The sequence below is a fragment of the Euprymna scolopes genome, chromosome 14 (assembly GCF_053919585.1).
Source record: "Euprymna scolopes isolate OS-2025 chromosome 14, ASM5391958v1, whole genome shotgun sequence".
Lineage (NCBI taxonomy): Eukaryota > Metazoa > Mollusca > Cephalopoda > Sepiida > Sepiolidae > Euprymna > Euprymna scolopes.
This window is the reverse complement of record NC_136495.1, coordinates 85,543,406-85,615,494: the sequence shown is the minus strand read 5'-3', so window position 1 is coordinate 85,615,494 and position 72,089 is coordinate 85,543,406. Positions and strand designations below refer to the sequence as shown.

General features: G+C 33.2%; 2 protein-coding genes and 1 non-coding gene across 3 annotated transcripts; 1 reads left to right on the top strand and 2 right to left on the bottom strand.

Moving 5' to 3' along the window:
* Positions 1–23,736: 23,736 nt before the first annotated feature.
* Positions 23,737–51,507, bottom strand: LOC145293141 (large ribosomal subunit protein uL15-like). The gene is made up of 5 exons (XM_080139555.1): positions 51,424–51,507; positions 35,789–35,852; positions 30,444–30,519; positions 25,524–25,701; positions 23,737–24,106 (listed from the first exon to the last, which is right to left on the bottom strand). The coding sequence occupies exons 1-5, from the start codon at positions 51,424–51,426 to the stop codon at positions 23,978–23,980; spliced, it is 450 nt and encodes a 149-aa protein (XP_079995681.1). The 5' UTR covers positions 51,427–51,507; the 3' UTR covers positions 23,737–23,977.
* Positions 28,270–28,406, bottom strand: LOC145293584 (small nucleolar RNA SNORA57). Its single transcript, XR_013869745.1, has one exon. It is a non-coding gene; the product is annotated as a small nucleolar RNA SNORA57 (small nucleolar RNA).
* An 11,773-nt stretch (positions 51,508–63,280) lies between the features above and the next one.
* Positions 63,281–64,486, top strand: LOC145292766 (uncharacterized). The gene has a single exon (XM_080138803.1). The coding sequence runs from the start codon at positions 63,281–63,283 to the stop codon at positions 64,484–64,486; it is 1,206 nt and encodes a 401-aa protein (XP_079994929.1).
* Positions 64,487–72,089: the final 7,603 nt, after the last annotated feature.

Sequence of the window (72,089 nt, the reverse complement as noted above, 5' to 3'; positions counted from 1 at the left end):
AAAATAACTTGTTTTATTTACTCACCATGTCAAGTTGTGCAAAAGTTTAAATCTTTGGAATGAATGATCAACTGATCTAATCTACGCTAATTTTACAAAATCAGTCTGCCCAAAACAATGAATTCTGCTGAACAAAAAAAAAAAAAGCAACAGCATATATTTAGAAACTGCTCTGGTGGTTTTGGTGTAAACATTGGCATTTTTGAAAAAATGATAAAAAGCAACTTTTGTTTTTAAGTATTTTTATTACATATCTCAAACGTCATTTTTCCATTTTCTAAAGAATATTTTTATCACATATCATTCATCAGATTTTCGTCCATTTCTTTTACCCAGAAAATAATACAATCAACATTTTTCATTCACTTTTTTTTTTTTTGTTAAAGTCCAAGTTCCATGCTTTCTTTTTCTCAATCCTTTTCATTCTTTTTCTGTCTCATTTTGCCAATTCGATGATAAACGAAATCATCTTTCCAAGAAATCCCTTGTTATTTGGTTCATGGCATGTCGACGTTTGGATTCTTTTTTGTAGACTATTTTTTTTCTCTTCTCACATTTTTGATGCAGTAACTGTGGAATTCTTGGCATTTATTCCATTCGTTACATGAAGACTAAACAACCTGTTTTAGGACAAAAGGAAAGGTTGAACAATTTTTTCTTTATCAATTTATCGCCATTTGTGGATTTAGTCATTTCAGAGAAATAAGTTTTGCTAATTTTAAACTGATTCCTCTTCCTCCTCCTTTACAAAGTAATAAAACTTTCCACACCATTTATATTTTAGATGTTGAAAAAAAAAACGTTTCTCTGCAAGGAATTAATTTCCGACATTTAACACATCTTGAATACAGATGAATCCTTTTGATTTAAACATTTTAAAGAATTTCTGTTTGCAACAAAATTGTCTTCTGTTCTGATTAGAAAAGAATTGTTCATCTATGACTGACCCAATTCAAAATTTTAAATAGTTTTGTTGTTTCTGCAAGATCAGTTAGAATTTTCCATCTTTTATGAATAATTGTGTAAAAAAAATAATTTTGCTAATGTAATTTTAAATAAAATTATTTTTTGTAAAGATTCTAAAATTTGAAAAGCTAAAAATTTCCTTTGTAACACTACACTTTAAAAAAGTAAAAAAATTAAAACAAATTTAAAATTGACTATTGTCAACTCCCAAATCCTAACACCATAAACTAAAATTTAGTGTTTTGCGAATATTTGTTGAAATAAAATTTTCCCAAAATTTGTTGAATTTTTTGACAGCATCCATATCTTGCAGAAAAAAGAATAAAGAAAAAAATTTCCAAAACAAAACTAAATTTGTCAGTGTTGATGTCTGATCAACTTAAAACATTAAAAGTTGATTTTTGTTGTATTTGGTTTTAGTAAAAATTTTACGCCACAAGTTTCATAATTATGTATTCAAAATCAAGGACCATCCTTTTTAACTTAAACTAAAAAAAAAAAAAAAAATTATTTTTCATTCTATCATACTCTAAACAGCTATAATCTTCATTTGGACGATCACATTTCCTTTAAAACAACCCCCCTCCCCCCAATTCCAAAGCATTAAAAATCATCTCTATTCATGTGTTAATGTTTTTGCAGTGTTAACCTATGCAAATCAACAAAGTTAAACAGATGCAGAGATATTCACATTGTTTAATAATTCTCAAGTAAAAATGTTTGTATGTTTTAATTTTATTCAAAATTTGTTGGTGATATCATTTAAGTTCATACATGCCCCTCTGGCACCAAAAATTGTTTATATATAATTTATTTATTTTAAATCTTTGAATGACTGTACCATGTTTTCATGTAATGTGTTCAATTTTTAGATGGGAGAATCAGTAAGTTTAACATAAAATAATCATCTGTTCTAAATTGCAAAAAAAATTAATTTGTAAACAAATTTGTTCTTTTGGTTGAAAACAAATTAAAAAATCCTGTAAGTCGTTTTAGGTTAAACTTGCATAGAAAATTGCCTCCCATGTAGAAAGGACATTTTGAAAGTGTTTTTTTAATCTGAAAAATTGATGCATGATTCATAATAAGCAAAGTTATTTTTTCCAAAAGAAAAAGTTGCATAACAAAAATGTTTGATGTCCTATATGTTTGTCTGTTTATTTAATATTAAAACAACTTTTATTTTTTTGTATATTTTTGTATGAAGTGCGAAATTTTATTTCAAAAAGAAACAAAAATCTGTCAGTAATCATGTTGAGTTATCAAAAAAAATGTGATTTATTTTATTTATTTGGACCAGAATAACTTGTATTGTTCGTACGAGTCTTCAGTATTTGCCTTGTATATGGCAGTGTTAATGTATGCAAACTTCTCAAACAGGAACAATGAAATGGAAAAATGCACTTAGATTGCTATCCAAACTAAAAACATCAATTCTCTATAAATAAATGTTTCATTATATATATATATATATATATATATATATCCATAGATTAATAAATATTCAACCTATTTTAGATAATTCATTATGTTCATAGTTCAGGTACAAATCATGAATATCAAAACCTGCAAATCTCAACAACTGGAATCATCTTAATCGTATTTTAACTAGTTGTCTCTATAGTTGAGTGGTGCAAGTATTTTCTGTTAACTAGAAAATCAGATTCAAATAATTAATTAGTAATTAAGATTGAGCTCTGTCTGGAGAATTAAGAAAAAGCAATCAACTAGTGATCTGCAACATTCCAACTTCCTGTCATAGAACGCTGACCACTTAGTATGTTATGTCTGCATTTGACATTTATGGGTGTTTAATTTCCCTTAATCCTCATGTAATTTGTTGGTGGCTCAGAGATAACCTCTAAGCCTATAGTCATAGCCTTGTGATTGGGTGCAAATCTCCTGACCATCAGTAATTATAACTGAACTTCCTACACTTGCAAAAGCATGAAACACTAGTCTTTGTAGGCATAAAAATAATTATTAATATATAAATATATTCAGCTGAATGTTCTTAAATAACAGTTGTTTTTTTGTTGGTTTTTTTTTTGGTGGTGGTGGTGGTGGGATGTTTTTTCTTTATTCCAGTCAAATTGGTGTAAATAAAATCTGTGGGTTTCTTGTTTCTATCTTAATTCTGCATGTAACTTTAATTTCATTAAATTATTGCCAGGTTTGTCTTAACTTTTTAACAGATATTAATTTATGACTGTTAGAAGAAACTGTTATTTAATGACATTTGCTTGAATGAATACATGCACATATATTGATGCCTCTGTTCAGTTTCATGAGACAATGGATACCCCATATAAGGGTAGCAGCATGTGTAATTGTGAAGCAAGGGTTGCGTAATCTCCAACCACACCTCTCCTGAATTAGCGATGAGAGGTTCAGGACAACTGGGAACTATGCCGAGATAAGCGGAGAGTACATACAGCACTCCCAAATGGTTACCTATTTAGTGCTGACCCAGCTCAACGTTGTTTAGCTTTGCTAACCGAACGGGAACCGGTATGTCAATGGGATTATGCCATATCACACACACCTATTTCTTGTATAGGTAATTATTAGAATTAAATTATTAGAATTAAATTATTTGAATAAAATTATTAGAATTAAATTATTTGAATAAAATTATTAGAATTAAATTATTTGAATAAATTATTAGAATTAAATTATTTGAATAAATTATTTGAATAAATTATTTGAATAAATTATTTGAATAAATTATTTGAATAAATTATTAGAATAAAATTATTTGAATAAATTATTAGAATTAAATTATTTGAATAAATTGTTAGAATTAAATTATTTGAATAAATTATTAGAATTAAATTATTTGAATAAATTATTAGAATTAAATTATTTGAATAAATTATTAGAATTAAATTATTTGAATAAATTATTAGAATTAAATTATTTGATTAAATTATTTGAATAAATTATTTGAATAAATTATTAGAATTAAATTATTAGAATTAAATTATTAGAATTAAATTATTAGAATTAAATTATTAGAATAAAATTATTTGAATAAAATTATTTGAATAAATTGTTAGAATTAAATTATTTGAATAAATTGTTAGAATTAAATTATTTGAATAAATTATTAGAATTAAATTATTTGAATAAATTGTTAGAATTAAATTATTTGAATAAATTGTTAGAATTAAATTATTTGAATAAATTATTAGAATTAAATTATTTGAATAAATTATTAGAATTAAATTATTTGAATAAATTATTTGAATAAATTGTTAGAATTAAATTATTTGAATAAATTGTTAGAATTAAATTATTTGAATAAATTGTTAGAATTAAATTATTTGAACAAATTGTTAGAATTAAATTATTTGAATAAATTGTTAGAATTAAATTATTTGAATAAATTGTTAGAATTAAATTATTTGAACAAATTGTTAGAATTAAATTATTTGAATAAATTGTTAGAATTAAATTATTTGAATAAATTATTAGAATAAAATTATTTGAATAAATTATTAGAAATAAATTATTTGAATAAATTATTTGAATAAATTGTAGTGAAAGACACCAGACTAATTTTTATCATCTTCCTCTTATAAAATAATTTTAATCATCCTGAAAATGTTTTTATGCTGAGAATTGAAATCCAAATGCCAAATCACTTCCAACTGTGACTAGCAATATTATAAGCTGAATGAATCAACATTCCTTTTCAATGGCTTTTTGTCCTGTATTTGTTAATGACACAAAATACATGTTAAAATATTCCTTATCACTTATTAAAAGAATTTCATTTAAATTCTAATTAGCCATAATTTGTAATTAGCTGAACACCAACTTCTCTCACTTATCAATGTTTTTCTTGCTTCCTCTCATTCTGTGTTGATTCAGCCATTAATATATTTGTGTAGATGTGATTCAGCCATTAATATATTTGTGTAGATGTGAGCATTTAGAGAAAGAATTTAAATAGTTGTTTTCTACTTGATTTATTTGCCATCTAATAAACCTGTAAATTATAATTTAACAAAATAATTTCTTGATTTATTATCTAAATGAATGTAAAAATGTTTTCCATGTAGGTTAACTATCATAACATCTTAATTCTATGATACAACATAACAAAATACTGTGTGCATATATATATATATATATATATATATATATATATATATATATATATATATATATATATATATATATAAAGCACCCATAAACAACTGTATGTTTTCTTAATTTGCATATTAATTTGATAAACAGTTTATAATTAATATTCTGCAATATACAATTGTAATTTGCATTGCCATATTTTTATGCATACACAATATTTTAATCAATATGTGATGGTGAGAACAGATACCATGTTTTTGATCTTTGTTTTCATGACTACACATTTTTAAATAAAAAAACTCCTGATTTATTCGATTTTAGTATATGGAAAGAAATAGTGTAGTATCAGTTCTGCTATAATACACCCATCCTCCCAGACATTACTTCCTCCTTTTTTTTTTTTAATGAGAGAGAGCTGATCCTCACAGGTATTACATTGGAGGAATGGGGTAATGTAATATTCTGTTCTGTTGTCATAAGTCACTTTAATTTTAATTTTTTTTTGGGGGGGGGTGAATCTTCTCAGTCGTGTGTGAGGAGGTAATGCTCAGGTGAGTCATCACTAAGGCTGTGACAACAGAGTATTCTTTTCATTCTTGGGTTTATATCCAACACTGTTAGACACACAATCAACCGAGAACCACATCTGTCTATATAAAAACATAAGATATTAACGGATGCTGTTGTCACAGCCCTAGTCATTACCTCCTTCTCTGGGGGGGGGGGGGTCAATGTAGTATATGTTCGTTCACCATATCATCCTCCCTTCCAAGCAAAATTAAGTGACCAGAAGGAAGAATGTCATTAGTTATTCAAATGAAATAAATAAAGCTAGTGTTTGCGACCTATTATTTATTACAACTAATCTAGTGTGTGTATATTCAAAAGTGTGTGCGTGTGTGTATATATATACACACACACTATGTACGCCAGGCAATTTTACGTACTGTCAACTATCTTATTGAATACATCTGCTAAAGCAAGGAAATTTACCGAAATAAATTGTTTTATGTCAAGTTTTCATTGAAATGTTTAATTGATGTTCTCATTTTGAAAAGGCTTCAGCTATTATATTCTTCAGATTTCTTTGTCATAGCTGATAACTCCTGGTAATTGTATAAATTCTTTGAATTTCCTGCTGAATTGCTTTTATCGCCCTCCCATTTATCTCCCTTTGATTCAAACTATTTTCATAATTTCCTAACTCGACAACCAAACACACTTTATGCTTCATTCACAACCTAAATGAAACATTCCTCACGTTGAGTATACTTCATGATAGATGAGAATTCTGCCATTAAACATTTGTAAGATCCATTTCCATCAAAGAATTTTTCTCAATCAACGAATTTGCAGTTTTTACATATTTAAATCAATTTTATCAACTTTACATTTATTCCCATATAGATTATTAAAAAAATATCTAATTCCCCTCTGAAATCTATTTTTCACATGACCCTCCCCCCATAATCCATTTTCATCACTTCTATTGATGTTGCCGATATAATAGAAGTAACATAGAACATCTGAAAATGGGAAAGTTGGCTGATATTCTCCCCTTTATTATTATTGTTAAAATGACATTCGATTAAATGGGCCTCTATTCTTATTCTATGCAAACTTTGAGTTAAAAGCCATTTGAGGAGAAATGGAGTGTTGGTTTAATGATTAAGAATATTTTGGAAAGATTAAAAATGATTAATGGAATTAAAAAAGTTTGATTACTCATTCAATCCAAACTCATAATGAACTGGAGTCTGATCAATCTGTACTGTGATGCAGAAGACTATCACCATTTTTGAATAGTTAGCAGAACAAAGTTTTCCACGATGAAAAGCATTTCTCATTTAAGCAATAATAGAGTAATTTTTCTAGTATATAGGCAACTTCCAACATCAAACGACTGGAATATAATCACCTTCTTGAACAGACTTATTTTAGTCCTGAAGGAAATTTTGGAAGTTAGTGGTCCTGATCACAAAAGGGTGGAATTTGTAACAAAAGTTTTTGCAAACAGTTTTATCAAATAATGAGAAAATCACCTCATGATAGTTGGAATAGGATCCTATGTGTTATTTTCCAAAACTGCTTAACTCTGGATTTAACAGATTGAATTTTCCTTTTGATTTAGAGAATTTTTTCTGTGAGCAGTGCTAGCAGTACATTTAGGTGTAAATCCGAGCTGGCTGTTTGGTCTCTGTTGGGATTTTTTAGAAGGTATAAAACTCAATACTAAATTGATTGAATATTGATTATGCAGGGCATCTTTTTCTTGAAAATTAACTACAGAAATTTTAGAAAAAAAAAAAAAAATCTAAATTTATTGAACCCTTGAGACACTCCCCCATAGAAAGGTACAGCAGGGATCTCCCTGGGCTTAATAGAAACTACTAAATTATGAGAAGATCCCAGAGGAAATAGAGCAGTAGATGTATTGGACAAGTTGCCAGGAAGACATGAAGGATTGCAAAATGTTTGCATCAGATATGCAAATACATTTGTTTATTCCATTTCAACTCCATAGCTAATTAGTATCTGTTTACATAATATGCATTTGTTCCTATAAAACATCTTACTTTAGTCGAGTCATAAATGACAAAACAGCTGTCTTTGCAAATTAGATTCTCTTATATCTATTATTTCATGTATCCACCGAAAATATAAAGAAATAATATTATGTATAAAGCTGAAGCTTTATACATAAAAGATTATCTCACTAGAGACCCGTGGAAAATAATGTAGAAATTTAGACAATGAGATTATGTCTGAATGAGAAATTTGAAATTCTTAACTTAAGGGCCCTCAAAAGCTATTAAACTGCAGAAGTGAAATAGCAAACAACTATATACACAAAATAAAATTTACTTTAGGATAACAATAAATAATTATTAAAAATGTGCACGTTAAAACTAGATTTCCTATCGATTCGACTTTTTCACAGAAAAAGAGTGACCTCTCTTCAAAACAGAACAAAGGAGGAAGTGAAATTCAGTTGAACTTTGGTCTGAAAGAAGACCTGCCTGTGGATGAGAAGAACAATAATAAAAAAAAACAAAAAAAAAAAAAAACAAACAAACATCTGGTAACCTGATCTATATGTATTTTAGCCGATAAGTCCTTACAGGGTTGAGACAGAGCATTCTGTGTAGCTTACATATTTTCATAACTTATGTATATCCATTAATTTTATAACTATTCGGGCTCCTTTCATTCTCCCCAAGTGTTTAAGTGTACAGTAAAAAAAAACTCAAACTAAAATTAATATTATATACAATTAGATAAAATTATTAGGGTTTCTGAATTGAGATGTTATGTGTCTGACTTATTGTTAGTATATTCACAATTTTTTTGCCCACTGTACTTTCTGGCCTTCTTCAGCTTAACAAAATCGCTACTCTGAGTCTAATGCCTGCGAGTTGCAATAATAGAAACTAAAAACAATTGAACTAGTCTGATATATCTAACAAGCAAAGAACATGAAATGAGAAAATCTTAGCAGAATTAAAGCAGTCAACTGGAAATTACTAAAACAATTATCAACTTAAAAGATTCCTGAAGAAGAAGCCAGATGAATTATTGTGCCTGAAATATTGTAAATATGCCCCCCCCGTCCCTGCACAAATAAAATATTCGATCTGAATCAAAACAGACTACATTTTTATTGTAAGGCATACCATTTTTTATGTAAATATTCAAATAGTCAAACCATAATAAATTAAAACAGTTGTGAAAGTTATTTTACAATTTTAATCCATGTTTTATAACTTTTCAATTGAAAAATTTAAAAAACGCTATCAAATTAAGATTTCATGTCATTTTATATTTTGAAAGGTAAATTGAAAATATTCTTTTAAATTCTCAAAACACTTGAATCTCATCTGAAGAAGAAAAAAAAAGTGAAACCATGTTTTTTTAAAAATAGTTTCCATAAACTGAAGATTTTTTTTTTTTTTAAGAAATTCTGGATCTTAATTCCTGTTTTCTTATCTCTAAAACAAGTTTAAATTATTTTACCACATTTTTTTTTCATTAAATTCAACACTTGTGAATTCAGAAAAATATTTCTTCATCCATGACTTTGAATCTATTATTGTCAAGAATAATTTTAGCAAATTTTTTTATTAAAATTTTTTTTTTTATTTAAAATGATTTTACTGCTGAATTAAGTTACTTTTGATTTAGTCAAGATTAATTTTCATGAAAAATAGTTTTCAATAATGAAAAATGCAATTATTATTTCTCATCTTCATTAATTCTGAGACCCCACTCCACCCTCTCATTTGTTTTGTAAAACTTCTCATTTATTGACTTAAAACATTCAAAAAACAAAAAATGTTTCTTCTTTGGCAGAAATAAAAATTTCTGATTTAATAAAGTCTTTATAAATAAAGATTTTTATACGAAAAATGTTTGTTTTTGTTTTTTCTCGAGTTTAGAAATTATAATATAGTTTAATTTCTGTTGACTAATGCCATGACCTACGTAAGTATATATGGCCCTTGCACTAAAGTCATGTAACCTGCTGATGTCACGAAAAAAGTTTGAAGACAATCTAAATCGAATTGCAGAGGAAAATAATGAAAATTGTCCAAAAGTGGTCGTATTTTCTTTTTAAGAAATTTTCCATTTGAATACCTGCAGTTAAAAAAGAATTTATTGCCAGGGAAATACAGTAAGGTAAAATATTCACATAGTATATTGATATTTTTTAACAGTATTTAACTAGATGAAGTATGCGGCATTGCCAGGTTATATTTGAATATTCTGTTATCACACATTATCAAATTGATTAAATGAAACAAATTCACAATGACCATCCAACATTGTAGAAATTTTTAGCAATATCTTAATCAGGTCACCAATTGAATTTACCATATGGCCACATGGTAATTTGTGTAATTGAAAATTTCTATTCAATGTTATTGAACCATTGCCAATGGAAAGGAGATGATTTTTAACAAGTGCTGCAAACTGATCCAATAAATAGTGTCCTCAAAACTGAAAACCAAAAACCAGTATTGCAGAAGTGCCAGATTTTCATATCACTTTTTAAATGGAAAGAGAATTCGGTTCCTGAGTACAGCAGCATTTTGTTTTATAGATTATTGCCTACTATAAGGTTGTTAGATCTACCTCTCTTTTTTTTACCATTCTATGGGTAATTTATAGTAATATCATAATTAAATATTAATATCAAGTTCATGTGTAGGATGATTTCGTAATATGATAGGAAAAAAAAAAAAAATATACTTACAATATTGTAATGACTTGGCAACTGCCGCTTGTGCAGAGTGGATGAACATAAATTTTATAAAATTTGTTTTTTGAGTAAATTTAAATTTTATTGAATTTTGTTGAAAAATAAATGGACAAGAGAACTTCTGTTTATATTTGAATGATTGCTTTCATGTCAACCTGTCATTAGGTGATTTTAGTCACATGACGGTTTTTGGATTATAAATATTGGCAGACGAAAATTTGAGTATTTTGGCAGATTTTTATCAGATGAAGTTTTGATGGAGAATACATTTTCGTTTTTATGAAAAAAATGAAAATTGAATTAACAAAAATTAAATGTCCTTGTGTGATATTTTGATAGGAAGTGTCAAAGATAATTAACTGCATTTATTTTACTTAGAATTTGTCCCCTGTCATGCAAGATTTCCTTAAAAGTATGAACTTTATTTGTGGAATTTTGTCTTCGGTTGTGTGGGATTTCATTCATTCATTACAAACAATAAAGTTTTAACTTTGTTACGAAAATTGCAAAATTTGAAAAAAATTAAGTTTCCTCAAAATTTGATTATCTTTTATTAGTTAAGGAATTTTATATTTTGCAATAAAACAAACTTCTATTTTATGTTGTCATAATTTTCTTACATTTATTTGAATTCAGTAAATGTGCATTAAAACTTTCTGAACAAAAAACGCATTCGAAAATATTAGAATTTTCGTTTGAAATTACGATTTGTTTTGTTTAATTGATAAATGAAAAAAGAAAAGAAATATAGGTATGTCTTCATATATTTAATTTAACGTCTGCAGCTCAAATTATTTCTTTACAAAAAAGGAGGAGGAGTTATGTAAACGAAAAGTTAAGATAGGGCAATGAGCTCCCACAAATAGTAGGAAACGGAAGATAGAAACCAGTCAGTAGGTAAGGGGTCTGAGGGCTCACTAGATTTACAGATGACTATTGAACGGCCATTGTGGGGAATAAATATACCCTCCCATGGGGGAGATGCTGGAGGGGGGGGGGGTTAAAGAATGGCAAGCAACGATTGAAAAGAAGAGGTTAGTATATGGTCTGACTGATAGGAAAATGGTTTTGTTGGCCTGTGATGGGGCAACGGGGTTGATTTCGGATTTTATTTGCAAGTGTATAGAAGACAGGCCTCATCCGAATTTCGCAAGCGGGTAAAACGGAAATTTGCCGGCGAAAAGACCACAGTGCAGTCTGCGCGGGAGCCATCTCAGATAGAAATGGCTGATGGAGAGGATGTTGATGGGTTATTTGACCGCATGCAGGAGTTAGCAATCTTCGCATATCTGGTTGCAGAGCATCATGGCATGGCTATGACACCATGGTAGATCCATTGCGAGATGAAATGACCAAGATGGAGGTGCTAAAGAAATGAATAGCGAAGGGAAGGTCCCAAAATAGAATCAAAAAGGTGGGGGGGGGGCAAATTTTGGATGTAATTAAATACTTATTGATGTACAAAGCAAAAAGTTTTGTTTTCGTACAAAAAATAAATTGGTAAATAATTTGAATAATCAAACCTTGCAAAATTCCCCTATCGGTAGATAAACTGAGGCATTATTGTGAAATGGCAGGTAAATTATTTATTAAATGGTACCTACTGGTACTTTAAATTAGTGGGAAAAAATTGGTTTTGGTTTGTGTGGAGAAGCAATGTTACTAAGACTACTTTTCAATGTAAAAATATTGTATTAACAAAAAAACAAAACATTTGACAAGTACTGAATGTCCTTAGCGTAATTGTTGATCAATTTATCAGGGTAGTTGGAGTGAAATGGAGGAAAGGCTACCAGAATCCACTTTTTTAGCCATTAAGTGCATATGCCTGTCCGATTGATATTGATGTACTCATTAAAACTGTTTTCCTTAGATACAAATGCATATTTGTGGTCTTTTTTGTTCAGGTGACGAAACCTCTGCAAAACTATGTTCAGACTATATTCCTATTTTGTTAGTGTAGGATCGCAAAAGAGAAACCTTTGACCTGAAGGAGAAGCTACACAAACTAAAAAGCTAATTGACTATTTATTCTTCTTTTATTATTCGCAGCTTTTAAATCTTTAGGTTTTGAAAAACGAGTGACACCATGAAAGAAAATTGAAAGGAAATCCAATGAAAATGTTTTTCATCCTCACAAGTTATTGAAAAGCAATCTTATGATCTGCCGTACATAAAAATTAAAGTAAACTGCAAAGAATTTTCAACATTACTCAGTTATCCACCATTAAAGATAATTGAGAAGATTGACCTCTAAATTAGTTGTGAATTCATGTAACATAAGTTGCTCTTAATATTACTAATAGTTGACAAATATTTGTAGGCAACAGTTATCAACCAAAGTTTGACAAAGAAAAAAATAAGTTTAACAATTAAAAAATCAGAATGGCTTATTTCTATGTACTAGTGCAGAATTTGAACAAGACGTAACTAACTGGCCGCTTGGAACATGACGTTATGTGCTTGTTAGGGTTAATCTGGCATAAGACGCCAATCAAAGGCAAAGGAGCAGGGAAAATATTGGGAGAAGAAAAAAAAAATTAACCTACCCTCAAACTGGCGTTCCTAATAACTTTATGCAAGATGAATATTTCCATCTTGGATCAACTGTTGCGGACACTGTAAGATGGCAAACAAAATAATAGAAAAATTGCACATCTTGTGGCGAGAGGTGTACCAGATGCTGACAGTGAATGATGATATGAGACATGTTTTTCCAGCATACCAAACTGAAAATCTTAACAGTGCTAAAATATGTGCGCCTACGAGATGGCAAGTCGGAAGAATCTCATGAGAGAATGTGGTTTGAGGTCTGGGCACAGCAGACTGGAAGAACTTCCTATGTGACATATGCCAGGATTATTTCCTAAAACATCCTCAACAGATTGGTGACCCAGGATATACTGTTGAAAAATGAGTCGTTTTTTAACCCTCATGAACACAATGTTGCCCATTTCAAGCCACTCTGGTGTTTGGTGGCTATGACCCAACAGAGTAGGAGATAAGAATGCTTTTTTTTTTTTTTTTTTTTTTTAGACAGTGATATCCACTTACCAAGGCCCGGAAGCCACTCAGGGATAAGGGTTATTGCAAGTACATTACGTTAGTGTGGAGATTTGATGAAGTGTTTACTTAAGGGGGCGGTTCATTAGGAATTTGTTAACATTGGACTTGAAGACATCCAAGTTGTAGTCCGGTGGGAAGCAGTCAGACGGAACAGAGTTCCACAGGCGTGCAGTTCTAAGAAACCCTCTTTCCTATTCTAAAAGAGTATATTCTGCCAGGGATTCTGGTCATGTCAGCAGAAGGGAGGAGAAGGGTTTCACTTCACTTCATTGACCCTGACATCAAGCCGACCACAAATCATGTGGAGCAGATGTGGAAGGAAGCCAAACAACGGAATAAAAAAGAATGCGGGACCAGCTTGAGGCTTCTCGGCAGTTTATGCAGTCAGAATTTTTTCTCGATCTTAAACTATATATCGGAATGCTACTTGGTTGGCAAAGTTTTTTCCATATCCGCTGTCTCTTTTGACCCCCTTTGACATTGCCTAATCCTAAGGAAATATCTCGGCTGTCTTAATTTAAACAGACCGGTTGTCTAGTCACACCCTACAGGAAAAATAATTGTTCATGACAGAAAAGAATAAATTTAAAAAATTACAAGAATAAAAAAATTGTTACAGTACACATCATTTCTTTTTATTTTCTTGGTGATTTTATTATTTAAATGTTTTCTTCAGTATTTTCCAGAGATGTACTGATTATCAACTTGGCCGATTACCGATTGATCGGCCTTTTATAATCGGCCGATTAATAGATGTTCTAATGCCGATTTATTGTCATAAATGATACTAATATTAATTATATTGGAAAGAAAGTCAAATTAACTCACTTGTCAGTGAAAATTTATTGAAGAGACATGCATTGCTAAACCATATCAAATGACATACTTAACATGTAGACTTTTACAACTGCACTGAATTTGAGGCAAACAGATGTAAGCATATGGAAAAGTTTCCTATTTACTTTAAATCACTGTCAAAGAAAATAACTTCACCTTTTAGTTTTATGTTGACGAATTATACAATAAATTGCAATGATGTGTGAACTGAAAATAAAGTATTCTTCGTCAATCATCCTCATTTTTGGACTCTTGCTACCATTGCATATATATTTTTTATGGTTTAGATTATGTATATTATATTGAGATAAATTACTAATTAGATATCAGACTTTTTTTTCTTTTTTTTTTAAATTTTAATTACTTAACTAAATATTAAAAATGACAACCTTCAGCTCTTGATGGCAACCAATTTCTACTGGAAGTAATTTGATGGCAATCCCAAGAATAAGAATACAGTTGCTTGCATGTTAGGTCAAACCATCACATCAAAGGGTGACAAATCAGCAAAATCTTTTACAATAACTAATGTCAAACTATCTAAGAAAGGTTCGTTGGAAAGAAGAAAAATTTGCAAATAAGAAAAGAAAGCACAATGAATATTAACGGACAGAGATTCAAGGAACAAGTGGCAGCAACTACGAGCCTCCAGTGAAACATCAAATGATCACAAGAAATTCATTATCTGATAAGAGAATGATTCGACATATTTACAAAAGTAAAAACAAAAATTCAACTGTTTCTTGCAGAAATTAGCAAAATTTCATGAACTACAGACGTTTTGGACAGCTACAACAGAAAATGCTTCGTTTTTGAGTTTGACAAATCATTGATTTTCAAATGACTTTTAACAGTGCAGAGCTGTGTTTAGAGTTGTTTCATTCCCTGGTGCACACAAAGGTGCAAGAATAAGTGAAGAATTGCACAATGTTTTGAATGAGTATAAAATGTTCAATAAAACTTTTTTAGTCTTGCGGGATTCAGTACAAATATGGTTGCTAATGTCAGAGAATGTGATTTAGAATAACTATCATACATTGTAACTCGGGCTGTGAAGACAAGCATTACATCTAACAGAAATACAGTCTCTCACTTTAATCACTTTCTATTAGCAATTAGCAAATTAACTGAAATATATGATCAGCTTAATGTGGAAAAACAAACTCATTCATGGTGAAATTCAACATATTATATGCTGAAAATAAATTAAGAAAAATGAAAAGCTCTTATAATGTGTGCTGTTGATAAGATTTCTTAATAACTTACCTATGGAGACTTGTTTAAAAAAAAAAAAAAAAAAAAAAAAAAAAAGTTCCTGTATCCATTTGAAGAAATCACCAAAGAAGCAAGTCACAGAACATCAACCACATCAATGATAATATGTACAAATTTATCTCTGGGGTTATTTTTGTCAAAAACTGTCCAATCTAATTCTAGTATTTCTGACTTTAGTGGAATCCTTTGTACCATTGTTGAACAATTCAGGTTATCAATGGAAACAAGATTTCATCCTATCTGAATGATAAAAACTTATGTAGGTCTACTTTCCCATGATTCAAATATTCATTTTAAAAGATTGGCAGAGAAAACATTTACAATTGGATTCTACATCTTTCACTGATCAGCAATATACACTACCCTGTTGAGGATGAAGAAGCACGAACATTTGTAAATTACAGTATGACAACTATGAAACTAACTGACAAAAATAGTAAAAATGTCACAAAAGATGTTTTCATCATTCCTAGTATAAGAAGACAATAGGAAATAAAAGTACAATTATTTCTAATTCAATTTCAGCCTTCATTTTTGAGGTGTGAAAAGTGAACATTGCATCATCTATAATAGCAAAATTGAATGGACAATTTTTAAAATATCATCAAATTGAATGACAGTAAATATGAACATTGAATATAATTTTATACATAATATATAGAAATATTCAATGTTCATATTTACTGTCATTTAATTTGATACTTTAAAAATTGTCCATTCAATTTTGCATTTTCTGTTTTAGGTGTTCAAATGTCTGTAGTGTAACATATGCTTATTTTCTCAAAACAATTCCAGTTGCAACTTACTTCATTATAAGTCAATAAAAATGCTGATATGTTCAATTTTGGTAGCAGAAATAAAGTACTGTTATAAACAATTTCAAAATCATACCACTAAAACTATTAAAAGATCTGGAATTTTGCATGCCTAATCAATACATATTGTAGAATGTTATGTTAGTTCTTACTTCTTAAATAGCATCCCCAAGAAAATGTAATAATTTTATGTAGTATTTTTCACTGTTTATCATGGTGGTGTAATTAAACGTACATCAATTTAATTTTAATAAAAGAATATCATGTCATCAACAATAGTTTTTTTATACAACTGGTATTTTCGATTGTTGAATTTTTTGCTTGGCACTGATCACATTCGTCCATTTGAGGCAGTTTCCTCAACTCAGTCAAACACATAAAAAAAAAACAAAACAAAAAAAAAAACTTCAGTTATCCTTCAATGCACAAATCACTTGTTTTGCATTGTTTATTAAATTGTTAGGTGAAACTACAGATTAGTTAGAAAAACACCCTCTCCTCCACATGTTAAGAAATGGGTTTCCAAAAATTCTCTACATAAGTACTATTGTTTTAACTTTTTATTTTGGCTTCGTTCAAGTTGTGATTGTTTACAAATGATTTATTTCTTGTTTGTGCAGACCGTTCTGCTTTACGTTGAATGCCCAGAAAATGTCCCTTCTGATTAATGTTTACCAGTTTTAAATAAAAGCAAACTTGGCTATTTTTCAGAATAACAGAATATTATTTATCTGGTAAACCGTAATCAGAAAAGACTTTTTCGTGGCATATATGTGAAGCAGAATGATTAGCACAAACCAGAATTTTTTAAAGATATTTATATCTTTCATACGAGAATTTGTGACTATAAAATTCCTACCATAACAACTTATCATTGGGGACTTGTTCAAGAAATTGTCCAGTTACTGAATCCATTTGAAGAATCCAAAGAAGCAAGTCACAGAACTTTAACTATATCAATGATAATACGTACAATTTTAGCTTTGAGGTTATTTTTTTCAAAAGCTGTCTAATTCTGATATCACTTTGGTGAAATATCAGAATTAGATTGGACAGCTTTTGAAAAATCCAATGAAAACAAGATTTTTATTTTATCTAAATGATAAAAAACTTGTGTATGTCTACTTTCGTAGATCCAAGATTCACATTTAAATTTCAAAAGAATGACATGAAAAACACTAAGAATTAGAGTCTACATTTAAATTTTTTTTTTTTTTAAATAGGAGTGGTAAATTGGATTACTTAAGGGAAACAGCTTATGAAGAACTTGTTTACATTGGACTTGAAGACGACTATATCAGCCGGAAAATGGGAGAGAGTTCCATAGGTGTGTGGTTCTAAGAAAGAAGCTTTGTTCATGGCATCTACGTTTAAGTTTAGGCACGGATAAAGAATGGAGGAAATTATTGATAGTGTTTTCAGCTAGACAAGTATTTCTTGTGAAAGTTTGGTGAGGGGGGGGGGAATCATAGATTGGAGCTCAGATGAGCACTTACCATGAAAATAACGATAAAGCAGAAACAGGCTTGCAACGTCTCTTCTGTGAGAAAGAGGAAGCAGGGAAGAGAAAAGGGCATCCCCCACTAGGCTGCGAATTCTATTTTGAACTGTCAAGGAAGGATAAGTCCTTTCCAGCAGCTCTTGCCCAGATGTGGCAATAATACTTCATCCTTGGACGTACCTGGCTCTTATATAGTTAGAGAATTGCATCAGCAGGTAGATATCTACTGGATCGGTAGAAAGATCCTACCATTTTCTCAGCGCCCTTGGCAACAGATTTTATGTATGTGTTCCATTTAAGATCAGGAGTAATGGTCAAACCCAGGAGATTGTCAAAACATGGAGCCTCCCCAAAGATGAGAGCCATTTATTTCAATCGATGCCAGATGGGGATCAGAGCATTGATGATGTAAAGACAGAAGCTTGGTTTTAGATGCATTAAAAGTAACCAGCCACTTCTTTCCCCATTGTACCACATCCTCAGGATCAAAAGAGAATCAGAGAGAACTTGGTCGTTTACGGTCTTTGATGTACTGCCATAGATGGTAGTGTCGTCAGCATAAATGTCTACGAATGATCTAAGGATAAGATTTGGAAGATCATTGATGTAAATTAGGAAGAGACTCCAGCAGTAATATTGTGAGCTTTTGATTTCTGCCCATCAACCACTTCTCCGATGAACATATCAGAGAGAAATGATTTAATAATTAAGACATTTTCAGCTATACCATAGCTAGAGATCTTGTGAAGTAAACCTTTATGCCATACTTTATTAAAGGCCTTTGATATGTCCAGAGCAATTGCCCTGAAAAGGAAGCCTCTATCAAGAGATTCACTAATCCTATGAGACATAACCGTAAGCACATCTGCTGTAGATCTAGCAGAACTGAAACCATATTGAATGTCACTAAGAAGTTTATTTTTGCTGAGGTGGTTGACTACTTCTCTATTTAACAGATTCCAGCAACTTACTCATGACGCACAGGAGACTTATTGGCCTGTATGACCAATCACCTGAATTCTTAAATACAGGGCATATTGACAAGATTTTCCAGGGTGTTGGGAAGCAATTCTCCTGAAGAGAAACAGCTTTTTTAAGTAGGAAGTTCGGGTTGAAGCTTTTTTAGTACTAGAATGCTGACAAGTTGCTTTACTGGAACCAAGGTTTTTGAGGCATAAGAGTGATTTCTGATACAGGAAGAAATACAGGGGGTTGGTGGCCTTGGTCGCATAGGGTAGAATTAGTTGCTAAGTTCTTGGCAAAGAGTTTGGTTTTATCTGATACTGCCGAGATGACCTCAGGTCCATTGATAATAGTTGGGATAGAGTTCATGCTTCTGTTGAGGATCCTGTTCGCTATTTGCCAAAACTGGAGGGAACCAAGCCGCTGCTCAACTACTTTGGACTTGAGACTGAGCATACAACTCTCTTGCGTTTTTTTTTTTTTTTTTTTTTTTTTTTTACAGTGGTTGCTGGAAGTCTTGAAAGCATCTTTAGTCTGGAAGCAATGGAAAAAGTGATTTCTGTGTGCAATGGCAGTAGCACATTCTGGAGAGAACCACGGTTGGCCGTTAGGTTTTTGCTGGAATTTTTTGGAGGGAATGAAAGTCTATGCCTACACTTATCCATTCTGTCATGTCTGATACAATAGAGGACATCCTTTTTAAACATGGAATGCACAAAGGTATGTCCGAGGACTTATTACATTTCGTTTTTATCTTAACTGATACATCCGATCCCAGTGGAGACCGAATGAAAAATGAACATAGCTCAGGGAAAGTTGTGAGAAAAAGGTCTGGGAGACTACCATACTGGACATCAGTGTCGGGCACACAGGTGGGTTTGTGAACGATGTGTGTGTGTGAGGTCATAAGCAATGGAGAAATAAAAAACCTCCCCTCATCATTGGTCTTGTTCATTGTGAAGTCTCCACAGACGTGACTATTAGCCGAAGGATGAGCAGACCGGATGTGGTCAATTTTCTCAGATATGCTTTTAAAGATAGTAACCCCACTGTTGTGGGGGGCGATAGAGAGCAAATATAAACAATAGTGTAAGCAAGTGCAACTGGAAACACATACAGGGTATTTAGAATCTTTGGAGATGTCCCTACCACATGGAAAGCCATTTTTTATGTAGGCACATATTCCATGCCGATCTTGGGGGGTAAGATTTGGAAGTTAAGTTAGAGTATCCTTTAACTACGAACTCATCTAGGGAAATATTCAGTCCAATGCCGGTTTCGCTTAGGAGTAATAGGTCTGGTTTAGTTGGGTTTCAACTTCTGGAAGGTTGGAATGTAGATCCCTGATGTTGAAGAAGTGACATGGTAGTGGTAATTGGGTATTGGACATTTAATCATTTTTCCTGGAAACTTTTCAAGATGGTGTTTTGGGATTTGTGGAATAGGTCGACAGACTAGCTTAGAGCAGGGCAGAGAGGGAAAAAAAATAAAAATAAATTTTTTTTTGTAGCACACGAAAAAGTAAAGCATAACAATTATCTAATATGGCATCGAGAAGCCCCACCAGAAGCTACTGCATGGTCCAGAATCCATTCACCAAATGGCAATACAGAAGCCCCAGTACTTTGTATCTGGTGATAGGACAGCCTCCTTAGTGGTTAATCCAAGGTTCGAGTCCCTGACTTACCTCCAGCACCCTTCTAGGTTGGCAATATTTTGTGTGGACAGTCGCCAGAGTTGTCCGAAATTTCCTGTTTCTATGCCTATCCTTGTATCCATGTGACGTAGAAATAGAATTTCTGACAACTATCCACGCAAAATACTGCCAACCTAGAACAGTCTTTTCTCCATTTGTTAGAAGAATCACTTATTAAAATGAGGACTGAGGGAAAAATTAAGAGAAGCAAGAGTAACGGGAGCTGCCGGTAATGCATCCACAAAGCATTTAAAAGAAAAAAAAAAAAAAAATTTATTATTAAAAACTGAAATAGTTAATATTAACATTAATAAAAAATAAAAAATTAATAAAATAATAATAATAATTAATAAAAAATAAATATAATGCAACAAACTTAACTACCAAAGTCTTCTGTGCAGCTATTAAAGACTCGTTGCTTTAATGAAGCAAAAATCGACTTCAATTTGTTGAGGATCAAGAAGATCAAAGTGATAGTAAAACTTAAACTTGATGAATTAGCTTCAAATAAGTGAACAGTAACAAATGAAAACTTGGATCAGGTAGAAGCTGAGTTAAACCTAGAAAAAGCAACAACAAAAATACAAGAATCACAATCTCAACTCAACCTATGCTTTATTAAATAGCTTTACAACCACTGGTAAGAGGTGATGATCCATTTCAGTGGTGCAAGGAGACCTTACCAATGCTGAATAAACTGGCTTCAAAATATTTAAGCTCACCACCTTCATCTTGGAGGGTGAGAGGCTCTTTAGTATAGGTGGTAATGTGTATGAACTTATGGGGAACAGGCTGCATCATCTTTATAATATATATATATATATATATATGTATGTATACACATATATAAGCAAACAGTTAATAAAATGTTAAAAAAACACTTTGAAATGAGTTAAAAACATTTAATCTGAAAAGGAAACAATAGATAAGTGGATAGTCCTTAATCCAGAGTTTCGAAGCAATACCTTCCTTCTCATCAGAGGGTAGGAATTAGCAAAATGCAGGATTGGATTTTGCATGCAGAAGTATTTGATGAAACAAGCGAGTCAAAGATCTTACTTGAAAACAAAAAAAGTGAAGCAGAGGGAATATGGTGACACACAAAAAAAAAGAAAAAAGTGATTACACATGAATGGATAGTCTGGTGGAAGATAAAAAATCCAGTGACGGTAAAATCCAAATGTATAACTCCAAGAAAGTTAAAAGAATTTCCAATTGTACACGTATATATTATATATATATTTATTATATATATATATATATTTATTATATATATATATTATATATATATATTATATATGTATACATACACACATCTATATATATAAAAGCGAAAATGTGTTTTTCTTCAAAAGGCTTCTTTCAGAGAAGCGCTCGCTCGGTTCACAACTTAAAACTTTTTATATCATCTATAAATTGTAATATCTCACACTTAACCACGGAGCTCGCCTGTCTATTTAATTTTATTGACTTTCAAACATTAACTATTCCACATTCCGACGGTCACTATAAGTGTTTATATATCGCCTAAATCATATGTACGATTTGTGAACGCGCGTTGCGTCTAGATTTATTTACGTCGATTTTTACAAAATTATTGCTATTTCAGACCGTCTTGTGTTCGTTCAGCTTTTTTGTATAAAAGCTTAATTAATTCAAAGCTAAGAATTGTTCCTGGCAATCACACAGGGGAACGTCCAGAAGCAATCAGCTTTGATCAATGTGGAGCCAAACTCCTTATATCAGACAATTGCTATTCAATCTGGACAATCCCCTTTTTATAGGGAGCTGGTTTCCCCCTCCAACATCTTGGGGAAACAATCAGCCAAAGTTGGGGAAACAAACCCAAAAGCTGCCCAGCAGTAAAAGTTAACTGCTACTTCTTTTTGACCTCATTAATGAGGTCAAAAAGAAGTAGCAGAGTTAACTTTTATTGCAGCCAAGTGTCAATTCTGTTTTTAATACTTAAATAAATTCAAACACGTTTCAGTTAGTCTTTCTTGCTGGCCGACGTGTCAGGTTTTTTTTCCACCTTCGAGTTCGATCCTAACTACTTACAAAAAAATTTTTTTTTGTTGGCTGCTCAACGCACTTGGACAACCCCGCTAGTCTATAATAAATCTCACCTGTCTGTTTAAATGTATGTATGTATACATGTTTATGTCAGGTGACACATTTTCACAATATTGGTATTGTTTTGAAGTATGGCCCTTTGGATCCCAAATGAAAGATTGGCTAAAAACAGTAATTCCTTATTTTCTACGAGGCGGTTGCTTTTTTTTTTTTCTGATATTTCCAAAAGTTATGCCTCTCTTTTTCATTGAAATTACAAACCAAAAATTGTAATTATATTTAAGAATTAGAAATTGTATTTTGTAATTTTTATTAAACACAAAAAGCAATAATAGTGGCCAGACACTTAATGTTAAGCTAAATTAGCAGTTACTATATTAAGGTGTTACTCGGCAGTGACAAAATAATTCTGATTACTCGATACAACCTAAGTTTTTTCCTGTAGCAGCATTGTTCCTATTTACATTGCCTCCCTACGGGACAGAATTAGACACCAGGGTCGTTTTTTAACGTGGAGAAAAGGGACAAAAATAAAAATTGCCTCAGTTGTGAAGGATTTCTCCTCCACAGACAGAACAACCAACAGTTGACGTCATGTTCTGAGCAAGCAGCCAGTTAATTACATCTGGTTTAAGTTCTGCACAAGCACCTACTTATAAAATTATCAGATGGGTTTTGAGAAAGTAGCTTACTCTGACCTACAAAGAAAAAAAAAAAAAAAAAAAAAAAATTCCCAGAGGGTAAAACTAGAACTGAACAAAAACCTTACTAGTCTGACAGGTTCTGAAAAAATGGCAGACTTGCTGCAGAGTCCATACTAGAAATACCTCATCTAGAATTTGATTTCTCCACAAAAATGTCTTTAAATTAAACAAAGATTATGAATCATTTTAATGGGATTAACAAAAGACAAAAATAAATCTATTAGTTTGGGAGGTGGGTAGGTGGATGGATTTTTGTTGAAATTAAATTTTGACAACTCAGTATTATTTTTTAACTCAAATTCTTCATTATTTGTTCTTTCCTATCTAAATTTGATCCAGTTCCTATAAAACTCCTAACACATTCTTTCAATAACCTCCCAAACTAATAGAATATTGAGACCTTCAAGCAAAACAAGTGAAAAACTAAATTTTCTAGTACAATGCAGAGATCAATCAGAAAAGAATTCACAGAGCAACAAAAATCCTAAGAGGAATTAACTGTGATTCTAACTCAGCTAAGTTTTATCATTACGAAAGATAATTTACACATCTTTCAACAATCTGGTCTGTCAACCACTTTGTAATCTTGTCATACAAATTCAAAAAGTCCTTGATATTGGCATTTGCACTTCCAGTTAATATGAAAAGAAAAATACATTTCACTTGAAAAGAAATAACAATGTTAATTTTTTTAAAGATTTTTTTTATTGACATCAGCATAAATGTTCATGGAACAAGGACACAGGCACCGCCAGCAGCCTTGATCTTTTTCTCAGCCATTTTGCTGAAGAATTTAGCCTTGACAATAACTGGTACACTTGGGATAACTCCTTTACCAAGTACTTTGAAGTAACCCTACAAAAAAAGAAAAAGTAAACTTTTAAAGCTACACATCGAAAACTTTGAATAAATTAGAAACACAGATCAGTATTCAGCTCTATCATCCTTTCCTGCTTTTTAGGTTTGTGAGTTTTATATTTATAGCTCTATATACAGGAATTAACTAAATATGAAAATTGTAATAGGTGTTAGTCATCAATACTTCATAAGTACGTTAGTTACATGTAAGTCCATTAAGAAAATTATGGTTAAATTTACGTTTAGCATCTGTGTTTACAAAGCTATTTGGCAGAAGTAACGTCAGACAAATTTTTAGCTATGGATGACATAAAAAAAAAAGTTTTCTTTTATAAGAAAAATTATACCCTTTATTGTTGATGAGCTTTAAAAATAATGTATTTTTTTTTTTATTGCTTTTATGTATATATATTATGGACTGTTTATATTTATGAACTTTTTTTTTTTTTTTTTTTTTTTTTAAATCAAATAAAGATAAAACTTTGTGGTGTTGGTAATTTTTATAAATAATAAAAGTATAAAAATAGAACTTTTATAATAAAAAGTAAACCCAAACCATAGTTAAAAAATTCATCTGCATCCAAACTTAAAAATCGAATTGGAAATAAAAAAACTTTATTATTACCAGAAAAGATGTATTTCCCCCGTTATTTTAATAACGAATTACTATTTCGTTATCTTCTTTTATCCTTATTAAAATAAAATTCACTGAAAAGAAATAACGAAATAAAACAAAAAAAAAAACTTTCTTCCAGTACCTAAAAATTTGTCCAATGTCACTTCCACCAAATGGCTTTGTAAACACGAGGACACAGATGGTGAATTTAATTGAATTTATACATGCAGATTTAAGTATAAAAAACTGAAGAAAACTTGAATTCATGAAGCTAATTTGTAGATGTTATTCAATTTAACTATTTGATACCATTACCGACCCATAGATATTCAACATTATCCAATCATTATAGCTCAATGATTTGGTTACAATGGGAAAACAATTTGAATGTTGGATTAAGAAAAAAAAAAAAAATTTTCTTTCCAAGCTCAAAGAACTATGCTGAAATCCCTCTTTAAATGATTGTTAAAGATGGTTTTTTTTTCAAATTAGATGACCAAGAACAGCTACTCTAAAAACAAAATTTAGTCCAAAATTTGTTCAAACAATGAAACTTTCTATTTCAGATTTGAAATTCAAATGTAATTTTGTACCGAGGTTGAAATAGCAACGAGAAATATAGATTCAGGTTACTTTGGATACCCTCGAAAATTACTTTTGCACAACCACATGTATAATAATCCACATGTATAATAAAAACACATGGTGGGGAGAAAAAAAAAAAAAAAAAAAGTGGTTGTGCATAACGAAAAATAAAAATTGAGAAAAAAACCCCCTCCAAAAAAAAAACAAACTTACATGTTTAACAACATCGATGATGGCAGCTTTTTTGTCCTTTCTGACCTTCATGTAGTCATCCTTGGTTTGATCTGGCACTAAACTCCACAGTGTATCCACATTTATGATCGGACAATGATAATGATGCTTTAGCAGATGGTAATGTCTCATACCAACTTTACCAAAGTAACCAGGATGACTTAAAAAAAAAAAAAAAAAAAAAATTACAAGGAAACTTAATTAATCTTCCTATAGATTTTAATAACGTTTAAAGGACTTGGTGAATTTGATTTTAAAAATTTATTTTAATTGTTCTAATGAAGTAAAATTTGCAAGCCACCCAGTCACTTATTAACAAAGGTAAAATAAAAATAATGGAAAGTCCATTATGTAGAGAAGGCTTATATATAAAAAAAAAACTTGATCTAAAATAAATGCTGCAAGTTGTTTTTTTTTTTTTTTGTTCTGCTGGCTTGTTAAAAATGCTCAAAACTCCAAATACATCTGATGTTTCATGAGACAAATGTGTTTGTTGGGAAGCATCAGATTGAAAACATAGTATATGCATGTGTTCCACCCTATTGTTAAAAAAAAGAAATAAAATTTCAAATACCAAGAATTTTGGTATATTTAATAAGTAACACTACAGAGGGGGTGGAGTGGGTGTCAAAAGAGTTTCTCAATTTCCATATTAATTTTGCTTTATTTTTCATTTTGAACTCTTCCATCATTTGCTGGTTGCCATTCTGGTTCGTTCCATTACTACATTTTACGATAAAAGCCAGAATTTAATAATAGGTCGACATTTTCCACTTTTCAGGTGAGCCAAAAGTTTATGCAGGTAATCTTAATTTATTGATAATGGTTAAAGGAAAGATGTTGACAGATAGGGAGAAGGGTGAAATTGTTACATTTCTTGCTGCAAAGAAGTCTACATTGGAAATTTCGAAAATTTTGAAACTAGATCATCGAACTGTGAAACGTTTTATCATTGACGGCAAAGACGGAAGAAAAAAGCATAAAAGTGCTAGACCAAAGGTGACTTCACAAGATATTAGAAAAATCAAGGAGTTTGCTAGGAAACCCCCACAGCACAAGCTAAGCTATTTTCTACCATGCAGGAGTGTCTGGCATCTCTAAAGGACCTGAAATCGGATTTTGAAACAGATAGCCGACCAGAGAACAGACAAAATGTCCTCCTTTGAGTGATATAAACTGTCAGAAGCGACTAGCATGGGCCACTAAATATTTGAAAACCAATTTCAAAATGTTCTCTGGACTGACAAGGCCAGAGCAACCCTCGATGGCCCCGACGGTTGGGCCAAGGGATGGCTTCTTAAAGGCAATAGCCCACGCTTGCGATTCAGACGCCAACAATGGGGGATTTGGGCTGGTATTATTGGAAGTGAGATTGTTGGTCCTTTTCTTGTCCCTGACTGTCAAAATGAATTCTGTGAACTACTGCAAGTTTTTGGAAGCAAATTTATTGCCCTGGTTGAATTCACAAAAATGATGCTCTCAACCAGAATCTAATTATCCAACAAGACAAAGCTCCAAGCCATGCTTCTCGGTTCACAAAACCTTGGCTTTCAGACAAGGGGATCTCTGGTGAACGTCTGATGGACTGGCCACCTCAGAGCCCGGATTTGAATCCAATAGAGAACCTCTGGTCGATTCTGAAGGTTTACGAAAACCGGCAGCAATTGCATAGTAAAAAAGACATTTGGGAGAGAATCAAGAGGGTATCTTCTGAAATCACACCTCAACAAGTGCATACATTAACATCCTGTTGATAGGCTGATCGATTTGATTAAAAATGAAGGAAAACGAATAAAGCGTTAAATAGTTTCATAAATTCGTTCTGTTAATTGTTGTTTGAGTAATACCTTATTTTCTTGTAATATGTTATCAATATATGGTACTATAATCATGACACAATTTTTCAAATTATATCAAGTTTAAAAATGGTATTTATTGCAGATAAATGAGTGCTTGCAAACTCTTTTGGCCCATATTCCTTGCTGAAATCATTTAAAGACCCCCCCTCCCCCAATATGATTATTTGGTTTCCATTTCTATGAATTTACTTCATATCAAACATTGAGTAACAGTTATTATATTGGAAAATATTGAAGCATAAATTTATCAATTTATACAATTTGCAAACACTTGACCCCCACTGTATATAATTTGAAGTATGCCTTCATTTACTTCCTCTCCCTGCTACCCAACAGGTCAGATCTTGTTACTTATTAAAACAAAATGTCATACAACATTAGAATGCGGAATAATTATTGTTGTGGACAGTTCAGAAGATGAACGACTCCTGACACCCAAGTCAAATACACATTCGTTTTTAATTTTGTCCAGATTGTTATAATAAAAATCAAGTTGAAATTATCACATGGAACTGGACAGTTGGCAAATGATAGAAAATTGCAAAAAATATTTTCTATTGTGCAAAAGGATTGGAGAAGAAAGTTTCCCAATTAAATTTGTAGTGCAAACAAATTTTAAAGAGATCAGAGCATTGAAATCTTTAAACGTTCTAAAATAGTTTTACATTTCAATGTTAAGGAATCATTATATCCCCTCCCCTTCATATATTTGAACATTAGATAAAGGATTTTTAAAATTGTGACCTAGAGAAGACCATTTATAGAAAACCTGTAAAGATCAAATGTTTTAGGATACAAAAGTTTGTGAAATTGGTGAAGGATTCAAATTATACCAGATTAGGAATTATAGTTCGGTATTAATTGGCATTGAATGTTGTGGACTTTAAGGACAGTTCCAGAAGATGGATGACTCCTGGCACCGAAGACAAGTACACATTCGTTTTTAATTTTGTCCAGATTGTTATGATGATAACAATCAAGTTGAAATCATCACATGGAACTGGACAGTTGGCAAATGAGATTTTGTGGAGAAAAAAAAAAAAAAAAAAAAAAAAAAAAAGTTTAAAAAAGTTTATTTTGAAAGGAAAAGCAATCTAAAATTGGTTGTGATGAACATTCGATGCGAACAGCCAATGACAAAAGCTGAAAACAAGATTAATTTTCAAAATAAAAACTAGGGTGGACCTGTGAATTCACCTGGTCCGTTTGTCCATACTTTTCTCATTAACTGCGCCTTGGATTTTTTTAAAATTCTGCCCAAACATTAAACATGATACGAGTAAAAAAAGTAAAACAGATTTTCCGGGAAAACTCCTTTGGGGCTAAGTGGAGCAGGGGGGAGGAATGATGAACCTAGTCATCCTTCTTTTTTTGCATGATGCAGAACTCAAATTTACATTTAAGGCCTAAAACCGCACAGTTTGTTCATTTTCACCAGGATTTGACATCGCCTGGGGACTTTTGGGGCAAAACAAGGGGGAGGGGCAAATGCTGAACTTTTTTTATGCCTCATTCATTGTGCGCCCACGGGGAACCATGCATGCTTTACTTGTTTACAATTCGTTGTAAAGTAATTTCATTTACCATCCCTAATTTTATTAGGCCCCCAGAAATGGGTCGCCATCCATTTATCCAGAGGTTTTGTTACACATATTCAACCCTACCCCCAACTCAAACCTGATTTGCTTTAGCCTTGATAAGTCAAAACTGGCACAAATATGCACACTGCAAATCCGCTGAATCCTAATGAGTTATTGGCTTGAATGACAACACTTTACAATGGAAACAAGTTAAAATGAGGTTCACTCAATTCACATCCTCCACCAGCACCAAGAAAGCAAAACTTACCCACAACTTCTGAAAACCATCCAGATAATTCAGTACAAGGCTTTTTACAATTATCTCTCACACAAAGATTTGCTGCAGTATACAAATTTTTACCTTTTGGGAATCTAATGATGACCATATGTGTAGTTGTTAACAAGGAAATTGGCCAAAACCTTTCAGAATCACCTGGCACAAAATTTGTGAATATAAAACTTAAAATGTTTATTTGCTTTGAAAATATTTTTTGTTTTGGCTATAAGTTATGAGTTCAATATTTTATGGTTAAAAAGCACTGACAAATACTTATTTCACCATTTTACAGATGGCAAGTCATTTTTATTCAAATATATTTTGAAAAATTAGAAACCTTTACTCAAAATTTTATGTTTAAAATTAAAGATTTTGGAAGAATGGAATCTAATTTTACAAAATATAATATTGAATTTCCAAATTAACAAGTCAAGCATGCAAGGTCCCTCTTCACAAGGGAAAAATAATTTCTTTTCACCATGATTAGTGTTTAAAAAAAAAAAATAAATAAAATTAAAAAAATAGTTTGGTCATTGAGAAAAGTTCAAACAAATTAACGATTTGGGGGTAAGTTTACCTCTAGTGCTCTAGATTTATTTATGTTCTAGCAAAAATTTACCTTCACCAGGACTAATGTTTGTGGGGGGAAAAAAAAAAAAAAAAAAAAAAAAAAAAAAAAAATCCAAAGCGTTGAGAAAAACGCGACCAGGAGTGAATCACTAGATCCAATCCCTCCTTTGTTGGACCAATAAGGCAGAAAATAAAAATGATTTTGTCAACTCTTTACTGCTCATAAAAACTTAATTAGAATATTGACATTTTTTAAAATAAAAGATCAACCATTTAAAAAATTAAATTTTGTAAAAAATTTAACTAAATTATCTGTTTTGCAATAGACAATTTGCCATGCCCTCATAATTATGAAAATACATGTTGTGGACTTTAAGGACAGTTCCAGAAGATGGACGACTCCTGGCACCGAAGACAAGTACACATTCGTTTTTACTTTTGTCCAGATTGTTATGACGATAACAATCAAGTTGAAATTATCACATGGAACTGGACAGTTGGCAGATAAGATTAAAAAAAATTTCTAAAAGCTTTCAGTAAGTATTTAAGTGAAGCTTAGGTACCACAAGACCCACCATATGAAAAGGTGTCGACCAACCCAAAAAAATATACGTACTATTTATCAAAGTTTATTCTGTGATGCAACATACCACCAGCATTACCTCGACCACCTGGATGTTTCCGATGTTTGCCTTAAAAAAAAAAAAAAAAAATCAGCAAAAGACATTCAAGCAAAAAACTTGTCGATTAAAAAAAACTGCCAGCAAATCAAGTAAAAAGTCACTTAAAATTTTACATTGACAGAACATTTTGAAAAATCCAAACTTTTAATAACGAGGGTGGTTGACGAATGTAGATGAGATTTTCAGTTGAAAACGATCATCTATATATAAAGCAAAAGCGGGGTGCGCTAGCAGTGTCAGAAATTTCGTGATAATTGCGAATAATTCCACCCCATCTTTCCAAGCTTATAACTCCTCGAAAAATGCAATTCAAGCCCTAATTTTTTTTTTCAATTAAAGGAGCAAGGACCAAGATTTCATTAAAAAAAAAAAAAAAAAAAAAAAAAAAAAAAAAAAAAAAAAAAAAAAAGTGTTTTTTTTTTTTTTTAAAAAGGTTTTAAACTTCGGACTTTACAGGTAAAATTCTACAAGAACTATGTTTTTTTTTGTTTTAAATTTGAATATATTATGTATTGACTTTTAAGTATTGACTTTTTAATAGACACTTAAAAATTGGGATGGGGGGGGGGGGGAGTCGTGAATTTAAAAAAAAAAAAAAAAAAAAAAAAAAAAAAAAAAAAAAAACCTTTGTCTAAAATATTATATTCGATTTATTGGAAAGAACATAAAATTTCACACTGACCCTGAAAATATCATAAAAATAGAATCAATAGAAAAATTTTGATAGATTTTTAATTGAAAAATATTGAGTTCGGAAAATTCATTACTGTTTAAAAAAAAAAAATATTTCTATTACTTTTAAAACAACTGTAATAGTTTATTTTGGAAGTATAATCCATAAAGAAAATAAATAACCCACTTTTAACGGAGAAATTCCGAGATTTTTATATTGTATTCGCAGTTTCGTGTTAGGGGTGTCAAAAATTCCTACAAAAATTCTGATACTGCTAGGGGTGCGCAGTTTTGTATGTCCAGAAAAAGCTTCTTTTGCAGGGGTTCTCTGGGGTGGGGTTTACTATTTCTTAGAACTTTATATACTCCCTAGATAATATCTAGGATTTGCGAAGGGACGTTGTGTAGATTTATTTTGATAGACTTTTATAAAATTTGTGCTATTCCATTCTGCCCTCGGCTTTTTAGTATAAATAAAGTGAAACTAATCGAGCAAAGTTAATTCCCCGGCCTTCTTTCTGGCCAAGTTCAAAGTGTAGTATCTGTTTCGTTTGCATTTTGGAGACTGAACTCTTTGAGTAAGTCGCTGCTACATTAATTTTTATCTTTTTAGACTCAACTACATTTTATTTCAGTATTTAATTTATATTTTCTGATTGTTTTATTTAATAGCTTTCCTCATCCATAAATGTTTATTATATCTACCTAGTTGATTGCATAAATAGATTAGACAATTGTATTCATTTTCAGTTCGTGAGAGGGGAATCTATCACCATACTTTCTCTTAAACGCCAATTGGACTTTTAATATATATATATATATATATATATATATTAAAATGGAGAGTAGAGAACGCATTGTGGATGCATTATCGGCAGCTTCTTTTTTAATGAATGATTTTTCTGACAAAGGGAGAAAAAGCTGTATTCTAGGTTGGCAGTATTTTGCGCAAACAGTTGTCAAAGATGTTGGAAATTTTCGTTTTCTATCCTTGTAGTCATGTCACTAGTAAGGGTGCTGGAGGTAAAGGTTTTATCTGGGCTGACGTTATCCGCCTGATAGTCAGCGACCCGAACCTTGGATTAGCATTAAGGAGGCTGTCTATCAGCAGGTGCAAAGTACTGGGGCTGCTGTATTGCCATTTGGTGAATGGATTCTGTACCATGCAGTAGTTTCTGGTGCGAGCCTCTCAAGGCCATATTAGTGGGTAATTGTTACAGCTTTACCTTATGTGCTAAAAAAAAAAAAAAAAAAAAAAAAAAAAAAAAAAAAAAAAAAAAAAAATCATTTTTTTTCTTAGTTTTCCTGTCCTGCTCTAAGCAAGTCTGTCGACCTAGTCCATAAATCCCAAAACTCCATAAGTTTCAAAAAAGAATACACAAACCCGAATCTCCAACTTTCAACATAGACCCCCCCCCCATCTCCTTCTCAAACATCAGGGGTCTACGTTCTAACCTTCCAGAGGTTGAAACCCAATTACAGGAGACTAAACCAGTGGACAGACCATTTCCCAAGATGAGTTCGTAATCAAAGGATACTCTAACTTAACTTCCAAATCTGACCCCCAAAATCGCTGTGAAATATGTGTCTATATTAAAAGATGGCTTTCATGTTGTAGGGTCATCCTTAAAGTAGATCCTAACTTATCCTATGTATGGTTCCGGGTTGCACTTGCTCACACTACTGCATTTATATTTACTCTCTATCGTCCCCACAACAGCGGAGTTACTGTCTTTAAAAAGCATATTTGAGAAAATTGACCACATCCTGTCTACTCATCCTTCGACTAACATTCACGTCTGTAGAGACTTCAATGTTCATAATGTGGAATGGTCAACCTACTCAAACAAGACCGATGATGAGGGGGAGGTTCTGTCATGATTTCTACGTTGCTTATGACCTCACTCATGTTCATGAACCAACCTGGGTGCCCGACACTGATGGCCAGTATGCTAGTCTCCTAGACCTTTTTCTCACAACTTGCCCTACACTATATTCCGTTTCAATTGTCTCCTTTTGGATCTTCCGACCACTCTGTTGTATCAGGATAAAAATGAAATGTAATAAGTCCGCAGATGCACCTCTCCACCGTACAGTATATCGATACACTATGGCTGACTGGGATAGCTTCCGTACATTTATATCAGATCTACCTCTGCGTTCCATGTTTAAAAAGGATGTGCCCTCTATAGTATTAGACCTGACAGAATGGTTAATTGTAGGTATAGACAGTTTCATACCCTCAAAAAAGTTCCAGCAAAAACCTAACAGCCAGCCGTGGTTCTCTCCCGAATGTGCTGCTGCCATTGAGCACAGAAATCACTTCTTCCATTGCACCCAACGTAATAGACGTATTGAGACGAAAGCCGCTTTGAGGACTGCCAGCAACCATTGTAAGAAAGTAATAAAGAATGCAAGACAGTTGTATGCTCAGTTCGTACAAACCCAAGTAACTGAGCGTTGGCTTAGTTCCTACCAGTTTTGACAAATAGCAAACAGAATCCTCTATCCCAACTATCATCAATGAACCTGAGGTAATTTCGTCAGCATCAGACAAAGCCAAACTCTTTGCCAACAACTTTGCAGCTAATTCTACCCTTTGCGACCAAGGCCGCCAACCCCCAATATTTCCTCCTGTATCAGAAAACATGCTATGTGATATAGCAATATCTGTACGTGATGTTGCCAAACTAATTGAAAACCTTGATTCCAGTAAAGCAACAGGCCCTGACAGAACCAGAACTAGCTCCCATACTTACAAAACTGTTTAAATGTTGTCTTAAGGAGAATTGCTTCCCATCACCCTTGAAAATCATCAGTATGTCCTGTATTTAAGAATTCAGGTGATCGGTCATCTCCCTCAGTACAGGCTAATAAGTCTCCTGTGCGTCATAAGTAGCTGGAATCTGTTAAATAGAAGTAATCAATCATCTCAGTAAAAATAATCTTAGTGACACGCAATATGGTTTCCGTTCTGCTAGATAAACAGCAGATGTGCTTACATTTCTATCTCATAGGATTAGTGAATCTCGATGGAGGCAAACTTTTTAGGGCAATTGCTTGACATAGCAAAGGCCTTTGATAGGGTACGGCATAAAGGTTTACTTCACAAGATCTTCAGCTATGATATAGCTGGAAATGTCTTCTCAATTATTAAATCATTTCTGATAAGTTCATAAGAGTAGTAGTTGATGGGCAAAAATCAGAAACTCACAGTATTAATGCTGGAGTCCCTCAGGGGTCCATGCTGGGCCCAACTCTTTTCCTGATCTACATTAATGATCTTCCAAATCACATCCTTACATCATTCGTAGACATTTATACTGATAATACTACCTTCTATGGTAGCACATTTCAGACCGTAAATGACCAAGTTCTCTCCGATTCTCTCTCCTCTGATCTTGAGCATATGGTACAATGGGGAAAGAGGTGGCTTGTTATTTTTAATGCATCAAAAACCAAGTAACCTACATCTAAAATTTCAGGTGTTTAGACCCAAGCTTTTATCTTTACAGCATCAACTCTCTGATCCCCATCTGGCATTAATTGAAATGAATGGCTCTCGTGCTGGGGAGGCCTCATATTTTGACAAGCTTCTGGGTTTGACCGTTACTCCTGATCTTAAATGGAACACATACATTAAATCTGTTGCCAAGGCCGCTAGAAAAATGGTGGGATCCTATCGATACAGTAGATCGATCACTGCTGATGCAATTCTCTAACTATATAAGAGCCAGGTACGTCCAAGGATGGAGTACTGTTGCCACATCTGGGCAGGAGCTGCTAGAAATGACTTGTCTTGCTTGGATGAAGTTCAAAATGGACTTTGTAGCCTTGTAGGAGATGTCCTTTTCTCTTCCCTGCAACCTCTATCTCACAGAAGAGATGTTGCGAGTGTCTCTGATGTATCGTTATTTTCATGGCAAGTGCTTGACTGCTTCAATCTATGCCCCCCCCCACCAAACTTAAAAAAACACACTCGTCTAGAAGAAAATACTATCAATAATTCCCCCACTCTTTATCTGTGCCTAAACCTAAACCTAGATTCCATGAACAAAGCCTCTTTCTTACAAGTGTACACCCATCTTCAGTTTTCCTGCTTTCCAGCCAACTACAATCTGATTGTCTTCAAGTTCTTGAGCTGTTCCACCAAGTTAAATTTACCAAATTTCCATTACTAATGATTACTATATTATCCAATTGACTACTGTACACTCTTAACCCTTATCCTTGAGTGGTCTCTGGGCCTTGATAAGCAGTGATGTCTATTTGAATGCTTTACACTTCCGGTAGCATCATGGAGTAGCTATAAGAAATCAGGTTTTCTTTCACTTTATTTTCCGCCTTAATGTCAAAGGGTTGAGCCTGCCTGCCACTTAAAAAAAAAACAAAACAAAAAAACTACTACACACCTTCAAACACCCAGGCCAGTAATTTATATGGCAAAAGACTTTTTTTAATAAGGAAAACTTTAAATCATTCAATTAATGAAATTATCTCCATTATCAAACCAGTTTATAATTGAATGCAGATTGTTTTAAATCTACAAGGTTAAACATTTTGGAAGGTAAGAGGGGATCTAAATCTAAGAAAAAAAAATACTTACCAATACGACCGTGACCATGACTGACGTGACCTCTCAACTTTCTAGTCTTCTTCCTTTTGGTCGACTGAGGATAAAAAAAAAAGTTTATTTTATTTTATTTTTTTATTATCAACACCGGGGTGACAATATGGAAAATATAAAAATGGTGTGAGAACCTTGGCAAACTGAATTCCTGTAATTTTTTTGAACAATGTCAAGTCTAATAAAATTCGTATACTTTTAATTACAAAACAGGCACGCATTCTACTTTTAGAATCGTTTCAAAAATTGAGTTTTGGAATCTGATGGAGAATTATTCATTATATAATAATAATAATAAAAGAGGAAGACAAGCTTACTAAGAATTAAACTTCTCTTGCTACATTAACCAAATTTTACAGCAAAGGTAATTGTACAAAATCAGGTGATTTAAAAATAGAGGATAGAAAAGTCTGGCAAAAGACAACTGAAAAAATGGTCCAGAAACATATATATATATACATACATACATATATATATATATATATATACACATACATATATATATATACATACATATATATATAAAAAAAAAACATAAGGGGAAGTAATCTGATTAAACATTCCACGTGCAATTATCCACCTATCGGTTGATTGTAATTTAGGCCTTTCACTAATTGAAACAGTAAAATTTGTTTTACTTAAAAAAGTTTTTGACTAAAGCAGGGTGCTCACTTTCTTCAATGTTCTAAAAAAGATCTTTTGGCAACCAAAAAATTGTGCTCGTGTGGAAATGACATGTCAATACAAAACTGCAGCATTCAAAAAGATAAAATATGCTAGAGATGTGTTTATCTCAGTAAGGCGATCTTTTTTGAACAATCAAAACTTATGAAAGTACAACAAAGAACTACCTTAAAATTAAATACAAATTTCATTAGTTTCTCGTAAAAAAAAAAAAATCCAAGGCGTTGAGAAAAATGCGAACAGGAGTGCCACTAGGTCCAATCCCTTCTTTGTTGTTGGACCAATAAGGCACAAAAGGTATGCTCGTTTTGCCTCTGGAAGAGTTGGTAACACCAGTAAAAGGCAAAAGTGTCTTTAAAGATCAGTGATTACAGAGAGGTTAGTATGATACCTTCTGTAGTTGGGTCCGATTTTTGACCACAATCATTGTCAAGTTCATAAATTGAATTATTAACAGGTCTCGACTTTAAAAGGGAGTCTGTTGGACATAAAGAGATTTAGCCTAATAATTTGACTTAATCTAAGTTTCAAGGAAACCAGAATAAAAGGCACCAATTGTCTTATTTGTGGAGATTTTTTTAAAACTACATTTTCAGCCCAAACAAGGCACATTGCCACTGATGTAGGGGGCTACTATCAGGGACCCAAGTAGGGAGTTTAGCAGCAAGATGTCTGTTCACATTACACTTGAACTTCTGCATGTCAGTACAGTTGGGGGAACTGGAAGAGAATTTCAAAGTCCTGCAGTTCTGGGGAAGAAGCTTTTAGAGTAGAAGGCTTTTAAGGGATCTGAACTGTAGGGGTGGGATTTTGCTGCTTGTCGGGGGGTATTTTCGTCAAGGAGGTAGAAGGGCTTATAGTTCAGAGCATTCACCATTGAAATACTTGTAGGGGTTGAAGCTTAGATGACAGTTCGAGATCTATTATGTTGGCGACTCTTTTGGACTGTCCAGGAGCCAGAGACTAGTAGCAGATGGTATTTATTTGCTCCCCCACTGAGCAAATTAGGCACAAGGCCGTTTTTAATGTGAGGTAAAAACCAGCTCCCCTAAAAGTAGGCAAAAAGGGGGCACTCTGGTTACCAAAAATAATAATTGTCCCAGTATAGAGGGTTCCCCCTCCATTGACTGGTACAAATTATCTTAAGTGCAGCATCTGCCGGAACAGATACTACACTTTGATCTTGGCCAAAAGGCCACTAGTAGCAGATGCACCAGCCCAAATGTGACAGCAGTACTCTACATACGAAAAGGAATGCATGCACACACACACACAAAAAAGGACCAATTTGATTGGTCTAAAACAAAGTCAGTGGAAGGCATGCTTGGTCCCGTATTAAAAGACGATTGAAATATGTCTGGATCAGTAAGGGGACATGAAAGTGTCATGTCGATAAGGCTATGTACCATGACATGCAAGGGCCTAGTGGAACAAATAGGTATTGTGAAGAGAATCCGACTAACTTTAGTCTCTAATCTTTCAAATACAATCAAAAAGTAGTCGGAAATCTACAAAAATTATAAATCAGCTTTCAAAACTAGGACCCCTATTTTTGCCCGTACCTAGCTTTCTAAGTATGGGACCTAGTCCTGTTTGAAACCTTTTCAGCACTATAATTGGAATGTCGTCAGGGCAAGCTTCTTTTACTGGAATCTGAGTTTTTGATTAGCTTGGCAACATCACACACAGATATTTGTATGTCACATAACACGTTTTCTGATACAGGAGGAAATGTTGGCGTCCTTGGCCACGTAGGGTAGAATTAGTTGCAAAGTTCCTGGCAAAGAGTTTGGCCTGGTCTAATGCTGACAAGATTACCCCAGGTCCATTGATGATAGTTGGGATCGAGCACACACTTTTGTTCAGAATTCTGTTTGCTATTTGTCAAAATTGGTGGGAACCAAGCCATTTTGGACTTGACGAACTGAGCATGCAACTCTCGTGGTCTTCATTACTCTTTTACAGTGGTCACTGGCAGTCCTGAAAGCAACTTTAGCCTCAGTACATCTGTTATGTTGGAAGCAATGGAAAAAGTGATATCTGTGTGCAATGGCAGCAACACAATGTAGCAATAGAATTTTAAAAACGTTTAATTTTTTTCCTCATAAGATTGTATAAACATACCAAAAGAATTTATCAATGTAGAAATATTGAATTTTAATATAATAGTTTTATTCATAGAAATGAATTTCTTCAAGGAGTGATATTCATTAAAAGCTTAGAATATGGCATTTTTGCTCAATTACTAGGGATAGAGCTCCCTTATTTGTTCAAAAACCTCTTCCAAGACAGAGTCTTTAAATTTCTGCTGCAAAGATTTGCACAAACTTTTAGAAAAGCTATTGACCAGTATTTTTTTTTATTTTAGATAACAAATGCCCTCTTTTAGCTGTTCTTGAAGCTAAAATACACACATTTGCCTCATGTTCTACAGAAGTGCAAAATAGTATGTCGTAAAAAGAAAAAAAAAAAAATTTGTTTATCCTGCGATTAAAATAGGTATCACCGATCATGTGACATTTCCGGAAACAGCTTACTGATTTTGGAAACCTGGTGGTTGATTGTGTGGAAAATGGGGTTCAATTTTAAAGGTTATGAGAAAGTGAGCACCCCACTTTAAGGTCATAAAAAATTAAAAAATTTTTTTCACAACCTGGTAGTTAAGTTGATAATTCACATGGAAACGGTATATATATATATATATATATATATATATATATATATATATATATATATATATATATATACACACACACCAGAATTTACACCAGAGGGTAAAAAAATTATTTAAGGTGTTGTAGGAATTGTAAAATTATTTAATATTCGTGCTGTTAATTACATGTCTTAGGGAAGTTAAAACTATTTCATACATAATTTGTGTAATTCACGTCCTAGATTAGGTAAAATATTCTTTTGCTTGGGATAACAAATGATATATAGGCATAAAAATTCCTCTCTCCTAAGAATAACAATTATGTTCAAAGTCAACTTCATTTTCTTCATTGCTTTATACACCGAGTGGACCTGCTAGTCTATCTAGAAAAGTGGAATTTTCTGTGTTTACATTTCCCTACAAAACTACTGTCAATTTTTAGTCTACATACTCGAGATTTGACAGAGGGGTATTGAGATTTGGGAAATTTTTTATTTTGATCAGTTTTCGGACAGATATTTGGCTGCCGGGTGGGCGTCGTCAAAATTCAACGATTTGACCTTAAACTCTCGCCAATTTTGGGTCTAAACACTTGAAATTTTAGATGTGGGTTACCTGGACATCTAAAAAGCTTTATGCACACAAGTTATGAACAGTACACAGAGCCCGAGCAAAGCCGGACTGAATGTGTGTGTGTGTGTGTGTGTGTAAGATGAACTCTCAACTCTTTCAATTCCGACGTATGAGCTTCCGCCACAACTAAATTGCTCGGAAATCCACCGCTGATTTGATTATAGTGGTGAAGAACAACACCTTTAGGTATTACTGCTGTCGGTGCAGATGACTGCCACAGAATTTTTTTTTTTTTTTACATTAGAGTTTCCTTCTGCATATCTTAGGACTGAGGGTGCATCTCTTCCAGTAAATTAATGCGTCCCCAGATACCAACCTGGAAATCTCCAACTCAATGCAGTACTAAGTATGTCAGAAACTTAGTGAAACATTGAATAATTCGACCCCGTCTTTTCAAGCTTATAACTACTCGAAAAATGTAATTCAAACCCTAATTCCCCCCCCCCCCCAATTAAAAGGAGCAGGGATCAAGGATTCATAAAAAAAAAAAAAAAAAAAAAAAAGCTTTTAAACTTCGGACGTTACAAGTAAATTTCTAAAAAACACTTAAATTTGAATATATTATTTATTGATCTTTTATCTTCAATTTGTGATATAAAACTTTGGTGAGTAAATTATTTACTTTTTAATAGACATTTCAAGGGGGGGGGGGGAAAGAGAGAGAGAGAACCCCCCCCCCATAAAACATTGGTAGCAGCGGGAGGGGATACTCTGCGTGTGAATGTAAGGAACTCCATTTCAAATTTTGTTATTTGAATTTTAGGTTGTTATATAAAAAAAAAAAAAAAAAAAAGGGGGGGGGGGAAGAAGAGTCCAAACAATAGTAGGTAGTCTGGGTGTAGGTAGGCTTGAACCAGTGACGCGAAGGCGCAAAAGAACATCAAAAGAAGTCTTACCAATGCTCCATGACGCGACCGGAAGTTCGGAATGTTGAAATTAAGGCTAGTCAATTGAAAAAAACTTGCTAAAATTTCAGCGTAAAAAAAAAAAAAAAAAAAAAAAAAAGGAGTTTAGGGCGAAAGAATTAATGTTTTTTGACCAAGTGTTTGATATTTGTCGGCCAAAAAGTTAGGTTTAAAATGGTTTCATCAGGTTTCGTCGCCTGTCGAAAGTTTTTGCGAGACATACAAATTTAGTCACCGCAATACCACATAAGTATGGCATCTTTCGTTAAGTCTCACTTTGTTTACAAAGTGATTCGGCGGAAGTGACGTCCGACAAACTTTAAGGTACGGATGATCAACACTAATGTAGCATTTTATAACATTTTAAGACTGACATACACGAATAAGGCCCTCATAGTGAAATATGCATCGACTCCGATGTTGTAACGCCATCTAAGGATCTTTCATTAGAAAGAAAAGAATTTTGGCTTTTTTTTTTTTAAATAATTATTTTGGGTTGAACTTTGTGCTTTTCAGATTATGTTTTTTGCTGGTTATTTTTTTTTAGGCCGGAGATTATAGTTATAGGTTACAGGAAAATTGGTGCAAATCCAGATTAGCACTTGTGGCGATAAACAAAACTAAAGAAAAACCTTTATCACGATAACCTACTTGTCACGGAATGGAGATGTCGTCGCTGTTTTTCCGCATATCGAAAAACAGTGAAATGTTATTTGATGCTAGTGCACTTATTGAGCTGCACTATTTTTTAAATAGTATTTTCAAATTTAATTGAAGTTTTACGATGTCTTTATTAAAATGTAGAAAAAAGCTGCAACTTTTTTTCTACATTTTTCTACTACTCACTCAGAAATTTTTTTTTTTCAAACAAAACTTTTGGCACTTCTGCATGACAGTGACATTAACTGAGACGAGTTATTGACCCATTCTTCGAAAGAGAAATGGCATCTAGCGGCCATTATGAGAACCTAATGCAAAAATATATGAAAATAGAAACACCGAATAAAAAAAAAAAAGTAAATTTTTTACATTACGTTCACCTCTACAATTTTCTTTAAAATGACTTTCATAGATTTTCGACCGGTATTTTAGAATTTTTGATATGGGAGCCAAAGAATACAATGCATAATAGTTTTTGGGTTTGTATTACTATACACACAGATTTGAAAAAGTTATCAAAAAAAAACAAATATATAGCAAATAAATGTTATCAAAAGAAAAATTAGTTACTTTTCTACCAAACTGGATATTTTTGTGTTTTTATTTAATGTAGCATGTTTATTCAGCTCGAAAAACATGCAGTGTTTACCGATATGTTGGAAAATTCAAAATGGCGCCCGACACTCTAACATGGTAAGTTTGGGAAAAGGTGTTATAAATAATAAACTAGAAAAAAATACTATTAAAAACAAAAAAACAAAAAAAACATCGAATATGTCAACTTATGTCACGGTAACATATTGAGCGAATTTCTAACAGTATTTTGTCTAGTTTATTATTTATAACATCATTTCCTGAACTTACCGTCTTAAAGAGAGAGTCGGGCGCCATTTTGAATTTTCCAATACATCGGTAAACACTGTATGCTTTTCGAGCTGAATAAACATGTTACATTGAATAAAAACACGAAAAATATATCCAGTTTGGTAGAAAAGTAACTTATCTTGCCTTTGATAACATTTGTTATATATTTGTTTTTTGACAACTTTCTCGAATCTATGTGTACAGTAATACAAACCCGAATAATATTATGAGTAAAATCTGACTATTTTTAAACTATGGGAACGTGGTTTTTATGTCCTTTTGTTCATCCGTAGTTCGAAACCAGGAGAAAGATTACTTCCGATTTTTCGAAAAATGTTTCGTAGAAGTAGTTAATATTAATCCATGTAATTCTATATTATCACGGGTGGCCATTTTGTACGCGCAAATGGTCGTCGCACGAGCGTCGATCATATGCGCGCACAAAATGGCCACCTGTGATTATGGTTAACTACTTGTTTTTCGTCTAATTTTAATTTTTCGCCAATACTACACTGTATCAAGCCAGTTTGGTACGCGAGTGCACATTAAAGAGCCTTCGTTTATGCTCGCGCCAAGCGTAAACGAAGGCTAGGCTGTGAAATGGAAAAGAGATCAGAAAAACTTTAGCCACACAAAAAATGCCCTCCCTCTCTCAGGTGGCCAGAAAGTGGGTGCTCATTTTAAGTTAAATTTAAATGGAAAAGTGATCACCCACTTTTCGAACAAGTAATTTCTTACTATGAACTTTTTTTGCGACGGAAACGGTTTGCAGATTTTTTTTTTAGCACACAAATCTACAAAAAATAAAAATAAAATATACGAACGTGAGACGGGCCTTTAATGTAAAATTTTACCATAATTTCTTCATATGAAACAAATTAAACTGATATTCGTTTTTAGCACCCCCCGAAAATCGGCGCTTTTTTTTTTTTTTTAATTTATTTTATAACTAAAAGATTCGTTTATTTTTCTATAAGTCATGACGCTAATAATGCCGTCAGTAAGCTTACACGAGCGGTTTACAAAAATGTACTTTTGTTTTTTTGAGGTGCGTATTCAATTATAATAGCAATACACAGCCGTTAAAACGCTTTGGATAATCACAGATTTCAAGGGGTTTCTGTTAAAATAGTCATATTTTAAAAACCAAAGCACTTAAAGTCTTCAAAATACCAGCGTTTTGTTCAGAACTGAATATACTTTCAAATGAATTAGTAAATAACATACATTATATATTTTTAGAGTTTTAAGCAAAGCAAATAAAGTGATAAATGTGAACATAGGCACCGCCAAAAATGGCCGCAAAATCAAGTTGTTGTTTTTTAAAACTAAATTACATTTATTAAAATCCATTATTTCTGAGTAACTTTTTTTTTTCCAGAAAGATAAAACCCTGAATTTTATCATATAGAAAACAGAATAATGTAAAACTTTTTCTACTATTTTTAATTCAATTTTAAATGTTAAATTTTCCCAAAAAGTTAACAATTGTTATTTTTTGTCTTGCACAAAAAACGTACTTAAATATTTAAAAAAAAAGGGTTTTTGAAATAATTTATTTATTCATTTATTGTCTAAGATTTAGGATGATTTTCTAAGAGAATATGCAAAAATATTATAATATAAGTACCTGAATTTCAAATAATTCCACTTATTCATATATGTAACCAGATATTTCGCGTCGCCGAAGAGTTCAGATCGACTCTGTTTACGTTTTCTTTCGATGAGACGAAAACTATGGAAGACTAAACAGGCCAAAAAAACTTATTTTTCAGTGACGAAAATTTCAATGTATTATTAAGCTGAGGCTGGCCAGTACCAGATGGGTGACCATTTGTATGAGTTTGGTTTTTAATGTGTATGTGTGTGGGGGCCAGGCTCCCCAAAATGGGGGGAGGGGCAATTTAAAGCAGAATAAAAAAAAATTATTTCAGCGCGTTTGGTCCACCGTAGTCGAAAGGCGGCAAACGTTTTCAAACGAGATCGAAAAAAATGATGCTATTTTTAACACAAAGGGCACAATATTTATCGAATTTTTTTTTTTTGTATCGATTATTCAAAGCATGCTCTGTTTAATAATGGTCATGCATTATTCGGCTCGCTAAAAAAAAATTGTTAATTTATTTATCAAAAATTTTAAAATGGCTTTTTTCGTATAAATATAAAAAAAATTTTTTTTTTGTTTTGCTTAACTTAAATTAATTATTTTACTTAACATATTCACCGAATTTCACACTTCAAAACTCAAAAGCGGGATAATTAAACACAATCGAAGTTCTGATATTCAGACGTCAAAATAAGGTATGCAAACAATTTTTTTTTTTTTTTTTTTAATCTATAATTCTGTCCCTTACAACAACACAATATGTTTTGTTCAGTTTCAGATGATTATTTTAAGCATATTTGTTCCCACTTCAAAACAAGGGGGGGTTTTGTAAGCAAAAAAAAATATATATATAAATATCGTTTATGAAAAATAAGTACACTGTTATAAAGTTCATTCTTCTCCTAATAATCGCTGAAAATTTCGTATTGATCGGATAATTACCTGATTTTTGGTAGATTTTTAAAAAGACGATCCGTCAAAAAGTACTGACCTGCCCCCCCAGTTTTGGCGGTGCCTATGTGAACATCATAAAACGGCATTATCGGTAAGATTTTGTAACGACCCCCCCCCCATCCTCGATTTCTAAACATTCGTACCGTGTTTCTGTAAAGAATTTTTTTAATGAAATTTGGAAATTAGCCAAAAGAGATGTCATTTTTAATAATTTCGAGTGTCCGAAATTTGACCACTCGTTTTTTTGTTGTGTTAAAAAAAAAAAAAAAAAAAAAAAAAATTTCTTCGGACACTCACTATTAAATAAAACAATCTTTATTATGTTTATTCATTAAAAAGATGATTGGACAGTGTTTTCTCTAGTGGTGTTACTGTTGTACGCAGCAATTTAAAAACATATCCGAAAAAATCGTTATGAACTTGAATCAAGACTTCTGTAGTATACTATACTAAGTATAGTATAGTAGCTGTCAGCGATAACACGGCGTAAACAGGCGTTTGTATTACTATACACAGATTCGAAAAGTTGTCAAAAAACAAATATATAACAAATAAATGTTATTAAAGGCAAGATAAGTTACTTTTCTACCAAACTGGATATATTTTTCGTGTTTTTATTCAATGTAACATGTTTGTTCAGCTCGAAAACCATACAGTGTTTACCGATGTATTGGAAAATTCAAGATGGCGTCTGACTCCCTCTTTAACACGGTAAGTTTGAGAAAAGGTTATAAATAAAAAAAAAACTGGATAAAATACTGTTAAAAACTAGCTCAATATGTTACCGTGACATATATTCGGCGGGTTTTTAATAGTATTTTTTCTAGTTTTTTTATTTATAACATCTTTTCCCAAACTTACCGTGTTAAAGAGGGAGTGAGGCGCCATCTTGAATTTTCCAATACATCGGTAAACACTGTTTTTCGAGCTGAATAAACATGTTACATTGAATAAAAACACGAAAAATATATCCAGTTACGTAGAAAAGTAACTTATCTTGCCTTTGATAATCTTTGTCCTATGTTTTTTGACAACTTTCTCGAATCTATTCAGCTTGAAAAACTGTTTACCGATGTATTGGAAAATTCAAGATGGCGTCTGACTCTTTAACAGGATAAGTTTGGGAAAAGGTGTTATAAATAATAATAATAAAAAAAAAAAAACAAGACAAAATATTGTTAAAAAGCCGCCGAATATATATATATATATATGTCAACCTATGTCACGGTAACATATATTGAGCGAGTTTTTAACAGTATTTTGTCTAGTTTTCTATTTATAACACCTTTTCCCAAACTGACCGTGTTAAAGAGAGTCAGGAGCCATCTTGAATTTTCCAATACACTGTTTTTCGAGCTGAATAAACATGTTACATTGAATAAAAACAAAAAATATATCCAGTTTGGTAGAAAAGTAACTTATCTTACCTTTGATAACATTTATTGGTTATATATATTTGTTTTGACAACTTTTCCGAATCTATGTGTACAGTTATACAAACCCGACGTTTGTTTTTGTTGTTTATTTTTTTTATTCCAAATCGATTTTTTTTTTTAAATTGAAAATCTGGTTATAAAAAAAAATCTTACATGTTAGAGCTATTTTGTTATCAACCATACAAATATTTTTAAAAATTGGGTAGTAGTAAATTTTACAATATTTTAACAAACAAAAATGTGAAATATGTTTTGGTTCACGTGTACAAACGGTCGGTACCGACGGTACACACACTTCTAATTTTCGTCCCTTAAAAAATGTTTTCAGTGAATTATTATCGAATGGAAACTAATCTACCCGATTATTAAAAAAATTAAAATAAATATTTAAATATTTGTAGGAGGTGCTGTAGCAGTATCAGAATTTTTTGTGAAAATAGCGAATAATTCCACCCCATCTTTCCAAGCTTATAACTCCTCGAAAAATGCAATTCAAGCCCTAATTTTTTTTTTCAATTAAAGGAGCAAGGACCAAGATTTCATTAAAAAAAAAAAAAAAAAAAAAAAAAAAAAAAAAAAAAAAAAAAAAAGTGTTTTTTTTTTAAAAAGGTTTTATACTTCGGACTTTACAGGTAAAATTCGACGAGAACACGATGTCCGTTTTTTTTTAAATTTGAATATATTATGTATTGACCTTTTCTCTTCAATTTGTGAGTAAATAATTATGTACTTATCCGGGACTAAATTAAGTATTTTCTTTGTAATAGACACTGGGGGGGGGGGGGGGGAACCGTGAATAAAAAAAAAAAAACGTTTGTCTAAAATATTATATTCGGTTTATTGGAAAGAACATAAAATTTCACATTGACCCTGAAAATATCGTAAAAATAGAATCAATAGAAAAATTTTGATAGATTTTTTAAATTTTAAAATTTAAAAATATTGAGTTTAAAAATTTAAAAATACTGAGTTCGGAAAATTCATTACTGTTTAAAAAAAAAATAAAAATATTTTTATTACTTTTAAAACAACTGTAATAGTTTATTTTGGAAGTATAATCCATAAAGAAAATAAATAACCCACTTTTAACAGAGAAATTACGAGATTTTTATATTGTATTCGCAGTTTCGTGTTAGGGGTGTCAAAAATTCCGGTATTATTATACAAACACCGTGACAGCGTTAGGGTTAGGGTTAGGGTTAGGGTTTAGGGTTAGGGTTTAGGGTAAGGGTTAGGGTTAGGTTTAGGGTTAGGGTTAGGGTTAATTCGCTGTCACGGTGTTTGTATAGTTTTACCAAAATTCCTACAAAAATTCTGATACTGCTAGAGGTGCTGTTGCTGTAGTGCTGTGCTCAGTTAAAAAAACAACGGTAGGAAGACATTAAATTTAATTAAAAATCAAAATAACATTAATTCAAATTTTTTAACAATTTGTCAGCTTTAGCAAAAACTTGTTTCTTTTTTTATATTTAAAATAGAATTTAAATACTTGAGTTTTCCAAGCATCATGTTTTCTGTTAGAGGGACGTCACTTTAAATAACATTTGTCTGTCATAATTCTTGTAAAGTTTCACAATGGGTATCAGAATCTGAATAAAAATCTTAGAAAAAAAAAAAAAAAAAAAAAAAAAAAAAAAAAAAAAACAACTTGCTTAATTCTATGTCTAATCCTAGGTATGAGTGGCAAGCCTCCTCCTAAAACCTTTAGCCTTAACGCTAAGTACAAGTGGCCGAGCTCCCCACTAAAACTTCCTCTAACTCATAAACGTAAAAAGCATAAAAACATTTAAAGAAAAGTGCACATGATTAATTCCATCCCCAAATGGTGAATTATTTTACATTTATGTCAAACCAACCCACTCTAAATTCTAAAATTGTTTTGTTTAAGTCTTCAGGATGTTCACACAATTTCCCTTAGCCCTATTATTAACCCAAAGTCAGAGTGGCAACCTCCTCACAATTGCACAAAGACCCTCTTAAAAAAAAAAACAAAAAAAAAAAAAACAGGATTTATCTATCATAGGAAAAAAAAAGGGGGGGGGGGCGATAACTACCCTAAAGCGCTCGAATGATTCAAAAATAGGAAATCATTTTACATTAAATTCTTAAATAATTTGTTTATATTTTAAAGTTTTTCAAGTTGTTCACATGCAATTGTCTAAAGGTAGAATCACATTTTGGAGAGGTGGTCAGATGGGGGAGGGGAAGCAGAAGGTATTAATCTACAATAATACCAAAGAAATATTGCAATATATTCATTTTTAATCAATCCTAGATTTCGATTTCAGTTTTTGGCACATAAAATGCATTTCAACTAAACTGCGTACCCTAACTTTTCTTTTAATGAACACATGGCATTTTTAAGCAATCGCACGCAGCAATCAGCATTAGGTGCGTCAGAAATTTCGTGAAAAATATTGAATAATTCCACCGTCTTTCTAAGCTTATAACTCCTCGAAAAATGTAATTTAAGCCCTAATCTTTTACCAAGGTTTCATTAAAAAAAAAAAGGGGGGGGTTGTATTACTGTACACACAGATTCAAAAAAGTTGTCAAACAAATATATAACAAATAAATGTTATCAAAGGCAAGATAAGTTACTTTTCTACCTAACTGGATATATTTTTCGTGTTTTTATTCAATGTAACATGTTTATTCAGCTCGAAAAGCATACAGTGTTTACCGATGTATTGGAAAATTCAAAATGGCGCCCGACACTCTTAAACACGGTAAGTTCAGGAAAAGATGTTATAAATAATAAACTAGACAAAATACTGTTAGAAATTCGCTCATTATATGTTACCGTGACATAAGTTGACATATATTCGGTGTTTTTTTTAATAGTATTTTGTCTAGTTTATTATTTATAACACCTTTTCCCAAACTTACCATGTTAAAGAGAGTGTCTGGCGCCATTTTGAATTTTCCAATACATCGGTAAGCACTGCATGTTTTTCGGCTAAATAAACATGTTACATTGAAAAAAAAAAAAAAAAAAAAAAATGTATCCAGTTAGGTAGAAAAGCAACTTATCTTGCCTTTGATAATATTTGTTATATTTGTTTGTTGACAACTTTTTCGAATTTATGTGTACAGTAATACAACCCCCCCAAAAAAAAACACTTGTTTTAAATTTGAATATATTTATTTACCTTTTCTCTTCAATTTGTGATATATAAAACTGAGTAAATTTACTTTTTAATAGACACGTGAAAATGGGGTGGGGTGAATTTAAAAAACGTTTTTCTAAAATATTATATTCGGTTTATTGGAAAGAGCATAAAATTTCACATTGACCCTGAAAATATCGTAAAAATAGAATCGATAGAAAAATTGATAAATTTTTAAAGTTTAAAAGTTGAAAAATATTGAGTTCGTAAAATTCATTACTGCTTTTTTTTTTTTAAATATAAAAAGATATTTCTATTACTTTTAAAACTTTAATAGTTTATTTTGGAAGTATAATACAAGGAAAATAAACAGCCCAATTTTTAAAAGAGAAATTACGAGTTTTTTTTTATATTTTATTCGTAGTTTCGTGTTAGGGGGTGTCAAAAATTCCTACAAAAATTCTGATACACCTAATCGCCGCATGTGCATTTACTGCAGATTATTTGAAAACCATTCGTTTCTGGAGATTTTCAGTAGCATATTCAGATTCCTTGCACAAAAATACACTTATATGGTAAATTTCATTGCTTAGTCTTGTGTTTTAACAAAAATATAGCATTTTTACTGAAAAAGTAGTGCAAAAAATGTGACAAAATGCATATGGTCTTAAAGAGAGGAAAATATCCAAACACGCAAGGCATAAAAATAGTCATAACTTCCTTGATTTTAAAAATTTAAAGATTTTTTCTTAGCTTATCAAGAAGCTCTTTCTATGTATACCAATATTGAAATATTTTAAGCTATTTCAATTTTTTCATGTATATTGCTATTTATAGAACTTGTATCGTTTTTAACAGGTACTTCTGAGAAGTACCTGTTAAAAACGATACAAGTTCTATAAATTATATAAACGATACAAGTTCTTCTGTAGTTTAACCGTTTTTCCGTAAGTAACGTGCCGACATTAAAGTAGAATCGTTCAATATTTCAAAAATTGTTTACATTTAACTAAGTTGTATAATGGAAAAAGAACGAAAAACAAGTGTTTTTGTAAAAACAAGTGTTTTTGTTGACAACATAATTAGCGTCCTAAATTAGAAAAAAAAAAATGAATTTTTTATTAAAAGAAGAAACTACTTGAAATTAAGTGAATTTTTTTCGGAAAACTTCATTCCATAACATACGTACAATTTAAAACTATTTTTTCAATATTTTCATTTTTTAATGTCTTGATTAAACTGTACAAATACCATAAAAACTATTTTAAATGCGATATTAGTCTTAAGTAGATCCGATCACATCACCTCTTATTAACTTCTTCAGTTGGTGCTATCGCACTTGGGACCTTAAAAACTATCCTGTACTTTCACCTAACAATTTAATAAAGGCAAAAATGGAGTTTAACTCAAAAATAGCATAGTCCGCATAGTAGTGTTCTATTAAGTGAGGACCATGACTTAAAATTGCGTCACACGTGGGCATTTGAGCAAACAAAATACGTTTTTGTTTTTTTTTCAAAAACCTAATATTAATATTGGTGCTATTTTTAAATTTAAATTCAAGTTTCACGTTTTTTTTTTTTTATTAAATTGTTAGATGGAAGAACACTAGTTACAAAACACCCTCCTCATGTTAAGAATGACTTTCAAAATAACGTTATTTCAGCACAGTAAAAAAAAAAAAAAAAAAAAAAAAATGTACAAGCACCTTAATGTAATAAATTGAATAGAAAAAAAAATCTAATATTCCCATCTAATATCGTAAACAAACATTGAAGATTTAAGAAAGAAAAAAAATGAATCTATAAAAATTAAAAGATATTTCTGCTTTTGTAAATAATTAAGAAAAAAAAAAAAGGCATCGAGTATTTTTAGATGAAAAATTACAGATTAGATAGAAGCAAGCCTCTCGCGTGCAAGGTTACGGCCCCAAAATAAGTATTAGAAGAATTATACTTTAATTGTATTATTTTATGAAAATCAAACGAATATTAGAAAACTTATATACTTAAGGTTTCATATAAGGACAATTTTTTTAAAATGTATAAGCATTATATAAACAGATGATTACAGATTTTAAAAAAGGAGAAAAAATCTCAGTTCACTCACCATGCTGATCTCTTGTGTAAAAGAAAGAACTCAAAGGAAGTGACGTTTTTTGTAGTTAAACAAGGTTCAGTTACTATTTCCGCTTCCGTCGCTTTAAAGTATGGAAGCCTTCACGAGTAAAAATTGTACTTGCTAATTAAGAAATGTATGTCATATTGTTAAATAATAAATTATGAAAACTATTGACTTTAAATAAAGCTAACATTTAGACAGATTATTTCATATGCAGGCATAATTTAAAATGAATTTATGAGTTAAACTATAAACTACAATGCAAGATACTTTTGAATTGCCTATTACTACGCTGTTATTTTCTTTAACTTTAGACTGTCCGAGAAAGATGTTTTAGAAGGTTTTTTGTAGATTAACTTTCACTTACTCCACCCCCATGAAAAAAACAAAAAACAATTTAGAATCTAGAGAAATCAGCCTCGTATATAAATTTAACTTCATTTAAAGACCAGTCTAGCGTTATTTTTTTCCACAAATCCTAAGTCTGGGTGGCTACCAGTTAGAGTTGGGATAATTTTCGAAAATCAGACTGAATATTTTGAAAAATAATTTATTCGAGAAAGAATAATTTGAAAAATAATTTATTGGAATATTTTGAAAAATAATTTATTGTAATTTAAAAAAAAAATATTGGAATATTTTGAAAAATGATTTATTGGAATATTTTGTGGTATCGACTCTATTTGTTTATGTTAGAACATGCGCGAGCCTTTTCAAGTCTCACACAAAAACACGCGTTCACATTTCAAGCTATATTACTTGTCATATACATACGCGCACACAAACATACGTGCCCACGTCCACGCACGTACATATATTCACGTTCGCGTACATACACTCACATTCACGTGTATACACACACACACACGCTAATGTACGCACATACACGCATGCATGGACAACGTCACTTCCCCTTTCAAAGGAAATCCACACATGCGCAAAAGACCACCGGAAACACCTATAAAAGCAAGAGTAATAAGCAGCATCTTTCTTTTTCAGACCAGCTTCCTAGCTGGGCGGTCTACAGACCGACAGCGTGCCTTTTCGGCAGGCGCATGCACGCACGTGCCTCACACCACTTGCTACTATGTGGGACAAAAAACCAACAGACAGTACGTACACTTTATACGCTTTCTCTCTCCATGAACTGGATTGACATTCTCACTCTTTCTCTCCCTATCTACTACTTGTCCCTGAGAACACCTACGCGTAGCTGACGGCTAACATGGTGCACAGTTTAACTCTATCCTTTTCTTTGTCTACACGATGGACTGCCATTCCTCGTTCCATTACATTACTCACTTCTCTTCCCACACGCGAACAAACGATAGTGACCTGAACGTGAGATGAGCACACATTTCCTTTTTCTTTCTACACCACCAGTCTCGCAACAAACGATGGTTACACCCGCGCGGACATGAATACGTGTTATATCTAAAACATTCATTTTTTCAACAGTAAATAAATGATGTTTATCTTATCCATCACTTGAGTTTTTGTTTCCTTCAATTCCATTCGTTTCATTTTCTTTTGTAATGGGATTAGGAGTTATATATTCTAGTCCTCTACAAACATTACAGATTTAAACAGACGTTTTTCCAAAAAAAGTGTGGGCGTTAAGCCATGTTTCAAAGTCCTTGACCCTTAAAACACATACGATTAATCACCTAAAGTCACAAAACCAACAGAGATTAGACCATTCCTATAATGATCTGCTCTCTGTTTATTGCGGTGTAATGTTGGTTCTGTGCAGTTCTAAGGGGGCTACCCTCCCAGGCTTTGCCTTCTCTCTTTGAAAAGGTTAGTTTATTGTTATTGCTTAAGCGCCTCTACCGGGAATGCCAATGGGGCTGCACAAGCATCTTTTGTAGAGTCAAAGTGTTCCTCTTTTGGAGTGCTGACTTTTCAATTCCACTTTCTGTCTCTAGTGTCACATTTCTTGCAGTGGGAGAGAAATAATTACCATGTGTGTGTGGGGGGGGGTCAGCATTAGTTTTCGGGGCTGATTAAAATATCAGGTTTTGTGAGTTTTGCTCTACTAAGTTGAAGGATTCCAATATTATGGATTTTTTATTCTTATATTTCTCTTATACATAATAGATGTGGTCTTTGTGCTTCGCAAAAGGAACACATCTACCTGAGCATGTGACGGTAGGTTCATGTGTTGAGTCTTTTATGTCCTGTGTTTGAGCTGACGGGTCTCCTGATGTACTGTCATTTGTTGTCATTCGTTCGGTGTCTTCATTATCAGTATTTTTGCCATTGTTGACACTATTGAATTTAACTGGTTTCAGTCTTTCTACTGAAACTGTCTACTTCTTTCTGGATGGGATTTCTGTGGCATTCTTGGCAATGCTGTTTTATGTCTTGTTTTATGTTATGATTTAGTAGCACATCTGCAGCCTGCAAGATTAATTTCCTGTAAAAATTAACCATTTCAAGGAATCGTTGGAGCGATTTTGGAGTCTGTTGGTTCTAGAAAGTTTTTTTTATTGTTTTCAACTTTTTGTGCTGTTGTCCGTCAGCACTTACATTGTAGCCCAGGAATTCAATCCTGTTCCTGAATAATTCACATTTGTCGACGGAGATTTTATGGTTGTTTTAACATTGTTGTAAAATTATGGCACCTTACATGGGCCAGTTAATTTAATATCGAAACACACAATCGGTCAATTTTTATATAAATAATGGCAAAACAGACAAATTCATTCAACATTTAAAGTAAACTTTTTATATGACAAAATATTACCTTTGAATGAGAATGTTCAAATTGAATAGTTCATTAAGAAAATGATAGAAGGAAAAAAGGAATTAAAGAGAAATTTTTATAAATGTACTTTTTTTTTTTTTTTAGATGACCTTCTGGTTTGTGCAAGTAAATTTGATGAGAGTGTATTTAGCGCTATTAAGGGGTTGATTTTTCTCTTTACCGATTTCTGTGTTTTTTTTTCTTCTCTCATTTTTTTATGTTGGATTCACACAAATGCTTGAATTTTTATTTCCACCTGTAAGCTCAAAAAGTTAACTGTCCATATTATACTTTTGTGTGTGGAAACTTTTTATTGGCTAGAGATTAATTTTATATTTAATATTTTTCTTAGAAAAGGACAGATTTTCAGTGACACCGATTTAAACTTCACCTTGGCACATTTGAGCAGATTTTCACAGCCAAGAGGGCTTTTTTTTTTTTTTTTTTATATATAATTACACAATTTAATAATCTTTGGATTATTATTTTTTATTAAAAAAAAAAAAATAAATAGATAAAAATAAATAATAATAACGTGTTATATTATTCATTTGCTGCTAAAATTAATTTTTTTATGGAGAGTGCATTTATTTATTGAGACTTTCGGCGCCAGTTGTTATATTTGTGTTATAATGTGTATTGTATCTCAATGCCTGATAACGATGGTCACAATAACAAATTTAGCGTATGGTAGCAAGAAAGACAGAGTATTAAGTTAAATATTTATTGGAGAACAAATGGATGAAAATGTCTATTGCTGATAAGAAGTTCCGAGAAGATACAAATGACAATGTCCTTGTCATTAAAGTTTGTTAGAGTCAAAACAATTAGAAATGTCTCTTACTGACACTAAGTTTCCGAGAAGAAGAAAATAACAAGATTATTGTTATTAAAGTTATTAAAAGAATGAATAATTTGAAATGTCTCTTAATAATAAGTTATTAAGGTTTGTTTTGGTCAATGATGAATGAATGGCTTCTGCTACTTTGAGAAAGAAAGGGTGAAGACGTCTCAGTTAGTTATTGCTGCTGCAGTTAGAGAGAGAAATAGTAATCCATATGATTTGTGGATTCTGGCTCAGCTAGTGCTGCTACTGCTGTTGGAAAGAGAAAGAATAATCCATACGAGTTGTCACCTCCGCTACCACTGCTACTGAACTGATGTGAGCTTATATAATGCGTGCATGGACATAGTCATATGCATATTTTCAGGTGTAAACAATACGGAACTTTTGCTGCTAGATGTGTTTTAAGGCTATGGTTAGCCTTGCCATAGGGAATGTTGGTTTCCCTGATTCGGCATTTGTTTTATTTCTATTTAAACCTACTGTGTCTGTGAATGAATTTAGATTAGGTTTGTTGCTTGAAGTCCTTTTATAAATATTTTATCACATATTTTTGTATCTGGTCTGTTGAAATTTTCTGGCCTTCTCTCTCTTAGTGTAGCTATTTCTTTGGGTATTTTAGTGGAAGGATGGGTACAAAAAGCATAGTTTTTGACAACTTAATGTGTCGTTAACAGTCGATTGAAAACCATAGTAAAGCACAGGTTGGCACCATTGCATTATATGTCACCGCTGTCATATCAGTGTCTGCTGTTGATGTTTGAGTGTTTTCACTCCTGCTAATGCAAATTGTGTTTTGTTTACTTGTTGTTATAGGTTCGATGAAAATTTTGTATTTCACAATATAGTAGTTTGCCTGCTTCCCACCTGACTACAACTTGGATGTCTTCAAGTCCAACATAAACAAATTCCTGATTAATTGCCTCCTTAAGTAAGACACTTTATCAAATCTCCAATACCAACTATTACTACGATATTATCCCATTGATTATTGTATACACAATAACCCCTATCCCCGAGTGGCTTCCGGGCCTTGATAAGTGGTGATCCCCCATGTAAAAAAAAAAAATTAAAAAAAAAAATATAACACTTACAAATTTTTTAATAAAACTATTTAAACCAAAATGTCGATTGATATTTTTACTAAATGAAGACTTACGATTAAAAGGTTGATTTTTATGGGTATTCAGGTCTGTTTTGAACGTATATCACATTTAAAATTATTGCTGGCAAGTAGTTGTTTGTAAGTAAAAAAAAACAAAAAAACAAGTCCATCCAGCCTAGGGTACCGTCTATGTAAGGAAAGTTATTTTATTTCATTTTTTTAAGAGGGGGAGGCATTTTTATTTTTCACTTTTTTAGAGTGGAGAATTGAAATCTACCTTTTTTAGCGACCAAGAGTTTTTTTTTTTTAATATTTACACAACTTCACTTAATCTTTGGATATTTTTATATAAAAAAATATAAATAAATAAAAATTATGATTATTATTATAGGATCGATTTTTGGGACACTTAAAGATAAATTAAACGGGGTCATCAATCTATAGAAAGATTCACCAATCTACATCCTTACATAATGAAAATAAAAATAAACCCAGGAAAAGGCTTGAAATTAGTGACTTTTTATCATAAGAGTGGCACACGAGGGCTTAAAATCCATGTGGCTATTTTTGAGCAAAACAATCCATAAATCGCATTAGTGAATACGTGTGTGTGTGTGTTCATATCATAAGAACAGTAGTTTAAATAAGAATATTCAAAAGGAGGTTTGAGTCCTCACCACATGTTGTAAATTTCCACGCTGAGCATTTAAGTTCATCTGCATCGCGTGTAAAATCATAACAAGGGTTTTTATATTTCCCACACACAGAGTTTCTTTTAACACATGTTAAACGTGAGAAATTAAAAAGAAAACTGTGACTGTTCTGTGGCATTCTTGGCGATGCTGTTTTATGTCTAAATAGATGGAGTTTGGCATATGTAATGACGACAGCCAGCAGTGATAGTTATTTGTGAAACTGCTTCCTGGACTGTTTGAATTTTGGCAGGCTTTCTCGAACGTTCCAGCCTGTTTACTAGGTATGTGCAAAATGAATGCCGATGCTCAAAATGTACAAACATTTTGAGCCCTTCCTTTACTTAAAAATTTACCAAAAATCAGGAAAGTAACCAATTTTAATGAAATTTTCAGTATTTACCAAATAATGATCACGGATCATAACGAACACACATTATTTTTATTTGAATCTTAGTTGTAGCAGCCGACACCCGCAACTACAGGCAGAGACTACTTCTCATAACTTTGAGATTTGAAATCCATTTCTCCCTGGCTTGTCCAATCAGAAGCCAGCTCTCAGTCACGTGACCGAGTATATAAAAGGTGAAATCACAAACCTTTAATCCCCTTTCACTGTGCTCTGCTCAGAGGCACACGTCGCCTGGGGCTTCAGCGCCAAGCTCAACGTGAGTATTACAAGCTAGCTATATCTCTCTTCAAACTTACATTTATTTCCACGTGCATTCTTTGACGTGCTGAAGATCATACACCTCACACTCACGTCAACATGTCAACACACTGAGTACAAAACAAGCTTCTCTTCAAACTACTTGTTGCTTCCACGTACCCAAATGAACATTTTTGCTAAAGAACTGTCCTCGACGATGCAATTCACCCATGACAGCATGTCAACATGCCCTTTCTTTCTCTTTTAACCAGCTTCCTTTGTTCCAGCAACTACTAGCTATAAACACAAGCACGCACGAACACTGATCTATTCTCTTCTTCAACCAGCTGGCATGATATTAAATCTATCTTTAAACGGAACTCTCTTACTAATACGTCTCTCTCGTGTTCTCTCTTCTACCCAAGCTACTAACGAAAATAACAAATAAAGTTTGTTTAATAAAATGTTCATATGAGACTTCTTTTCATTGTCCTCATTATTAACTAAATAGTGGAATGTATTTTTTGTTTAACAAAAATACCTTTACTAAAGTTATGGTTTTTAGTAGTAAAAAAAAATGCATGAATTTATTTTTATTTTTTTATGAAAATAAAGCATTGTAAATTATAACAATTAAATAAAAATTCATTTTTACAGGAACATTACGAAAAAATCCCCTAAAATCAGTATTAATAAATTCGATCTAACTAAAAAAATATAATTTCTCGAACTACCGATAATATCATTCAATTAAGCATTGTTTATTTGATATTTTCACACAAAACATATTATAATTACAAAAAATATTTCTACATTTTTTTTTTAATTGCATGTTTCGCATAATTTTTAGATGTAAGATTCTAATATATTCCTTGCTTGAATGAATGTGAAACTTTCGGTTTAACATAATTTTCATATAATCTTGGAAAATAAATATTTGTTTTTTTAAATTCAAAAGCAGGAACATAGAAAAATAATTAAATTAAAAAATGGTAAAAATGATACAAACGTTCATAATTGGAATGTATAGATGCACGGCGATGGGGGGGGGGCGGGGAGAAAACCAGCACCCCTAGTCCCTTTAACTACCTGACGTCATTTTCAGACAGCCTTTTGACTGTCTGACATTTGGGTTTCCGTATAGTACATATTTACCAAACTTCCGTTTGTTCCGATTCTGCTCTAACTTTTGGGAGCTAATTAAGCTATTTTTATACAAACAAGGCGGGTCTTTTTTTTAAAAATCTAATTCAATATCTTGAGACTTTACATTACTAATTATCTTTGAAATAGACACAGAAAATTAATCTTTCAAAAGATTTTTACGGGTATGAAAAATGTTTTGACAGCTAATAGTTTCAGCAAAATTTTGAAGTTAAATAACTTCAAAATTTTGCTGAAACTATCAGCTGTGAAAACATTTTTCATTATAACTTTTTTTTCACGTGTACAAGTATTATTTTCCTTTTAGGAATTAACTTTAGTCTCTAATCTTTTGAATACAATAAAAAAGTCGTCGGAAACCTACAAAATAATTATGAGAAACCGACTTTCAAAACTATATCCCTCCTATATGTTTCCACCATTTTTGTTCGTACCTACTGTTTACTGTATTCATACGTGAAGGAGCGTAACATAGTTCCTTTTCTTTTATGTGTATGGTGGTCGCATAACATCGTCACATTCCTATGCAGTTTTCATACGCGTGTGCGTATCAAAGCAGTGATCACTGTGAAAGACAAAATCATATATGAAAAAACAATCAGTTCAAATCCAAAGATTTTTAATATGCAACTGTTCATAATATCACAATAATAATAAACTTATTTATTAGTATGAAAACCGGGTATGGAAACTTTTTTAGGAAGAAACATAAGTGTATACTATGACGAGTCACTTAGTAAATAGAAAAATAGATAAATTAATTAATTATTGTTATGAAGAAGGAAAGGGAGAGTTAGAAATGCAGTCGAATAGAAATACCGAAAAAGAAAAAAAAAAAAAAAAAGAAGGAAAAATCAGTGAATAAAATCGGAAAAGATGGTTTGAAAACAAAAAGACGCGTAATAGCCGATCTGCCTTATCAATTCATGAAATGAAACGAATAAAATAAAATAGAAGAGGATCAAGTGATGATAAGGATAAATGAATGGGTAGAAAAACAAAATTACGAAGAAAAGAGAAATAAAACATTTAAAAATTAGAAAAAAAAAGGAAGAAACTGTGAGTTAACGATCTTTTTATTTTATATTTAAATCTACACTAGAAAGAAAAACGGCACTTATGCAGTTTTATTATCGCGACTTTTCCGAACCTTCATGAGCGCTCAAGTTAGTAAACGCTAAAAAAATTCAATGCATTTTTTTTTTTTTTTATTGAATTATTTCTTTGTCAAAGTACACACTTTAATAAAGTTCTTTTTTTTTGCCAAAGTTTCCAGATAATTAAGATAATGAATTTATAAACTTTGTTGACCCTACTACACACGTGACAATAAACCACGTCGAGAGAATGTAGAAGGAAGCAAAGAAACAAAATCGAATGTGGGACCAAAATAGGGAACTATTAGAAAGCTACATGACAGAGTTCGTGTGGAGACAGAAATTCAAAGATCCTTTCATCTGTATAATGAACCAGATAGCTCAATATTACCCTCAGCGTCCTTCCACTTTCTCTTCGCCCCCCTTCGTGATTATCGTCTGCTCGCTCTTGCAGCAAAAGAAAATTTGACAGCAACCCTACCCTCTACATTAAAAAATCAATAAAAAGATGAAAACAAAACAATCAATAAAACATAAACATCACCACTAACCATCGTAAAAAAATTAATAACTAACTATTGGAATTAATTTGGAAATGTATTGGAATTAATTTGTGTACAGCTCCTGCTGATTAGATTTGCTTTAACCCCTGTCAGCCCGTGGATTAGGGAAGCCATCCCCACACCTCTGGGAGTCACGTGAGGGGCTTTAGAAAACCCCTGCCCGCGTCCTTCGCGGCCTCTTTTTCATCTCATCCGGATCTGCGGATCACACACCCTCGACAGAAGCTCTGCCAGTTTTCCAATTGCTTTTCAACCAGCGTGAGTGGCAGTCAACTCAGGACGGAACCTGCTAGCCCTGTTTGAATTGCAACCGAGATATCACCAACGAAAAGGAGCCAGAACGAACGAAAAAACAAAAGACTCCCACAAGGAAGAAAAAAATACTTCCGCATTAGAAAACTTTGCCACAACGGCAAACAGACTTCACACATTTTGTAAACTGTGTTCTACGGAGGGTCACAACATTAGTCGTTGCAGGGAATATCCAGATGTCCAGACGAAGAAAGATAGACGCAGAGAACTAAACCTGTGTATCACATGTACTGGGTCCAGTCATAAAAGCAAGGATTGCCCAGGAAAACGTAACAAACTACCCTTTAGATGTGCGCTATGCAATTCTAGAGGGCACGTGAGCCCTCTTTGCCAGGAGGCAGGGAGTAAAGAGAAGCCATCTTCATCCACGAACATATGTGCCAGCAGACACTCACTGAATCAACCCTTCATATTGCCCATAATATCTATTTCCGTGTCCAGAGGGAAAAGAAAACATAAATTCAACTGTTTGTTTGATACGGGTAGCCAGAGATCATACTTTTCAAAACAAATAGTTGAAAAATTAAGATTCTCTGCCACCTGTGGAATATGTAGTCAATACATTCTTGGGCACGAAAAGAAAGAAGTTGGATGAAGTCATAGTGGGAGTCCATCTGGACAAGGATCGCATTCTGCCCTTACCAGTTCTTGTGGACGACGACTTCAACATAAACGTAAAAATCGAGAATTTTAAAAAGGTAAAAGATAACCTGAAAGCCTTAAAATACAAATTAGCCTTCCTGGACGATGGTGACGACAACGTGCGTGTGCAGGGGCTTATAGGAGTGGATATTATCCAGTTCATGAAGGAGGCCCAACTGATTGAATGCATGCGGGGTAGAGCATGGTCCTTTGCTACAGGAATATCACCTTTGGGTAACACCCGACATTTCCTCAACCAAGAACAAATAACCTCAGAGAGAACAAAAAGAAAAGTCGCAGAGAACAATTACTTCTCAGTGGTAACTGCTTATTCGTCATGTCCTGAAGCTCGTGTAGATTTTGTCTTGAACCCCCCCCCCCAAAAGTTACCCCGATCCATTGACATATATGTTTGATGAAAGCTCGGTCGAACGTAACATTGAAAAAATGTTTGATGTGGATTCATTGGGCTCCTTTTCCAATGAAAATGAATTTGTCAGTGATTATGACAAAAACCAAATTGAAAAATTTAGGAAATCCATAGACTTCAAAATCGGAGCATATTATGTAAATCTTCCCGGGCATGAGGACAAGATCAAGACTGTTCCTTCAAATTATCAAGTCGCACTTAAGGTGCTTGATAGAACAGTAAAACAAGTGCAATCGTCAAATTTAAATGATGATTACAACGATGCCTTTTATCAACAGGAAAAGGAAGGAATAATAGAAAGAATTTCAGTATCACCTGATAAATTCTCAAATTACATATGGATTCCTCACAGGCCAATAATAAAAACGAATGAACAGTCTACGACTAAAATAAGGCCAGTTTTCAACTGTTCCCTGAAAACATGGGGTGGATGTTCTCTCAATGAAGCAGCTTATCCGGGAGTTAATTTGATGAACGATTTAATGGAGCTTTTGTTGCTGTTCAAGACAAATAAATATGTTTTACTAGCAGACACCAGGAAGGCCTTTCTGATGATCAGACTCAACTCTGAAGAAGATAGGAACAGATTCTGTTTTTTTCTGAAGGAGGGAGACAAGCTCCTTTGCTTCAGGTACACTACACTGATCTTCGGCTTTAATGCTAGCCCCTTCATACTCCTATATGTTCTGCGATACCATGCTGAACAATTTGAAAATGATACATGCACACAGATGTTAATGAACAATTTTTACATGGACAATTTATGTAAAACTAGCAATTCCCCAGAAGAACTACGTGATCTTTATAGGGAAGCAGTATGCCGCCTACAAAAAGGAGGATTTGACTTAAGGTGCTAGGTTATGAATATAACCCCAAACTAGACACTCTGCAGATCTCTAACTCAAAGGTTGACAAGAGTGTAAATAGCAAAAGAGGTATGTTGTCCCAAACAGCTAAAGTTTTTGATCCTTTGTCTCTGTGCATCCCTGTGACGGCCAGAGCAAAGGTCCTCCTGCGGGAGTTATGGTCCTTAAAACTTGGTTGGAATGATGTTGTGTCCACTCCTCTACGGGAACGTTGGTCCTCCCTGGCTGAAGATTTGGCAAGCCTGAGTGATTTAAAGTTTCCAAGACGAGCCTTTGACCAGGACAGTCCAATGACGCTGTGCATTTTTTGTGATGCATCACCGAATGCCTATGGATGTTGTGGTGTATGGAGTACAAAACATGAAGTCAAATCTGGTGTTTGCCAAGTCTAAGGTGGCACCTATGAAATCAAGAACGCTTCCTAACCTGGAATTATTGGCAGCCTACCTAGCTGTAAAATTACTGCCTAATCTACTAAAAACTTACAATCATGTAAGAATAAGTAACATCTTTATTGCGGTGGATGCCCAAGTGGTCTTATCCTGGCTGCTGTCTGAGAACATTAAAACAAAAAGCCAGTACACCAGAAACAGACTTAAAGATGTGCACCAAATAAGGAGAGAAATCAGTAAAAAATATTCTTTAGACATTAAATTCAAGTACATACCCTCAGCAGAAAATCCAGCAGATCTTTTGTCCCGGGGTCTCTCCCTTGACAAATTTCGACGAATGATGCAGTACTGGGTTTCAGGGCCGAAATGGATTGCGGAAAACCCGATCAATTGGCCTAGTAGCAGTCTGGACTGTTTGAGTTCCCAAAACAAGGATATAGTTCAATCGGCGGTGCTACACACCACTGTTTCAGATTCAATGGTGGAACCTGTTATACCTTATGAGCGTTTCTCAAAGTTATCAAAGCTAATAAAGGCTACAGCATTTGTCTTTAAATTCAGAGACTTATTGAAACATAATGTTCCAACATCAGATCTGGATCACTGTGCAAGGATACATCTCTTTCATACGATGCAGCAGCAAATCTTCCAGAAGGAATTTGCTTACCTCAACGACCCCAAAGACAACCCTCCAGAGCTTGTTAAGGATCTCAACCTGTTCTTGGATGCAGAAGGAATAATAAGATCGGATGGGAGGATAGCCCAAACATCAGTTTATGAGTATGAATTGATTCATCCGATTTTGTTAGGCAAACATCACCCCTTAACTGAACTAGTGATTAGTGATTGCCATGAGAAATGCAAGCATTTGGGCATAGGGGCGACTTTAACAAAATTAAGGCTGTCTGGATTTTGGGTGCCCCAATCTAGGCAGGCAGTGAAAAAGGTGCTGTCAAAATGTTTCACATGTAAAAAATTCAACAACCTGGCGTTCAAATACCCTAAACTCACTAATCTGCCAAAACACAGGGTTAATTTCATAAAGCCGTTTCAACAAACGTGCATAGATTACACTGGTCATTTGTGGGTCAAACAAGATGAGAAGTGCAAAAAAATGTACATATTGATCTTCACTTGCCTAAATGTAAGAGCGATTCATATAGAGCTGGTGGAAGACATGTCTACGGCCGCATTCGTTCAAGCTTTGATCAGGTTTACCAACATACATGGCGTACCGGCCTACATCTATAGTGACAATACCAGATCATTTAATGCTGCACTTGGAGGGGATGTGGTGGAACATCATGTACAATCTTCGGCGTTCGGGAAAGAATTCAGCAGATACAAGATCAAGCACATTAAGATACCACTGTACTCTCCCTGGGTAGGAAGCACATGGGAGCGTTTGATACGTGTGGTGAAGGCATGTCTATACAAAACCATTGGTCGAGCCCAAATCAAATACTTTGATCTTCTGACATCCCTATCGGATATACAAAATGCTGTAAACTCAAGACCCCTTACTTACAGATGCTCATCGGACTGATCTCCAGATAATAACACCCAATTGTTTCCTTCGTCCAAATGTCAGCAATGGACTTGTTGTAAGAGCTAAGGCTCCAGAAATAGTAGGAACTGATCCACCAGCAAGGACTGATCTCCTAAATGCCTTGGAAGAGCGTGAAACAATTTTAGAAAAATTCTGAGAACTATGGTACGAAGAGTACTTACTCGGCCTCCGAGAAAGCTGTAAAGATCTACATGAAATAAATTTCTTAAATAAGATCAAATTAAACGATGTGATCCTTATAAAGAATCCAGCAAAGCCGAGACCTTATTGGCAACTTGGAAGGGTAATAGAACTTTTCCCAGGAGATGATAATAAGATTCGATCAGTTTGGGTGAAGAGAGGAGATGGATTGATACAAAATCATTCGATAAAACATCTGTATCCATTGGAATTATCGCTCACACATGACTACCATCCTGATCTGCCTGAAAAGGAGAAAATAAATATTTCCAGCTCAACTACGGAAGAGTCGGTCATGGATGATGGCCCCGATGCGACAATAAAATGCAAGCAGATGACATTGCGACCAAAAAGAACAACTACACGAAAAAATAGAATAAATAACGCTGATGACCCATACATATACTATTAGTATAAGGTCGGTTTAATTGCAGTTAATTTTTAAATATATTTTCAAAAAAAATAAAAATAGATAATTAAAAAAGGTAACTGGAGATCAGTTGGAAATGTTATCATTCATTTTTACCTCCCTTGAATTGCATATTTATTATGTACACTACATAAATGTAACACAGGCATCAGACTGTAAACCTTAACACTTTGGACATTACCTTTAAGCTGTCTGTAAATTAATTCACTGATTGTCTGGACATTTTTCGAGTATTCCGGATTGTATATTGGACATTTTACATGCATGTTTTTTCTTACATGATTGAATATATCAAATCACATATTCCTTTGTAAACATTTCTTTTAAGATGTGCTAAAGTCACTTATCAATTTGTATTGGAACTTTACAGAAATATTGTTGATTTTAATTTTCTGCTTTTCTAATTGTACGTTCATTTCCATTTTCTGTATTCATGATGTTAGCTAAAATTATAAATGTTAATACAATTGTTCTTATTAAATTAAGTGGATCAAATTCAAAACTTAAACAAAAAAAAACTAAAAGAACTGACATTCAATTATTTGAACTTTCAAGCACCTTAATATAATGCTATGACAATTTCATAGCATTATTCTCCTAAGTCGGGAATGTATTGGAATTAATTTGTGTACAGCTCCTGCTGATTAGATTTGCTTTAACCCCTGTCAGCCCGTGGATTAGGGAAGCCATCCCCACACCTCTGGGAGTCACGTGAGGGGCTTTAGAAAACCCCTGCTCGCACCCTTCGCGGCCTCTTTTTCATCTCATCCGGATCTGCGGATCACACACCCTCGACAGAAACTCTGCCAGTTTTCCAATTGCTTTTCAACCAGCGTGAGTGGCAGTCAACTCAGGACGGAACCTGCTAGCCCTGTTTGAATTGCAACCGAGATATCACCAACGAAAAGGAGCCAGAACGAACGAAGCGAGGAAGCGCATGTCAACAATGTTACACGACTCATCTTCAGATAAGTCTAGCGGAATATGTTTTCGCAACAATTAACTATCTTCTCTTACTTCCATCCACTTAATTTGGTCGTTTTGTATTATTCTATCTTGTACATATGTGCATATTTTCTTTCTCATTAAAACTGTTAAATTGTTAATAACTGTGTTGTGTTCCTTCGCACATTGCCCTCGTCTTATTTCGGATTAAGGACTTATCGACATGTTCCCACATTCTCATGTGTGAGAGTTGAACTTTATTTCCAGGGATATTCAAATCCCATCATAACAAGAAAAATTCATAACAATGTCCCCCCCCCCAATAAAACAACAATGGCCCCCTAAACAACAATAAAAAAAATTAATGAAAAGGTTTCATAAAAAGACATCTGAAAAAAATTTTTTTTTTCCAGATCTTGTTTCAATTTTTTTATTTCGTTTTCGTTTTCTTGTTAAAATAAAAGTTTAACATTACCAGTGGTGTTTTAATTATTTTCTCTTAAGATATATTAATAACTATTTTGCGTTATTTGAGTTTTTGGTCTTCATCGCGTTTCTGTATCGGCGTATACCGATTCTTCCCGATATCTGCTCGGAAACGCTCGTGAAAGTTCGGAAAAATCACAGTAACAAAACTGCATAAGTACCGAAAAAACTTTTATGCTATTTTTACAGTTTTGTTTCATCAAATTTGAAATAGACATTTTTGTTTCTTCCATTTTCATTCTGGTTTGTAGTTGTATTTATATAAAACAAAAACAAAAAATAAATAGACTAGAGTGTTACAAAGTGGGGACAAGAAAAAACCCAATAAATATTTTATTAAATATTGTAGCATTACATAAAACGCTACACCCCATCAACATCGCGAGAATACGTCCTCATTTGATCTTTAAAAGCAAATGTTCACTTTTAGAACATTTAAATGCAAAACACAGCAATTCACAAAAGAATGTACCTTCGATATTATAGTCCTAGAATTAATGTTTTCTTGTTTCCCTTGTGGCAAACTGGTCAATGACATTGTCAAAATCTATTTGTCTTGTAAGTTCGTTTTCAATGGACAGAACAGACAGATCTGACAATCTTGACTGACTCATGGTTGACCGGAGGTAATTTTTTATAAGTTTGATTTTGAAGAAACTTCTCTCACACAATGCCACAGAAACATATTGTCAGAAGGAATTTTAAAGCCAGTGTAAGATATGGCAATGACTCAACAAAGTCCCACTTGATGATAAACTGTAGGAATTGCAGTACAGTTCAGTGCTTAGTTTCCTCCAAGTTTATTTTATGCTTGTACGTGTCGCCTTAAACGTGGAATTTCTAGACAAAGGTCTTCTTTAGATAGCTCATCATACACAGCAACAGACGCCGGCACAAATAATATGATCTGGTTGAACTGCAGAAAAAGTCAACAAAATGTCATTCACTGCCTGTATTCTGGTATCCAACTCGATATGGAAACGGTCCAGACACTCTAACATTGCTTTCTTAGTCTCCTGCTGCAATGACAATCCAGCATCTCTTGCCTCCTCTTCTGGCATTCTGTTCTTCCGATTCTCCTCTCTGTAGAGATATCAAGTTCTACAAATTTTGAAAGTGCTTGCTGGACAGCATTATCAATAACATTTGTATGCAAAAAGACCTTGAGAGCCATTAGTTTGCTAACAACCATGTCCAGGGTAATAACTGGTGTTTGCATGGACTTCTGAGCTAGTTTACTTCTTGTAAAACGTCACTCCAGAATAACAAGACAGCAATGAAAGAAAAGTCGCATATCGCTGACAACAGATTGTGCGCAATGCCTCTTGTCTTGTTGCTTTCTTTGACATCACACAGAGCTTTCACAAACTGGTTAAACCTCTGCATCACTGGCTTCACTGCATCAGCATGTGCACTTCATCGAGTTGTGGACAATCTCTTCACTGTAAGGCCTATGTACTTTACTAAAGCATCCCAGTGATGGGTCGACAGAACAAAAAAAGTGAACAGCGCCTCAAGACTTCCAAAAAATGATATACAAGAGGGATTGTTAGAAAACGAATGTTTTCCACAAAGTTCAAAGAATGATTAGAACAAGGTACAAAACGGCCCTTGGATTAATGTTCTTGATCTTTTTTTGCACACCACCGTGGGTTCTGGTCATGCTTACAGCATTATCATATCCTTGACTGTGAGAAAACTTAATATCTAGTCCTTTGTTTTCCAATTTCTCGAGGAGATCGTAAGTCAATGCAGTAGCTGTTTTACCTTTCAAATGTAAAAAAAACCCAAGAAAGACTCACACACTTCAACTGCACCAAACACCCTTTAATGGCGTTTAGCACTGTCTTTTTTGCCTTTTTGGCTTGCTGTTGCTGATAGCCACTGGGATGGTTTAGTCGTTTCATGGTTATCCAGGTTTCGGTTCTGAAAATAAATGACATGCACACGTATTTTGAAAACTTGGCACTGCTGTGCACCTAGGAAACTCAACAGTATTTCACATTCGTTTTTAAAGTTACAACAATATTAACTTAATATAAATAAGGAAATAACTTTTTTTTGAAGCCTGAAAGCTTTTTTATGGGGGGGGGGAGGTACCTTAAAGCTTTTTTGTGGTCAACGTCACATGAGTCGCCATTCTTTTTTCAAATCCATTCGGAAAAACTGAATTTTTTAGATTAAATTAAGAGCAATAAAAACTACTTGAAAACCACACTAAATGAGCCAGGTAGATATAAAATTAACATTTATTTCTTGTATATATTTATTTTTCGTATAGTTTTTTTTTAATGTAAGTCTTCATTTGGTAAAAATATCAATCCAAATTTGGTTTAAACACACTCTCCATAAAAATATCAATATAACTCGTTATTTTTTTATTATTATTTTTAATAAAAATATCAATTCGTGAAAATTCGTCCAAAACGTACTCTGTGTCATGAAAATCCACTTGAAAATTTCAAAGTTTTGTAAATATATGAATGCAAAAAAAAATTGCAGATTTGCTCCCCCCCCCAAAAAAAAAAGTGAGAAATAAAAATGTCCCTTCTCCATCTAAAATAAAATAAAATAAAATAAAATAAAAAAAAAATGGTACTGTAGGCTGGATTAACTTTTTTTTTTTACTCTTAAACAACTACTTGCTAGTGGCGATTTAAATGCGAAATGCATTCAAACCAGACTCAAATACCCTAAATATCAACTTTTTAATTGTAAGTCTTTATCTTGCAAAAATATCAATCCAAATTTTGGTTTAAATATTTTATTAAAAGTTTTGTAAATAAATGCACTTTACATAAAAAAAATCAATCTTCGTCGCAAATAAATAATGTAATTCATCGTCATCATCGTCGTTGTTGTTGTATAATTTATTTATTTACTTATTTAATCTTCTATTATATAAAAGGCAAAATGTATGTGTGTGTGTGTGTGTGTGTGTGTGTGTGTGTGTGTGTGTGTGTGTGCCAAAAACTTTTTACACACACAACAGATCCTCACAAGATCGGTATTGTTATATTGCATATCCCTCCATATTTACATGAATAAACCAGAAATCAGCAGGAAAGTTTCCCCGTATGCCAGAGATATCTCAAAGACCTTCCATGCTTCAAATACAGATGTAGATACCAACCACCGCCCATGGAGGTTCGATGCACACAGCCAGCATCATATGACCAAAGTCACCACAACAACAGTTACAACCGCTACTGATGCAACAGCAACCGCTACATCCACAGCAACAGTCACCACAACCTAGACACACAATATCAGATTTATAGCTCTATGCCTACTTAACCTCTCTATCAAAAATCCCAGCAAGAACGACAAGGGGACAACTCCCCACGCATTTCAAAGACTTTATCATGTAAATATGATCGAGATCTGGAGGAGCATTGTTATATCGCATATCTCTCCATATTTTCATGAATAAACCAGAAACCAGTACGAACACTGATAGTGATAATAATGGCAACACTAAGACAAACCCCATTCGTCGATCCAACATAAATGATCCAACATAAACGCACATGAAAACATCAAAGCCCATTTCTTTATATACATCAACAGAATAACTCGCAACTCAACAAAGAAAACTGCCAGAGGAAGCCGTACATTGAAAGAAAACTCAAAATACAAAACATAAACATCACAGCAGACACAACTCTGGCAGCTTATAAACACAGATAATTATCCCATAAAACACGGTAACAGTACAATGCCTACTAGAGCACATTCACAACTTTCTTAGCTTCAAATTGATACAACACATGAATGCAAAGCTCAAACAGACGACTTTCTACAGCACATTGAAACACAAAAAAACAAACACAAATAAAAATCGAAAACGATGACCAGCGCTGAAAGCCACCTTTGTCTACAACTACATCTGCAACACGAGTATAAATACGACAGCTTTTTTAACAAGCAGGCAGATCGGCTCAGCATGTCAAGCTGTGAACTTTGTTCCATCAACAACCAGCAGCCATTAACCCTTTGTCAGCGACAACAGCTATTAAGATTACTACGCTCCCTCTGTCGCCGCAGCCGCCACCCCACTCGTGATGCTGGACAGCAGCCTTGAAGACCCTCTTTCGCTGCCGCTGCTACCACCAGATCACCACAGCTTATCAGACAGCGAGGTTTCTTCCGCCAGTAGCAGCAGCAACCGTCACCAACTCTCTATCAGCGACAGCAGCTATTAAGATTACTCCTCTTCCGCCGTTGCCGCCAACACTTTTGTGCTACCGGACAGTAGCCTTCAAGACTACTCCTTCTTCGCCGTCGCCATCACCATAGCCGTTGGCACCGCACCCATATTCCAGACACCAGAACACCAAAGCCACGTTCTTGTCGCCGCTGCTGCCACCGCCCCTGCCACAGCCTAACAATAACACCAGATCGTCGCAGAGTTCATATCAACACCCGACCAGCATTCCTACTGACGTCCCACCGCTGCTGCTGCTGCCACTGCCATATCCTGACACATTCAGCAGTTCATTTCACTATCGTTTTAACTTTAAATAAAAGTTTAAACTCAAGTTTTTCATTTGTCCCTTTCTTGCTTCCATACACTCAGTTTTGTAATATAACAATTGGTGTCAGAGCGTTTAGCAAAATAACTATGGACAGCTATACAAGTTTCATATGATCCAAACTGTTTACACTAATCAAAGAGCAAAAACAGCTTCTTTTTAACCTAATGACCAGACCCACACAGTCATCTGAAGACGCACTTCAGGAAATTCAACTCAACATAGACGCCATGACAACTGCCTTAAAATCAGCTGCAATAACAACCACCACTGCTCAGGTTAATGGCGATTATAAATTACTCATGCGTCAACAAATGATTCGAGATGCCATGAAACACCAAAAGGCCTTCCACCCAGCAACCAATGTGAGTCAATTTATCACAGCATTAAACAAAATATATATGAAACACGTCGCACGAGAGCTAGCAACTTACCCTAGCCTGAAAGGCTAATTTGTCAAGTCCGTAAAAGACTTGTTAGACTAAGACATATTTCAACAGATGCTCAACTCTGAACAAGACACAGCCACCTTCATCCTCCTAAAGGAAAACCTCCTAACAACCCACGCTAGATGACCACCTTTCAGCACTTAAGCCTGGGACCTAGAAAGGCGAAAAGATGAAAAACTGATGGATTTTGCAGGCCGACTTGAAAATGCACTTAGAGAATCAGCCGCCCATATTAAGAGCAAATTTCAAGAAGGATAGGAACTCCGAGCTATCTGTGGACGGGCTTATTTCGATCATAGGTGCAATGCTTATGAGTGAAAAAGTCAAAGTGTGGAACTATAACATCTACTCCCCACTTTGTTAGGACGATGGACAATCACCATACTGCAACTGGTATAGCATCTGAAGTACAAAGGTACTTGAATCATGGTGTAAAATCCGACTTTGCCACTCTCCAAGACACCACATTTCTCTCTCAAGAACACCACTCGAGTCAGAGAAACACAACAAACTAACACACCTGTGTAACCAAATTATGGGGTTGATATGCCGTT

Coding starts and splice junctions, on each gene's coding strand:
- LOC145293141 (XM_080139555.1), bottom strand. Junction 25,702..30,443: donor AGAATAAACTTTGATAAATA/GTACGTATATTT, acceptor TTTTTTTTTAAG/TCATCCTGGTTACTTTGGTA. Junction 24,107..25,523: donor TCATCGATGTTGTTAAACAT/GTAAGTTTGTTT, acceptor CTTTTTTTGTAG/GGTTACTTCAAAGTACTTGG.
- LOC145292766 (XM_080138803.1), top strand. CDS start 63,281: ATGCAGTACTGGGTTTCAGGGCCGAAATGGATTGCGGAAAACCCGATC.